The sequence below is a fragment of the Phoca vitulina genome, unplaced genomic scaffold (assembly GCF_004348235.1).
Source record: "Phoca vitulina isolate PV1807 unplaced genomic scaffold, GSC_HSeal_1.0 scaffold47, whole genome shotgun sequence".
Lineage (NCBI taxonomy): Eukaryota > Metazoa > Chordata > Mammalia > Carnivora > Phocidae > Phoca > Phoca vitulina.
In genome coordinates, this window is record NW_022589750.1 from 1472159 (window position 1) to 1541308 (window position 69150).

Consider the following 69150-nt stretch of genomic DNA (forward strand, 5'->3'; position numbering starts at 1 on the left):
GAGGCCAACATTTTAAAATGAGGAAATGTCTTTCACATCTACTCACACAAGATCTAGGCTTTAGCATGTCTTGAAAGCTCAGACGTGTCCACACGCAACGCCCCCCCCCCATGTCTACACGGTGCACTGAGCAGGAATTGAGGAGCTCCACCTTCAGACTCGGCGTCCAATTTCCAGAGCCCCAGTCCCCAATAATCTCCACCGTCTCCCTGACATGGAAGCAAAGTATCATTTTGTCGTGGATAATCACCTAGCTTCCTTCATTCGTTCTGATGAAGTGCCTGGCCTGTGGCTCTTTGGGCTCTGGGTCCCGGTGTAGATGAGGGAGACCTGGAGCGCATCGCGAGCAGAAGAGTGGGAGGCAAAGGGACAGCGCGGGGAGAAGCACAGTGTATGGGAAGTTAGGGGGGACACTGAAGCGCAGTTTTGCTCTTAGGTGAATCGTAGAGGAGGGCTCTTGTTATATGTTGAATTGTGCCCCCCCACCCCAATTGTGTCCCTTCAGAATATCGACATCTTAACCCCACTAGCTCAGAATGGGACCTTATTGGAAATAGGATCGTTGCAGATGTAATTAGTTAAGGTGAGGTCATACTGGAATAGAACAGCTCCCTTCCCCGCCCCCCGATTCAATATGAGTGGTGTCCCTATAAGAGCAGGGCCACGTGAAGAGACCAAAGCAGGGAGAAGCCACGTGGAGAGGGAGGCAGAGATTGTGGTGATGCATCTACAAAGCAAGGGACACAAGGACTGCCTGCTGTCACCGGATGCTGGGGGGGAGGGGTGCAGGCGATCCCTGAGCCCACAGAAGGAAGCCACCTGCCGGCACCTTCGCTTCAGACTTCTGACCTCCGACTGCGAGAGAACAAAGTTCTGCTCGAAGCCACCCAATCTGGGGTACTTTGTTACAGCAGCCCGAGGGAATAACATAGCTCGGAAGTCAAGAGGCGCTATCATTTCCTTTAATAGATGATTTAAAAATTCACGGTAAGTTTTCGATCATTGTCATCCGGGAAAGCAGGATTTGAGAAAAGTACTTCGTCCAACAGCATTAGCTTTACCAGTTGGAACCAGAAAGCAGATTTATCAGAGATTTTCCAAGCAATCCAAGCACGAGGTGAGAAGGTTCTGGACTCAGATGGGGTTGGAGAGGGCCAAAGGAGGTTTTCAGAGTTCGTAGGTATGGAAATAGGGGAGTCCAAGAGGAAGTCATAGCCCACCTGTGTCTCCTGGAGGGCTTGGCAGGTACCAACTGCCGGGCCCCTCCCCCACAGTCTGACTCAGTGGGTCTGGGACGCTGCTGGAGAATTGGCATTTTTACCAAGCTCCTGGGAGAGGCTGATGGTGCTGGTGTGTGGACCACATTTTAGGTGGCATAAACGACTGTGTCTCTGGCCTAGAAGCCCCTGGAACGCCAGACCCCACGAGGGCAGGGACCTTGTCTGATTCACCACGGCATCCCAGGGTCTAGAACAGTGCCTGGACGCCGTAGGATCATGGTAAATACTTGTTCAACGAAAACGGGTCGTTTGGCAGAAAGGGATAGTAAGAAAGGGGAATAACTGTAAAATGACGAGTTCATCTTTATCCATTTGCTTCACAATCCAGTAAGACACAGGACTAGAGATGCACAGTGAGTGTAGACGAAAATGTGGGTGAGGAATAGGAGTTCCAGATCATGATTCATCCTGGACAAAGGAGACCACCGGAGCCAGAGGGGGTGTGGCCACTGATACATCACAGAAAGACAGGACGAGGGGCTGGGCCTCCATAACGCATGTAACACACGGAGAAATGGGTAAAGATAGTACAAAAGTGGTTGGAATATCACCCACTGTGGAAGCCAAGGGAGAAAAGGATTTCAGGAATTATTGGGTCAAGGGGTATCCTGCTCACTTATTCTGCAGTTTTTTATTGAGTGCCCGCTGTATTCGGGGCCCTGTTCCAACACTGAAAACAGACGGAGCCCCCAGCCCCGTGGAATTTCTTGAGAAGCTTACGCGGTCGTGGTGTGCACTGTCCACCTTGGGGGGCTTCGTCAGCACGATGACACCGTGGGACAAGTGCTCTTCCTTCTGTTGGACATCGAGGGGAGGATGGTTGAAGGAGATTAAGACGCTGGGATTCTAACTTGGTTCTGCTCGCTCCCGCACCCTGTGCTCTGCTCAGGTCTCCAAGCCGTAACTAGTGACACTTTTCTGCTTTAGATGCTACTTGCGTGATGATGATTCTGAAATCTTTGCCTGCATTCCAGATGTTCCTCCTGGGCTCCTGACCTGCTGACCCGTCGGCTCTGCAGACATTTCTCCCGGATGCCTCACAGGTATCTCCAACACCTCTGAAATTATTTCCCCCACTGCCTCCCCCTCACCTGGCCTTTGCCTCCAACTACCCAATTCAGGTGGTTGCCCAAGTTAGAAACGTGGATGCCATCCTTAATGCCTGCCCTGTCCCCTCGGCCCCTCTGTCTAGGACAGCACCAGGTCTTGCTTCTCTGGCAAGGAGAGTCTGTAAAGGGATCATTGGCATCCGTGCCCTCTGCCCGGAGCTCACTGGGGCCTTCCCTGGCTCCAAGCAGACCACTGCTGTGGTTGCCTGCCTGATATCCCCGCTTGCAGCCTTGACCCAACATCCATCCTCCAGAAAATGATCAGAACAGTCTTCTAAAACCATAAATCTGCTTACACCATTCTCCTGCGTTAACCCCTTCAGGGGCTTCCCATGGCCTTCAGGAGAAAGCCCAAACCTCTTGGTCCTCCACGAGTTGACCAGCCCTTCCCAGCTCCGCCTTCTGCCGTCCCGCATCCTGGGCTCGGTCACATGGTGCGTGCATGGACGCTGGTGGCTTCTCTCACCTCCCACCCATGCACGTGCTGCAGCCTCGTGGGAAGTCTGGTTATCTCAGGTGGTCTCTGAGGCCTCAGCTTAGAAGCTTTGTCCTTCCAGAAGTTTCCTTGCCTGTCCCCCCTCAAGGATGTGCTCTTTCTGCAAGGTCTCACAGCACCCCGTGCGTACCCTTCGTGAGCCCCCAGCCCAGTATGGGCTCTTCAAGGAGAGGGACTCTGTCCTCGGTATTGTCCTGCATGGTGCTCATTACTTCCCACCTAGTGCAGTGCGCAGCCCACAGCAGGGCTCAGAGGGCAGATCAGCACTGGGTAGCGGCAGAGAAGAAATACAGCGGAGTGTGGAGTTGCTGACAAGACAGGGCAACGCAGGGGTTTCACCCCGTGGTCTCACCTTTCTAAAGCGAGGACAGGATTGGCCGCTGAGAGCCAGGGTGATGCGCGACATAGCGGAGTTCTAAGGAGAGAAGGAAAGGTACCAAGTGTCTGCTGCTCTCTCCTGGGTGGTTCCCAAGCAGGGGCTTCTGTTTCAGGAATTCAGGATGCTGTGGGATGTGGCTGTGAGCAGGTCACGGAGGATGCTGGGCCCCGGGCCTGCACTCCATGGAAGCTCTGTGGGGAGGAGACGCTGCGGGAGGCAGAGCTGGCCCCACTGGGGGAGGGGGGCCTCCATATGCTCTCCGCTCTCTGAGTTTGGGGTGAAACACACAAACAAGGAGAGTCTGTAAAGGGATCATTGGCATCAGAGGATCGAGGATTCCCAGTGGTTTTGATGCCTGGTGGCAGGGTGCTTGCGGTCTGTGCCAAAGGGCGTCCAGCCTCATCTTGGGGGGATGGCAGGGTGGGGGGGCCCGGTTCCGGGTTTGCCCGGGTGTTCTGGAAGGACTGGGCTCTCACCTCCTCCTCCGCCCTTCTCTGTCCTGCTTGTGTTACTGAATCTGCACCGTTTCTCCTTGGCCAGTGGGCACGAGGTTTAGATTTTGTCTGTGGACGGTGCCAGAGGGACAGTGCAAGGCCACAGGAAAAGGAAAAGGAAGGGAGTTCTCCTGGCGCTCATGCACCACTTCATTTTTTTTTCTTTTAAAAATTGTATGTATTTATTAGAGAGCAGGCATAAGTGGGAGTGTTCCGGTGGTGGCCACAATCTCCAAAAAGGTCCGAATCTCAGCCCCAGCCAGGACACAGTCCTCTTCTCAGTTCTTTATTCCTCCCTCTTCAACTTCTCAGTATGGGGGAAGAGGTGATGTTTGTATTTTAGGAATGCTAGCATGGTCTACTTATCATTTCAGATCCAGAGATCAGGAATAACATAAAGGACCAGAAGTCAAAGATGGACGTTCCTGGAGACAAAGATCCAGCAAGGGTTGTATCCAAAGGATGCCAGAGACTGATCCGTCAGGAGCGTGGGTTGGTTGAAGCTGCTGACCCTGTGATCGGGTCATTGAGGCGTTGGGTGAGCCCCTCACAGGATGCAGGGGGGCTCCCCGCTTCCCAAGGGAGAGCTATCAAGGAAGCGAATCTCATTCCTGCAAAAGCCATCGCAGGAGAGAGAGGCCACAGGTGTAATGGGAGAGAAAGAACACTTGCTGCAGGAGAAAGATCCCACAGCAGAGAAGCCTGTGGTGAGAGATTCCAGCAGACGTCAGAGGTCACCCAGCACCAAAAAACTGGTAACGTGAAGAAGACCCATCAATGTCAGGAATGTGGGAAAACATTCAACCGGAGCTCAAACCTGATCATCCACAAGAGAATTCACACGGGAAGGAAACCCTATATGTGTGACGAATGTGGGAAAGACTTCAACCAGAGTTCAAATCTCATTATTCATCAGAGAATTCACACAGGGAAGAAACCTTACCTGTGTCGCGAGTGTGGGAAGGACTTCAACCAGAGCTCCAACCTGGCCAGGCACCAGCGGATCCACAGTGGCGAGAACCCCTATGAGTGCCAGGAGTGTGGCAAGGCCTTCCGCGGGAGCTCCAGCCTGGTCCTGCACCAGAGGACCCATGGCGGTGGCAGGAAGCCTTTCGCATGCCACGAATGCGGCAAGACCTTCAGCCAGAGCTCGGACCTGGTCATCCACCACAGAGTTCACACCGGAGAGAAGCCGTACCAGTGCTATGAGTGCGGCCAGAGCTTCAGCCAGAGTTCACACCTGGCCACACACCAGAGGACCCACACCGGGGAGAAGCCCTTCGCGTGCCCTGAGTGTGCGAAGGCCTTCAGGCAGCGTGCACGCCTCACCGAGCACCAGAGGGTGCACAGCAGGGAGAGGCCCTATGCATGTGGCGGGTGTGGGAAGGCCTTCAGCGGGCACACGGCTCTGCTCAAGCACCAGAGGCTGCACGTGGGCCAGGACGTGGGCCGACTGGGACAGCAGAGAACTGAGAGGGAGGAGAAGCCCTATGAGTGTACGGAGTGTGGGAAAACCTTCCGGGGAAGCTCAGACCTGATCCGGCACTGGATAATCCACACCAGCGAGAAGCCCTATGAGTGCAGGGCCTGCGGGAAGGCCTTCAGCCAGAGGTCACACCTGCTCACGCACCAGAAAATCCACACCGGGGAGAAGCCGTATCCGTGCGGCGAGTGCGGGAAAGCCTTCCGGCAGCGCTCACTCCTCGTCCAGCACCGAAGAATCCACACCGGGGAGAAGCCCTACGAGTGCGGGGCCTGCGGGAAGCCCTTCATCTGGCGCACAGCCTTCCTCAAACACCAGAGGCTTCACGCTGCAGAGAAACCCCAGGGACGCAGGAGGACACTGAGCCAGGACCAGGCACCTGGGGACGAGCGGGGAACTCATGGGGAAGAGAGAGTGCGCCGGCGCGGCCAGTGTTCCAGAACCTTCCAGGGCAGCTCAGACCTTGTGGGACTTCCGGTGACTCACGCAGGAGGGAAGCCCCATGCATGTGCAGAGTGTGGGAAATCCTTCCAGCAGAGCTCAGACCTCACAAGGCACCAGAGAATCCACAGCGGGGAGAAGCCTTACCCCTGCGCTAAATGCGGGAAGTCCTTCAGGGGCAGCTCCGACCTCATTAAACACCACCGTGTGCACACAGGAGAGAAACCCTACAATTGCCCCGAATGTGGGAAGGCCTTCAGCCAGAACTCCCACCTTCTCAGTCACCAGAGTATCCACACTGGAGAGAGTCCCTTTGAATGCGGCGCCTGTGGGAAGGCCTTCCGGGGGCGCACAGCCTTTCTTAAACACCAGCGGCTGCACCCCGGGGAGGGGCCGGGGCGCGGCGACAGAGCCCACAGACAGGACTCGGAGGTGACGGAACCCTAAGGGACCCAGGGCGCGCCTGAGAGAGGCCATCCTTATTGCACTGTCAAGGTGTTTATCGCTGGAAAGCATCTGGAGGCAGGAAGACGTACAGGCCATCCTTCTGACTCCAAGTTGACGCTGGATGTGGTCCCTGGGTTGTAATCACTGGACAATGTTTTAGGGGATGTCTACTGTCATTAAAGTCATTAGAAGTCACCATGGCAACAGCCCCAGAACTAAATTCTTCATGAAAGGAGCCATTTTAGCCCTGACCCCTGGTCCAGGGACAGGTCTAAATCTGCTTTACGTACTTTAGGGGTGGTTCCCATTAGGGATGTGCTTTATATGTATGTCTCCCCCTCTTCTCGTTCTTACACATGTGTGATGATGCTAACTGCAATGATCCACGAATTGGGAGGAAGCCACAATGGCAGGAGGACAGCTGGACGCCAGGACACAAGGGCCAGAGGAGGGTGTCCCGCAGAGAAAGCGGGGTGTCCTCTGGTAGCCCCAGGAGATCAGAGAGCAGGTGTCAGGGACAGAATCAGAGCGTGCACCAGGGCACAGCACAGAGGTGGCCTGAGCGGGGAGGAACTCTACTGCAAAAGGTCAGGGGACCGTAGGGGCAGTGGTTTTGTCTCGACCCAGGGCTTTGCAAGGGGACACAGCTGGTTTGAGAACTGGAGGGGCCAAGGGGAACCCTGGAGCTCACGAAGCCTGGTGATTAGGCTCCACCCATCTGGGCTGTCATGGCCAATCAGCACTAGGCTTTTCCCACCTGGGCGGTCATGGCCAGTCAGCGTAAGGCTCTGCCCATCTGGGCGGTCACAGCCAATCAGCATTAGGCTCCGCCTGTCTGGGTCCTCACAGCCAATCAGCATTAGGCTCCGCCTGTCTGGGTCCTCACAGCCAATTAGCATTAGGCTCTGCCCACCGGGGTGGTCACAGCCAGTCAACTGTTCTGTTCCTGCTGAGTCCAGACAGACCCAGCACTTAAAGGGATGCTCAAGGCAAAAGCTTTTCAATCCTTCCTAGTTGACACTAGAGACAAAACCTACTTGCCATCTCCCCCCCCAACTACCTATTGATTATATCCACTAAGTGACCAAGAAGATCAAACTGTCACTCGGTGTCTCAAGTCTCAGGCAAAAAACTCATGTCAGGGGCGCCTGGGTGGCTCAGTCGTTGGGCGTCTGCCTTTGGAACGGGTCATGGTCCTGGGGTCCTGGGATCGAGCCCCGCATCGGGCTCCCTGCTCTGCGGGAAGCCTGCTTCTCCCTCTCCCACTCCCCCTGCTTGTGTTCCCTCTCTCTCTGTGTCTCTCCCTGTCAAATAAATAAATAAAATCTTAAAAAAAAAAACTCATGTCATAAGCAACTTTTGAAGTATCCAGGCTGCTCACCACGATCCACCTGACTGTCCTTCTCACCCATAGAGGTGGGGTCCCCAGCAACCAAGTTCACCATGTGTGACCCCCACACAGCCCCGCTCTCTCCTCTGCCTGCCTCTTGCCCTAAGCTGGAACAACTGGACCCTCTTTTCTGAGATTCTGGAACTCGGAAAATCTAGTTCAGCCAGGGCTGGTCTTTTGAATAAAGGACGTTTTAAGACCCAGGAGCTGAAGTAGTAAAGGAGGAAGGCGGTCTGCAGAGAGAATGAAGTGGACCCACATAAAGATTCAGAGGCTCTCCAGGGGTGTCTCTGACAATCAGCCAGCTTTGGGGATGTTTGTACAGACCACAGACGCCAAAGTAGGGTTTAGAAGCCTATCTCTTTCCCAGATTACAGAACCATTTTTGAGGACTTAGAAGCTCAATCCAAACATCGAAATGTTTTTACATTGATCACTTGCCTCCCCTTCTAGGAATTTCTTTTCTCCTAGCGTGAGAAGGCAACTATTTATACTTCTAATATGGTTCAGATAATGAAAGGAAAACCGAGAGCAAGGAATGGAAGCTAACACAGGAAATCTCCGAAGGGAGACTCAGGACACCCAGTACAGATGCCCACGGGTCTAAGTCCTCGCACCGGCAAATGTGAGAGCAGCTTGGAGAGGCAGTGGGCAGACCCATCAGAGGCTGGACGGCTACAGTCCCCTTCTGAGGGGGACACGGGCTTCAGCCAAGTGAGCATTCCCCTTAACCAAACCCGTGTAGGAGAGGGAAAGCTTGCACATCAGGAGGACGTGAGAATGTGCCATCTGAACCCACCTGCCACACATCAGCTGCTGCTATAAGAGCAGGGGGCACGTGGCCAGACCTTCAAACAGAAGTCAGGACGGACTCGGCATCAGGAAACCCATACCCCAGGAAGAAACTGTAAGCGTAAGGAGTGCGGGGCGATTTTCAGCAGGAGCTCACACCAGAGGATTCACACAGGGAGGAGACTTTACGTTGGTGGTGACCGTGGCAAAGATTTCGGTCAGAGCTCCAATCTCCACCATCGGCGGGGAGTCTGCTTCTCCCTCTCCCTCTGTCGCTCCCCCTGCTGTTCTCTCTCTGTGTCAAATAAATAAATACAATCTTTTAAAAATAAATAAACAAATGCAGGTAACACGTCTGATGGGTTCTGCCCAGCACACACTCAGTTCTTTAAAGGGAAATGCTTTGGCACTTTTTTGTTTTTGTACATTGTTCATTGTAAGAAAAATTCAAACACTCAAGCAGGACTTGTTTGAACTGGCCAAAGTCCTTTGTTTCTCCCCGGAAACTATTATTATACTGCAGATCTTTTATGTATATTCTCTTGTTTTCTTCATGCTCTCAACTACATAGCCTTTTAGCTTCTTCTTTTTTTTAATGTACTCTTTTTTTTAAAGATTTTATTTGCCACTGAGCAGGGAGCCCGATGCGGACTCGATCCCAGGACCCCAGGATCATGAGCTGAGCTGAAGGCAGACACTTCACCAACTGAGCCACCCAGGCATCCCACCCTTTCAGCTTCCTAAAAACAAGGAACTATTTTTTTTGTATTTGCTCACCTTCAACCCAGGCCCAGATTTACATATATATTTTTGTTCAACAAATGAGTGTCCATGCTTATAACTGTCTAGTTGTATTATTGAAAACTATATTCATCACAAGAGCATAGTGTGTGTAATATTCTTGCTTTTCTTTCCTCTTTACACATAACCATAAACTATATATTGCAGGGGAAAAAAACAGGTTAAACTCTATTTTGCTTGGGAGAGGTATCCATTTATTTCAAATTAAACTTGGTGGCCGGTTTCTAGTCAAAAATTTTAATGGTTCCCATTTTAAAAATGTTGTTTTCCTAAAAAGTAGTACTTCATGTGACATCTGAATGTAATTCTTCTGTAACACTTTCTTGTGATAGCCCACCCCGGAATCACACATTTAGCTCCTACACACAATTTTCATAATTTACATTTTGCTAGGAGACCATCCACTTCGTGTAGGTTTTCAAATAGGATGTCATGGTCTCTAATTCTTTTCATGCCTTCTGATTCTGTAGTTATGTTTTATTTCTCATTCCTATCTTTCTTACTTTTTACTTTTTTTCCTTCATCACGCTCGAAATACGTTGATTTACTGCTATTTTCAAAGGAGTCAGCATTTGGATTGATGCCTTTTATTATTTTTCAATTTTCCATGTCAATGATTGTAGTTTTTAATCTTTATTAATCCACTCATGCTTATTTCTTCAGGCTTATTGTACTAAGCTCTTGAGATGTCTGAAGACAAATGTTTGTTTTAAATCTGTATTTGGTAATCAGGGAGGTAATGAAGGCCACAGAGTGTCCCCACGGCTGCTGCTGGATCCCGCAGATTTCTCCAGTGAGCATTCTTTTAATTGCCTCCTAGACAGTTTGTAATTTTGCTTTGGTTTCCTCTTCTGATCTAAAGGAATTCTTATTTTCACTGGTTTGCTTAAGCTGCACTACATTCTATGTGGAAGCTGGGTGCTTTTCCATTCTCTTAAGAGGTACCGTCCCTACCACTCACAGGTTAGATTTTTGCTGGGAAACGAGATGGCAGTACTGGGTCTCCTCTGTCCCAAGCCCCAATCCCCTACTCCAATAAACAGGCCCGGAGATTTCCCCTCACCTCCCAGGAATTGGTTTTTAGTGACCCACAGGAGGCGGGCAGGCCCAGTGGCTGGGGATGTTTCCTCCTTGAGGGTCACTTCTCCCTCCGTTGTGATGAACAGGTGGAGAAGGGGCCACCGGGACCCAGAACCCCAAGCAGCCAAGGCTCTCGGTCTCCCTCCCCTCCTCTCGCTCTGGGCGGGGCTCCCCTTCCCCTCCCCCACCGCTGGGCGGGGCTCCCTCCCCTCCTTCACCCTCTGGGCGGGGCTCTCTGTACTCCCCCTCCCTCCTCTGGGGCTCCCCTCCCCTTCCCCCACCGGCGGGCAGGGCTCCCTCCCGTCCCCCCTCTGGGCGGGGCTCCCCCTCCCCCTCTGGGCGGGGCTCCCTCCCCTCCCACTCCCCCCTCTGGGCGGGGCTCTCTGTCCTCCCCCTCCCTCCTCTGGGGCTCCCCTCCCCTTCCCCCACAGGCGGGCAGGGCTCCCTCCCGCCCCCCCTCTGGGCGGGGCTCCCTCCCCTCGCACTCTCCCCTCTGGGCAGGGTTCCTTCCCCTCCTCTCCCGCTGGACAGGCTCCCCTCTCCCCCACCGCCAGGCGGGGCTCCTCCCACCACTGGGCGGGGCTCCCCTCCCCCTCCCGCCTCTGGGGCTCCCCCCCCCCCGGGCGGGGCCCCCCCTCCCCCCCCCCTCTGGGCGGGGCTCCCTCCCCTCCCCCACCGCCGGGCGGGGCTCCCCTTCCCCTCTCCCTCCGCTGGGCGGGGCTCCCCCTCCCCTCCCCCTCTGCTGAGCGGGGCTCCCCTTCCCCTCCCCTGCTGGGCACGACTCCCCTTCACCTCCCCCTCCGCTGGGCGCGGCTCCCTCCCCTCCCCCACCCCCCCGGGCGGGGCTCCTCCCTTCCTCCTCCGCTGGGCTCGGTTCCCCTCCCCCATCACTGGGCGGGGCTCCTCCCCACTTCGCGCGCCTCTCCCCTTCCCCTCCGCTGGGCGTGGCTCCCTCCCTCGCCGCCCCGCCCACCCCGCCACGCGTGCCCCCGCGGAGATCCGCGCCCGCGGGCTTCTGGGAGGGGCGGCCGCGCAGGTGCCTGGCAGGCTGCGGGCGGGAGCGCAGGCTCCTGCGGTCTCAGGGCCGTGGCGGCGGTCAGCAGCTGTGGCTTCGCGGGGCCGTGTGGGTTGTGCCGGCCGGAAGGCTCTCTGCAGGCAGCCCGGGCAGGAGCAGAGGCCGGCGCGGCGACGGCTGCGTGCAGGGGTCCGGGTCCCCGGGGCAGGTGTCCGCGGCAGGTGTCGTTCGGGCAGTGCAGGGAGCGCGGGGCGGCGGAGGGGGGGTTGCTCCAGGGAGGAGAGTGAGGTTGGCGGGGACGTCCAGCTGGGGAACCCCCGGGGGCCCCTCTCCTTCCCCGTTCGACCTTCCTGACGCTGGACGCCTTCCCGGAGACCCCGTCTTGCTCCTGGCGGCCCTGTATCCAGGGCGCTGCTGCAGATCCGGGGCCTTTGAATTATTCCCTCGATGGAATTAAAATGCTTCTTTTGCTGTGGCCACTACATAAATTTGAGAAACGGTGGAGGGGTCCACCTGGTCGGAGGCTGCCTCTCCCGTGCGCTGGAATCCGTCACTGGAAACAGGCCGTCACTGGAAACACCGAGTGCGGCTCGCGTCTGGGCTCTGATACTGGAAGCTTGTGGCTTCCTGTGGGCCCCGGGGACATTTTTTCTCCTGCTGTGTTTTGTTTTCTTTCTTAGCCTTTGTCTAGTATCGTGGAAAGCACCATACGTATCTGTCCACCAGACTGCAAGTCTCTCAAAGGCATGACTCTTAGTGGAACAGGATCCTAGAGACGGAGGGAGGGATGGAGAAGAAGGGATTGCAGGGTTTGGCTCCTTGGCGAAGCTGAGTGTGTTTAGTGAGCGCGGAAAGCAGAATGCTTTTTCTTATGCTGCAGGGTGCCCCTGAAAGCCTGCCGCGGGTGTGGGCCTTCTCCGGAGCGAGTCCAGGCTAGGATGGCTGTACCACTAGCAGCAGCTAGAACTCTGGTCCACGGGCGCACACAGGATCAAGGGACGATTAGGGAGATGGCGCCAGAGCAAGAGACGTGGGAGTTCGAGACTGGGCTACAAGGGAACCACTCTCCGGGTCCAGAGATCTCCCGCCTGCGGTTCAGGCAGCTCTGCTCCCAGGAGACTCGGGGTCCCCTGGAGCCCCTGAGCCGACTGTGGGTGCTCTGCTGTGAGTGGCTGAGGCCCGAGAGGCACACGGAGGAGCAGATCCTGACCGTCCTGCCCGAGATGCACAGAAAGAGCCGTGGGAGGGGAAGGCACCTGGGGACATCCAGCTCCAGCCCAAGCGGACCCAGCCTTTGCCAGAGCATGGTGGGGAGCCGGACTTGGGAGGGAGAGGAGGAGGGAGTATAAAGGGCACATGGTAGGTGCTCAGAAGTTCGCTGTCATCACTCTGAAAGACTTAGGCTGCTTGGTCACCTCTACAGTGAGGAGGGAGAATGATAAACTGCCTCACAGGGAGACCCTAAAGATGAAATAAAGCTTCTATCATGTCTGGCTCCGAAGCCTCGCCGCCCACCTCCCCAGCTTCAGGGAGCCCTCACACACCCCCAGGAAATCCTTCATTCCCGTCCTGCCTCCTTAGGCCCACTGCTCTCCACGCCTAGGTCATCACTCCCTGAGCTAGAGGCCGGCCTTCAGATCCTTTCTCTCTTGACTTCCCCAGGCCTCCCAAAACAGACTCTTTAAGCTATCAAGCCATTCCGGTCTGAGATACAGCCTATGGTCACCTTCGTCTGCCGCCCGCGCCCCTGCTAGAAACGAGGAGGTCAGCACTTAGCTCCTGCCCATCTCTTCCTTCCCTGCCTGAGTCATCCCCATACACATCCTCCCCTCCCTGCCTGGGGCAGAGCCTAGACCAGAGCCTCAGGAACCAAGGGAACGTCGCGGTGATGTGCTGCTCATCAAGAAGATTCCATTTCATACTTGGTTGTGCATCACAACCCCCCCATCAAACGGAAGCATTTGACAGCTCTTAGCAACAAACGGGGGGAAACTAGAAATGGAGGTTGATCTTAAGAGTCTATTCCAGAAGTATGTTCTTAGCTCCCAGCATTCCTTGCCTTTATTCCAGAATTTTTCTTTTTTTTTGTCTCTTTTACTTCTGTTTACTAAATCTCTACTCATTTATCAACTGGGTACTTTACTTTTCAAAAGAAGCTAGCTAGCTGTGGTTGTTTGTTTCCCCAGCAAATACACTGCAGACTTCTTAAACCACAGCATTTAATGTGGAGAAAATGCATTTTTTAAAGTTTTTATTTATTTTTTTAAGTAGGCTCCACACCCAAAGTGAGGCTTGAACTCATGACCGTAAAATCAAGAGGGGCACGCTCTGATTGAGCCAGCCGGGCGTGCCAAGAAAGTGTATTTTTTAAATCGAATGCTCTTAAGTCACCTTCAAGCAATGGTTTTTTGTCCTCTATTTGGACCAGAGAGAGTGTCACAAACAATTAAAACATACAGTGTTATGGATGTCTGAGAGCAAAAGGGCAAAGCACTCTTCTTTAAGGAGCAGGTCAGAGGGGGAGGCAGCACCAAGCAGGTGGACGCAGGAATGGGCAGCCGTCCCCTCCATAAGGGAGCCAGCTGCTGGGGGACCCTTTCCAGCAGCCGTCTGCTGATGGGGCAGCGAGCGGAGGGAAGGGTTCCAGAGTCAGGAGGAGCGGACTTCCTGCCCTTCCCTAACCCTGCGACCCTACTTTCTTGTGTTTCCCATCCCCCACAACATCAGCTGGCCACTCCCCAATTTCTTGAAAATAATACTTAATCTCATATTTTTAAAATATTTATTTATTTTAGAGAGAGAGAGAGCGTGAGCAGTAGGGGCAGAGGGAGAGAGAGAATCTCTAGCAGGCTTCCTGCTGAGCACAGAGCCCGACGAGGGGCTCCATCCACGACCCTGAGATCATAACCTGAGCCGAAACCAAGAGTCAGACGCCCAGCTGACTGAGCCGCCTCTGTAGTGAATATTTTTTAAGTTTCTATTTTCATGCCAGAAGTATAAATCCTGGGGCACCTGGGCGGCTCAGTGGGCGAAGCGTCTGCCTTCGGCTCAGGTCATGATCCCGGGGTCCTGGGATCGAGCCCCGCATTGGGCTCCCTGCTCAGCGGGAAGCCTGCTTCTCCCTCTCCCTCTGCTGCTCCCCCTGCTTGTGCCAACTCTCTGTCAAATAAATAAATAACATCTTAAAAAAAAGAAGTATAAATTCTCACCCAAGTGCCAAGTGGCTCCGCACCTCCAGGACAGGCGTGTTTACTCTGGCAGCCCTTGTTGCAGGAGGCGACTCAGTGGACTCGCCGGCGGCGCCCCTGCATCTGAAACCACCTCTGAGGCCGGGGGCACTTTAGAGCAGGCAGCGGTGAGAGACCCCACAGTGCAGGGATGGGCACGGCCCCGGGGCAAGGTGGCAGGCGGATGGCTGTCCCGGTAAGAAGACGCCCACAGGGAAGAAAGGCCTCGAGTGTAGGGAGTGTGGAAAAGTCTCCATTTATGACTCACACCTTCTAACCCACCAGAGAGTTCCTTCCGGAGAAAAGAGCGGTGACTGTGGGAAACCATCCAAGCAGAGCTCCACCCTCCTTCAGCATCACAGGAGGAAGCCCCGCGAGCGCCGTGAGTGCGGGAAGCTCCCTGCGGTGGGCGCCGGAGGAGGATGTGTTCGGGGAAGCAGCCCTCTGAGGGTCCCCACTGTGGGAAGGTCTTCAGTCAGCCCACGCGCGTCTGAGTCAGGATCTGAGAATTCGCGGTGCAGAGAAACCTCGTGTGTAAGGAGTGTTGGGGCGACTACGGGTGGGGTTCAGAGCTCGTGAGACCCCCGAGAGTTCATTCCAGAAAAGAGCCTGCCCCGCGTCCTGACGGTGAAAACGCCCCTGGAGTCCTATGTCTGTCTCGTGAGTTCTGGGACTAGGTTCCATAAAAGGTGTAAGTTCCTGGAGGCCTTTCCTGCGGCTTCCTTGATTTAGGAAAAACCGTTTACCTAGTGCCACCTGCAGACCATCACTCTGCCCTGGGATTCAAATGCCTACTCACTGGAGCCCCGGGCGGGGCACGACGCGCAGCCACTGGGCCGTGCTCATTCCCATAATAGCACCGTGAGTGGTCTCTGCTCCCGGCCCTGTCTCCACCCCGTGCTGGTCTGCTTCCACGGACAAGGCCACAGCCACAAAGGGCCAGGCACGAGACAAATCGCATGAGTCACTTGGACGGGAAAGGCTGATATGCAAAAGTGTGAGCTAGGAGAGCGAGATCTCGGAGAATAGAGGAAGGGCAGAGTGGGGACAGGTGCCACCTCTGGGAGAGGGACAGTGCCCAAGGAAGTAGCAGAGCCCCCCCCCCCCATCCCAGCCAAGACTGAATCAGACCTCCCTGGACAACGGTGTTGCTTCCAGCCGTGAGCCCAGCTGGTGTGGACAGACTCGCAGGAACCAGGTTTGCACTCCCTTCCCCAGCCGCACTTCACTTGGTGGTGGGAGGATTCGCTCCAGGGAGGTCACTGAGCAGCACGAACGGGGGCTCTCTTCTCTCTGAACTGGTTCTTAAATATTTACCAGCACGAGTTCCAGCCCAGTGGATGGTGAAGTTCACCGAGGTGCTACCCATGAGAAGGGGAAGGAAAAACGACAGGAACCAGAAGGAGCGCCCTTTACTGGCCAAGCTGTGCCCGCTAGCAAAGTGGAAACGTATACAGGCGGTCGTATACAGCAGGGCACAGCCCAGGAGACTGGGGGTCAGGAGGCCACACGCTGCTACCCGGCCCGGGTGCCGACCTCACTCCCACCTCGGGCCCTCCCTTCCTCCATGCTGTCCGCCCGGATCGGAACGTGTATCACCCCCTGCCTCAGATCTCTGCTTCCGTGTCCTCTCTTTGGAGAAGCCTTCCCTCCCTCTACGATACCGTGTTATCCCCGCTCCCGTAAATGTCCAGAGGTAGCCGGGCGGGCGCGGTGGCCTGCACACCTGCGGTCCCCGCTGCTCGGGAGGCTGAGGCCGGAGGCCCGCGTGAGCCCGGGCGTCCTGGGCTGCACTGTGCTGTGGCGATCAGGTGTCCCGGGAGCGGGGAACCGGCAGGCCACCTACAGAAGGGCGAATCGGCCCCGGTGGGAGACCGGAGGTCACAGCGCCTGTGCTGATCGTACATGTCCAGAGGTGCACGGGTGGTCCGCGCACGACAGCCTACAGGCTCAATGCGCATCCAGCTTGTGGCCTGTTTTTCAAAGCCCACAAGCTGAGAAAGGGCTTTGTGTTGTCTCTGTTCCGAAAAGCAGAAAGAAAGAGTGACAGAGATTGTATGTGGCCCACAAGCTAAACTATTTATTTGCTATCCGGCCCTTTACAGAAGCTCGCCAAGGCCTGGCCTAAGGGGCAGCTCAGTGTCGTCCGGCCCGCCGCCGCAGGACCCCGCGTGCTCCCCCTTGCTCTTGCGCAGCCCCCCCACCCCCCGGCTAGACTGTTACTCTGCGTGGTTGAAGCATGGGGTCTGTTGCGGCTCACGGGGAAGGCAGAGCGGCAGTCCCAGGGACAACCAGGTTCCTTCTCGGCAAGTGTCAGGGAGGGTGCCCCCCTCCTTCGTGGAAACTGAACTACACGGCCACGTCGGTCTTCCAGGAAGGCTGGAAGCAAACCTCTCGCAGGACGGCCACTTGCCCAGTTAAAAGTCTCACTGTGGAGAAGGAGAGAATGTGGCAAGAGCGGCACTCCACCCCCAGGGGACGTGCCCCACCCCGCCGACTGACCGGGGGAGGGGAGTCCGGGCTCGAGAGGGCGCAGGGGGACCGGGCAGCAGAGGACGAGGACCAGAGCCCAAGGGTGTGGATGAGGGCTGGCCCCGGGGGCCACTCCAGAATCAGCCGTCATTCCGGCTGCGGAACGGGACTCTGAGAAGAGTGAAACCAGAGACATCCTTTGTAAGCAAAATATTGACCGGAAAAGGTCTCTTTTGACATGTCAGTACAAAGGAACAGAGGCTGTGTGTGTGCAGTCTGACTGTGTTAGAGGAACAGTTCCTTGTACCCGGGGGGTCCTGGGGGTCAGTGGTGCCGCCCTCGTGTGATCGGCGTCTGCCCTGTTTCTGTGTGGAGGGGACCGTGTCCAGGTGCGCATTTGCAGCTGCTAGCAGGGGGTCCCCAGCCAGGCAGCTGAATAAACAGAACTTGTGCTAACGGGGAGGGGGGCCCTCTGTCCCCAGCAGGAGACAAAGAAACGGACTCCCTGGTCTCAGCAACCAAACGCACAGCAGGGACTTGGAGGGCACGTCTGCTGGGGCCGGTGAGAAATGCGCACAGAAGGCTGTCCTCTACCTAACAGGTGTGCTTACTCCACCGCACCCCTGGGACAAGCCCGCCCGTCCTCGGCAAAGTGCGAGGTGCACGTGCCAGGGAGGCATCTGTGTGCCCACAGGAAGGGAAAGAAGTGATGCGAGCTTCAGTCAGTCCCCGGACCCTCTTTTTTTTTTTTAAGATGTTATTTATTAGAGAGAAAATGAGCGCGAGCGCGAGCAGGGGAAGGGGCAGAGGGAGAGGGAGAAGCAGACTCCCCACGGAGCAGGGAGCCCAACGCGAGACTCGATCCCAGGACCCCGGGATCATAACCCGAGCCGAAGGCAGACGCTTAATGACTGAGCCACCCAGGCGCCCCGGACCCTCTTTTAACATAACGAGACCAAGGTCGGGGAATAACTGCAGTTAGAACAGCTTCATTCACAAGCTTACAGCCCCCAGTGAGCGCTCTTCCCCGGCCTCGCTCTCCTTGGTTCCACAGGGAGAAGTAGGGAGAGACAAGGAGCAGCACAGCCCTGCCTGGATGCGGAGGAAGCTTGTGCTGGGGGCTCGCAGACTGGGGGGGCAGTGGATGAAGCAGGAGCCCCTCCCCATCCTACCTGCCCGCTGCCAACAGAGAAGGGCAGCCCCTTCCCTCCCGCGGAGGCAGACTGGCTGCGTGGGATGGAGCACCCTGCCTCGTGGTCAGCAGAGGCGGGGAGGAAAGGGAGGTGTGTTCACAGGCCCGGCCCCCAAGGCCTCCCTGCACGTCCCCCGGGCTGATGCAGGGTTCTGGCGTAGCTCCTCCCCTGCCCCGTCCCGCGGCCCCTGTTCTCTCACCCAGATGTGCCCCAGGGCGCCCCCCAACACTCCATCTAGAGGTCTGTTCCCCCGGGACTGCAACCTAAGAAAACCAGGCGTCAAATAAGCAGAGTAAAGAGATGTTGGCGAGGACAGTGGGGGGCCCACACTGCGCTAGCGGCCTGGGGATGGGGAGAGGGGGCAGACGGGAAGGACAGGACGGGGCAGGAGGAGAGAACAGAGGAGAGCCCAGGAGCTCCTGGGCTGCAGCAGCGGGCCTGGGGCTGAGGGACTCCGTCAGCCCGGGAGCCTCGTTTGCCTCCCCTGGGCACCTGCAAAGTAATGAAGCAGTTTTCCACGGTCACGTCTAACCTTAAGAAATAGGCTTTATAGGGGCGCCTGGGGGCTCGGTCGGTGGAGCGGCCGACTCTTGATTTCGGCTGAGGTCGTGATCTCAGGGTCGTGAGATCGAGCCCCAAGTCGGGCTCCGTGCCCAGTGGGGAGTCTGCTGGAGATTCTCCTTCTCGCTCTGTCCCTCCCACCGCGTGCACGCTCTCTCTCTCTAAAGTAAACAAATCTTAAAAAAGAAAAGAAAAGAAAAGAAAAGAAAAGAAACAGGCTTGCTTTATATTGCTATGTTACGGATGAAGAGACGAAGAGGTTCACTAGTTTGTCCAAGGTCACGTGATGCATCCGAGGCAGAGCCAAGACCTGAACCTAAGTATGACTTCCAACCCTGTGCCCACACAGCTCCTTGTGCTCAACAAAACTGCAAGGAGGAGGAGGAGGAAGCGGGGCTTTTCGCATTCCTGACTTGAAGTGTGGGGCAGGGGGAGCCAGACTCCGCAGACGGTGGGGACTTGGTCATTGAGACCCGCCCGCCGCCGCTGCCTGGGGAGCAACGCAGAATTCTGTCCCGACTGCAGAACAGAACAATGAGAAATGATGGCCTTTCTTTCAAACGTGAAAACAGCTCCCTCACCCACAAAATCGGCATAAACGAAAGCCTTATAGCGCAGACGAGCACATCTCTGTACACAGACAGGAGTAACGCTTCTGGCCGTGTAGGAGGAAGGGGGCCCGGGCGCTATATGTTCCCCCCCCCCCCCCCCCCCCCCCCCCCCCCCGTCCCAGCCAACTAAGAAGCCAGACAGAACAGTGGATGACAGGGGTGCTGGGCAGGGCGCCCCAAGGGAAGAGGGCAGGTGAGGTAAGAGCCAGGATGGGCCCGGCTGAAGGGACGGAGCTGAGCGTCGCAGAGGAGAGAGCCGGCTGACCCCGGGCCTCGCACACACGTGCTGGCGCCACGTCCCCCACCCGGAGCCAGGGACAGAACCCGTGGGAGGCGCGGGCAGCATTCCTGGAGCTCACACAGGTCTGGGAATGGCTGGAGCGGAGAACCCTTGCCGTGGGCACGCACCCCGCAGAGCCGCACAAGGGTCTTACTGCAGGGACCTGGGCCTCAAGGCTGTCAGTCCCACCAACCAAGTGGGAGGCAGGAGAACCAAACTGTTTACAAGTACCTTACCGGCATCCCAGTTCAAAGCTCAAAAATATATTGAAAGGAATTAAAACAACAACAACAACAACAACATAAAATTTACAATGTCTAGGATGCTGCCAAAACTTCAAGGCAGGGCTGCCTGGGTGGCTCAGTCATTAAGTGTCTGCCTTCGGCCCAGGTCACGATCTCAGGGTCCTGGGATCGAGCCCCGCGTCGGGCTCCCTGCTCCACGGGAGGCCTGCTTCTCCCTCTGCCTCTGCCCCTCCCCCCTGCTCGCGTTCTCTCTCTCAAATAAATAGATAAAAATCTTTTTTAAAAAAGACATAAACTGAATTCTAGAATTAAAATTACAATGTCTGAGATGAAAAATGGGAATAGAAACTACCAAAATACCTAAAAAATAAAGAAAACAAAACAAAACAAAACAAAAAGATGAACAGGGCATCAGCGAGCCGTGGGACACCGTCAATCACTGGAGGGTACGTGTGGTTAGAGTCCCAGGGAAAGAAGAGGAAAGCAGAAAAACACTTGAAGCAATCAGCGCTGATGGTTTCTAAATCTGATGCAAAGTATCAACCACGGGTGGCAGGAGTGTGGACAAACACCGGGTCTGTATGGAAGAAACATACACCAACACACTATCAAAATCAGACCGGCTGAAAGCGGTCATGAGCACCCACAATCGGCTGTGCTGTGGAATTTCATCTTAGAGACGAGGACTAAAACTGGTAAGTGGAAGGAAGTGCTAGCTGACTGGGGAGTCTGAGGACTGAGCACCCTCACGGGGGAATGTGTGCAAGGAGAGCCTCCCGTGACCTCCGAACGCATCACCTTCGCCACTTCCCGGTAAACGCACTGGGGAGACTTGACAAAGACCCGGTGTGGGAATGGGGGCCCACGTCCGCTCACAGGGCTGCTCGGCAGCTCACGCAGATGCAATAATGTACGTTAACGACCGGTGCAGGGCAAAGGCGCAATCGGCACTCTCCTCGAGCTCAAGCGCCGGGGAGAAGGCGCCCCTAACCTGGGGCACATCAGAAGACGGACCACGGGCAAAGGAGAGAACGACACTGCATTACGGGGCGCCTACTACGTACCAGGTGACGGGCTCTCAGGTGCGTGGTTCTATATTCTGTATCTGTCCCCACTTCCCGGACGAGGACACGGGAACCCCAGGACAGACCGAGGTAATCCCGTCCACACTGAATTCCGAAGAGGCCGCGGGCGCCTGGGGGTCAGCACAGACTGGCCGCCCTGGCTGTCGGTCCACTGTGAGGACAAACGGCTCCTTCTCCCTCAACTCATTTGCATTTCCTGCAGCGCCCAAGCCAACGTGGTGCGAACAAGAGGGAAGGAGCAGGGGCGGGAGCCCAGCCCGAGCCCGGAGGACACACGGGTTCGTCTCGCGGTACAGACTAGGTAAGCACAAGCCGCCCAGGGCCAGTGTTGAGGGTAATCCTGAGCAGATGAGTGCATCTGAGAGCACAAGCCCGTGAGGCCGAGGAAGGCGCACCACGAGAGCACGGAGTCCCAGCAGACACGTCGGACGCCGGCTCCCGTGCAGCAACAGTGTGTCCAGAAGACGGAAGTAACGTGCGAAAACAGGAAGGAAAGAGATAAAGCGGCAAAGGCTGTGATGAGAGAGAGAGACTCTGAGGGCGGCCCAGGTGAGATCTGCTCTGTTCTTTCTCCCGGTGCTGAAAGCGGCAGGTGTCCGGGCACCCGCAGCCGCTCGTACTCGTGTAAATGGCGTCGTGGATCAGCTGCCGCAGCCACAGAAAGCCTCCTCCCTGTCCCCTGTCACATGAAGGGACACCACAGGGGACAAAACTCTCACGCCACCAGCATCCTTTGGGGGGACAGAGGGTCTGCACAGAGAGATGAAGGGCAGCAAGGTATCACGATGCTCCCTTCAGCTCCTGGGGTTCACCCTTCGTGGCCTCTTGTTTGTGGGGACCACTCATTTCTTCACTTCGGGGTGGCAGCCCTGGCCTGATGCCCTTCGTTCCCTTCTGCAGCCCATCGGCCAGAGCAAGACCCAGAGCTGCCACAGAGGGCGTGTGCGGTCCACTGACCCCAGGGAAGGGGAGGAGAGAAAAGGCTTTAGGTCAGAACGAGGGTCCTGCAGTCGGTCCAGCCCCGGATGGCCGCGCACGGTGGACACTCCGTGATGCGGAAGGTGTCGAGACCAGAGGTTCCTCCACACTGGTATTCAAAGGGCCTCCCCGGTGCGAAGTGTCTAGGGCCTCCCCCCGGTGTGACCGTCTCCCACGCGCAGCACCTCCAAGCTCCACTCAAGACCTCCCAGGTCTTCCTCACACCCACTGCAGCCCGGGGACTCCCCGGGCACTCCCCGACTTGGGACTGGAATGTGGATTAGAGGCCCCCTTCCTGTGGCCCCCCGCAGTCCAGTTTGAAGAGCGCCCCACAAGCAGCAGATCAAGGGTGCAGACACACTCTGCTCCCTCCTTGGTGATCTCTGGGGTCGTCTGCCCAGGAGCCGGCCCAGACCTTACCCATCCGACGCATAACCAACCTCCCTCATGCGGAAGGCCTCACACGGTCAATCCCCATGCCGGCCCTCACACGTCCACACTGGCCTTCCCACCCACAGCCTCGGACCACAGGGCCTTCTTCCTAAAGCCAGCCCTGCCTTCCCCACCTGAGTCTATCCGTTCCCACCGCACGTGAGGCGAAATCTGAGTTCGTTATTAAACACTGTGTGAAGGCGCCTGGATGGCAGCCGGGAGCATCTGCGGGGCTGCTGAATGAAGCCCACCCAGGATGCGGAAAACGGACAGCCAAGCCTCCGGACGGGAGTTGGCTGTGTGCCCAGCACCCCGACCCCACTGCTCCCCGGGACCCCACGGGCCGGGGCTGCACTCGGTGGGGCTCCTACCTCATGGTTCCAGAGGCAAGGTGGCGGCCGGGCACAGAAGGTGGCTCTGGAGACGTGGTGGGTGCCGGGGGCGAGTTTGGTCCACACGGCCTGCAAAGCGTGTTACAAACAAGGACACATGAGCGTTCTGTCCACACACCACAGGGGAAGCTGGAGATGAGGGTGCGGGAGGGGCCTGAGGTTCATGGAGGGGCTTCACCTGCCCGCCGGCCGCCCCCAGCCCTCCTCCCCTCTCGGAGCTCCGGGCGCCTTTTGGGGGCACTGCCCGCCACTGGATTGCTCAAGTCCCCAGCAGTCTCCTAGCGCTTAGACCCACCCCCTCTGTTCTGGGGGCCCCCAGGGTCGGTGCACAGGTGCTAACAGGTTCGCGGGCACTCAGCAAGTGCTGGGCGACTGGGGCTCCTCCCTGGGGTCATCCCCAGAGGCTCCGGCTCCCTCCACTGTCAGGGGCGCCCCGAGGCAGGTCATTTGGACAGTTTCATCCCCAAAGCTGAGGCCCCGGATGAGGGAGTAGTGATTGCGGCTTTCTGGGTTAATGTTTTTCAAAGGTCAAAGTTGGCTTTCAGGGGCAAGGTAAAGGACTACAGAGGTCCAAGGATGGGTTTCAGGTGGCCCATGAGTCCCCTGAGGTCCCGTGCACATTCTTCTAGGCAGAGCCTTCCAGAGTCTCAAGACCCCTGACCTCGCAAGCTCAGGGACCCGCCTTAGATCAGGAGTCACCTAGAAGAACATGTAATGAGTCTGACAGTACTAACAACTGCAAACACTGGCCCTGAAATCTCAGTAGTAAGGGGATTTAAAAAAAAAGTTGGACCATCCAGATGATCCGGAACATTACCTTGTTAATCATGAAAAACATGGATGTGTGTATATAGATCATTTATGACCGATGAACGAAATCGGTAACACGGGCCCCGTTGTGAACGATAAAGGATCTCACCAAGCCAAGCAGAGGGCGGAGGACAGAGTGAAGTTTCTGCAAAAGCAGGAGCACAGAGCAGGTGGCTGTGGCCCTGGGGGGAAGGTGCCCCTCAGGGACGGGGACGATACTGGCCTAGGAGGGTCACATGAAGACACCGTGGAACAACGTATTTGGTGCCAAGTGAGTAAAACTGTAAGGACACACAATTTACCAAACGTGTCAGGACACCAGTAAAACGGAAAGGATGAGAATGTATACCAACGGAGCTAAAAATTCTCAAGGGTTATTTCTGGGCATTTAGGGAGGTCTTTGAGATTGTGAGGCCTGGTTTTCAAAGCTCCAACCCTAAGAAAATTCGTGCTTCTTTTCCTCGATGGACTCCTACTGGCATGAACATACGGCTACCACTCACAATAACGGGGCAGATTTCGAGTCCCAAGTCGGCGGAGAGGAGGGGAGGCCGACAGAAGGGAAGGTCCGAGTCTCCCTGAGATGAGTGGGTGCGAGGCGGACGCGGGCAGGGAGCGAAGTTACGGGCTGTGCACATAGCATGTGCGTCAAGGTGGACAGACTCGTTCACCAGAATTCCTCCTGGGAAACACGGACTCTTCTTGGGATGAGAGGAGACCTCCCCTCTTTACGCATATGCTCAAGTACAACAACGAAAGTGGGTCACTGTTGCCTTCCCGTGTTCCAGGGAGTGGGCTGCTGAGGGAGGGCCTCTTCTCCTTCCGCGCAGTGGCCACAGCCCGGGTGGGGCCGGTGGGGAGGGGCTGGGCCTTGCTGAGGTGGCTGAACCTGAGGTGGGGGAGCGGGGAGAGAGAGCAAAACCAGCCGTGGTTTGGCCAACAAGGGACGTGGGAGGACGTACAATATGCACACCCTTCTCCCCTGGGAGAAGCACCTGGGCGCGTCTGTGGGAGCGGACTCTTGGGCGTGAGCTTAAACAGGGGCCGAGTTCTCTGTCGGGGCCAGGGGTGAGTGTGGACATCAAACACGTGAACACAGGACCAGGGGTTGGAGGGACGGGTGCCATCCAGGCTTCACAGGACAGAGACACGGTCGGGGAGCATTTTTCGGCTTGAACCTGAGCAGCGAGTAAGAGAGCACGCTGCACCTGTCATCCCCGTAAGGACGAGGGAAGTCGGAGAATCCCTCCCGCTCAGGGCCTGACCGCCAGACACCAGAGGAGGGACGGAGGGTGGGGGGCCGTGCGGCGTGCTGTTCGCTTGTACGGCCTTTTCTCAAGGAAGGGTCTGAGCTGGGGGAGCACACTGGGGCTCAGAGTAAACCCACATAATGGGTTTTGGCTGTGAGTAGTTGTTTCCAAGGACACGATTTAAATCTATGACATTCAAATCCATGTAGTAAAAACACCAACGTGCACAGGGTTTCACACACGGCAGCCACGAGCCTGCCTGTCCACGGCACAGCACAGGGCCCGGGAGCTCGGACAAGCCCCCTAATGTCCCCCCCGCTCCTGGTCTTCGACGTCAGCGCAGGGACACCCACACCCACCCGGTCGGCCGATGCACAACTCTGTGAATTAAAGATCATTCAACAAACACGGAAAACAGGTGGATTTTATGGTACGCACGTGGTCCCCACTCCAGCCGCTTACAGGGGCCCCACATCAGAGACACGGTGAAAATAAGCACAGAGAGTGTCTGGTGCTGGGCCTGGTACAGCAAACACTCGGGAACACTAGGGGTCAGTAATCGCGTCACAAAGAAGAGATTAAACAACAGAGCACCGAGCACGTGTCACGTTAGATCTAAGAAGTCCACAACCCCAGGGCTGGTCGGACCCTGGAGCTCACGGAGTTCAACCCCCTCCTCTCAGGGCCGCGCACGAGAAGCAGTGCCAGCCTGCTGGGGCCGGCCACCTCCCGGTGCCCCAGACACTCGGACGCGTGGACGCCCAAGAACACACAGCGCTTGAGGGAGGAGGCGAGGGGGCTGCCGGGCTGTGGGCGAGCGAGAGCAGGTGCCACGGCAGAGGGCTCGGGCTGCGGGGCGAGGCCCAGCGAGGGCCCAGGTGCCTGCTGGCGGTGAGGCCGCACAGTCCCTCTGCTACCTGCTGATGCACGACCCAGCAGGGCGTCCATCCGTCCGTCCGTCTGTCCGTCCACGCAGCGCCCCCGCGGGGCACAGCTGCCCACGGGCTGCTCTCTGCAAGCCCCCCGCCTGGCCCACCAGCCCCTTGGGATGCTCAGGGCCTCGCTCGCCATCCCTGAAGCGGCCTGTCGTCTCCTCCGTCCTGCACCCTCTGCGGGGGGATGAGGAGGCCTCGCGGGAGGGGGTCCCCAAGCTTCCCGGCTTCAGCAATCGTCCAAGGAACCTCGGCAGCACGTCTGCAAGATGTCGAAGCTAAGAGAAGCTCAATCAAGGGTCCTGGTGCAACACCGTGGCCGGGAAGACGGAGTGTGTCCTCCGCCACGACTTCCTAACCTTCCACGAGTCAGCGCTGTCACCCTTGGGAGGTGGTGGGCCACGTGTCTCCACGGTTCCCGAGAACTAACGATCTGGGCTACGTGGCTGGTAGAGACCCCGGAAGTGAGGGGATCCGCTCGGGGAGCGCGGAGGGAGTGCGAAAGGGGACAGAGGAAACACAAAGGCCTGAAACAGCCTTTACGATTTAACTCGGGATCCCGAAACTTCTCCGTGAACCGTTCACAAAAGCACCTCCTCGTTTTTGGCCGCTGCGTTGGAAGTCGGCGGGAGGAGGACGTGTGTCCCCTCGTGGGGTCCGCAGGCCTGGGTGCAGCAGGTCGGGCTGGGGCGCGTCGTCCAGGGCGATCACTCCGCGCAGTGGACGCTCTGGTGCCGGAGGAGGTGGGAGCTCCTGCTGAAGGTCTTCCGGCACTCCTGGCACTCGTAGGGCTTCTCGCCCGTGTGCGTCCTCTGGTGGAGGACAAGCTGGGAATGCTGGCCGAAGGCTTTCTCGCACTCGGTGCACTCGTACGGCTTCTCCCCGACGTGGATCTTCTGGTGGAGAAGCAGCTCCGAGCTGTCCCAGAAGGTTCTTGCACACTCGTTGCACTGGTGAGGCTTCTCCCCCGTGTGGATCCTCTGGTGGACCGTGAGGTGGGAGGTCCGCCTGAAGGCCTTCCCACACTCAAAGCACTCGTAGGGCTTCTCGCCGGTGTGGATCCTCTCGTGCCTCAGAAGCTCCGAGTTCCCCCGGAAGGCCTTCCCACACTCCGCGCACACATAGGGCTTCTCGCCGGTGTGGATCCGAATGTGTCTGATGATCTCCGAGTTCTGGCCGAACGTCTTCCCACACTCGTTGCACTCGTAGGGCTTGTCCCCCGTGTGGATTCTCTGGTGGCGGATCAGCTCCGAGCTCTGGCCGAAGCCCTTCCCGCACTCGTTACACAGGTAGGGCTTCTCTCCGGTGTGGATCTTCTGGTGCCGGATGAGGCCCGAGCTGTGCTTGAAGGCTTTGCCGCACTCGAGGCATTCATGGTACCGCTCCTCCGTGTGGATGCGCTGGTGCTGGATGAGCTGAGAGCTCACCCGGAAGGTCTTCCCGCACTCGTTGCACTCATACGGCTTCTCCCCGGTGTGGATCCTCTGGTGCAGAATGAGCGCCGAGTTCTGGCTGAAGGCCTTGCCGCACTCCTCACACTTGTACGGCCGCTCCCCGGTGTGGATCCTGTGATGGTGGATAAGGTGTGAGCTCTGGATGAAGGCCTTGCCGCACTCGCTGCAGGCGAAGGGCTTCTCCCCGGCGTGGATCCTCAGGTGCCTCCGCAGGCTGGAGTTGGTCCCAAACGTCTTCCCGCACTCTTTGCACTCGAAGGGCTTCTCTCCGCTGTGGACCCGCAGATGCTGGATGAGGTGCGAGTTCTGATTAAAGGCCTTCCCACACTCTGTGCACGTATGAGGCTTCTCCCCCACAGGACTTCTCCGGGCCTTGTGAGACTCTGAGTTCTCCACGGGGTTGTGGCGGGAGGCGGCGCAGGCACGGACGGGCGCGGCTGGGGGCTCGGCCGGAGACGTGAGCGGGTGCGGGCCGGGGCTGCAGACGCACTCGCTCTCGTCGCTGTCCCCAGACTTCTCGCCCGACGGCGACCTCTTACAGGCGATCAGCCCCGACGCAAGGCCTCTCCCCCGAGGAGACGCCTGCTCCGCGCTCTCGTCCGAGGACGCTCTCGAGTGCCTCTCCACCGCGTCTTCTGCCCGGGCGCCTCCAAACTCCCGGCCCTGGCAAACCACCTTGGGAAGTTTCTCTGACGCTGCCACACGTGGCTCGGCTTCTTCTGAAACTTCTTCCTTGGGGATTGCCTCCGCGCGCTCAGTCCCCATCTCACAATCTGAAATGAGAGAGGGCAGGCGCGTGAAGTGGCTGCAGCGCACGTGACCGACGCGAAAGCTAGGGCGGCTGGAGCGGCCCTGGGGTCTGGTGAGAGGACGGGATGCTGCCCAAGAAAGGGGCCTGGGGGCACGGTGGGCACGCCAAATGGAGAGCGGCCCCTGACTGAGAAGCGCGACACAAATCTTCAGAGGGAGAGATTTCAGGAGAGAGACGCTCACGAAAGCTCCGTAATTCTAGCGGTGAGCTGGCGAGGGACCTGGGCTTGGCAAGGAGAGTGGGAACAGAGGGTCCACCACGGAAAGGCTGGGAGAAGCAGCAAAGACGGCACACTGATCGCAAGAGAGAGGGACCCTCCCTGGTGCAGCCCCGTGGCGCTCACCAGGATACAGGTCGGGACCGTATCCGCAGGGCTGACCGTCCAGAGGGTCCCACGGCTGGGCCAGAACCAGACCCACAAGAGAAGTCAGTCCTCTTGGCTCCCTTCCATCTGGACGAAGTTGTTCTAGCTTCGTTTCCTCCATGTGGCCGGCGAGCCGTATCCACGCCTGCGCTTCCCTCCCCCACGGATGCAAACGCCGCCCGCACCACAGTGATGCTCTGAGCCGGGCTCAGCCTCTAGACTCCCTTCGGTTCCGCGGCCCCGTTCCCGCCCTGGGACCACAGCTTCGGCCCACCGCAGCTTTCCTCAGATCTTTACTATGTGAGAGGAAGTTCTTGCTCTGTCTTTTTCAAATACTTCCTGTCGATGCTCATATTTCTCCAAGTAAGTTTATCATTTTGTAAAATGTCCAAACGTATCCTGATGTGTTATATCCGTCACATCTCTGTATGTCTTTCCTCTTAGTGAGCTTTCTGTTTTCTAAGCAGCTATTGTTTTTATACGTAGCTATGTTAACTATTTTTACAGACTGATTTTATAAACGGTCTTTTTATAGAATTTTCTTAATACTTTTCTTAGATCTTAAAGCCTATACTTTTTTAAACTCCTAAAAGGCTGTGGCAGAAGTTTCAGTTGTTACCCGATATCCATCCTTCCACACCTCATCAGCAACAGAATAATGAATTTATTTACTGTAGCAAGGAACCTGGCTAAAGAAGTACATTCCTCAGCTTTCTCTGCGGCTGGGTTTGGCCACATGACCAAACTCTGGCCGGTGAGACAGAAAAATGCAGACAAAGTGTGTGGGATGTCTGGGAAGTCTCCGGAGGGCGAGGAAATGCCTTCACTCTTTTCCATGCTGGGCCTGGGGCGACGGGTGGCTCGCGGTGCCATCTTGGACCGTGAGCACAGCAGCGTCCCCTGCAGACCCCAGGATGGGGCCAGAGCTGGAAGGAACCTGGGTCCCTGGCGACTCCATGGAGCTGCCATCCCAGCCCTGGAAGGCCTGCCTCTGGACTTTTTTTAAAAGATTTTATTTATTTATTTGAGAAAGAGACACGAGTGGGTTGGGGGGGCGCAGAGGGAGAAGCAGACTCCCCGCTGAGCAGGGAGCCTGATGCAGGGGATGCAGGGCTCAATCCCAGGACCCTGAGATCATGACCTAAGCCGAAGGCAGACGCTCAACCGACTGAGCCACCCAGGCACCCCTGGACTTTTTCATCTAAAAGAGAAATACGCCTTTGCCTTGCTTAAGTCATTGTGGTTTTTTGTATTGTTTTTAGGAAGCCAAACTTAGTCCTAACTGGCACGGTGGCCCTGGGGATTTAGCTATCCCCGTTACAGAAGCAGGGCCGATGCTAGGAGAAGGAGCCTGGCCTCCGTCCAGGGCACTGCAGCCGATCTGAGGAATACGATCCTCGTCCGGTAGAAGTGATCGTTGTGCCAGGTGACTCTCAGGGCGGAAATGGGCAGCGATGGGCCTTTACGGTTTCTAAGCCAAGGAGTGCCACAGTACGTGGCCAGATGAGCGTTTCTGCGGCCACTTTGCAGGCCGGGACACACCAGGGCAAGGGGCGTGAGCTCTGACCAGGGCGACAACAGTAGAGGGAATGAAGAGGCGACAGCTGCAAAAACAGTTCAGGGGTCAAACTCTGTGAGCCTTGGCTAGAGCTGCTGGGACCGGACACGGGGAGAGGAGGAGGGCGGGGTCACGGACGGCGCGCGGACCTCCCCGTATGCAATCAGATGGGCAGGGGGGCCAGAGGCCGGGGGTACGGGAGCAGCAGCTCGGTCAGGACGCGAGAGGACCCGTCAACTGTGTTTTGTACGAGACAAGTTTCCAGGCATCCATCCAGAGTATCAAGGAATCAGGTAAAATGTCACAGTCTGAAGCTCACGCCGACCAGGACCAGAGACACAGCCCGCACAGGACGCAGCACAGGTGGTAGGAGGACCGTGGGAGAGCTGCCGGACACGGGGCCAGACACCCAGAAAGCCAAGGCTAACGCGTAAGCTCTGCCGCTATCTTGCGGCCTTCCCTCCAGCTCTCCCTGCCTTTCTCCGCCCCGCTCTCCGCCCCAGGAGGCTACGCTCCGTGGCAGACACCCACAGGCCCCCGGCCTCTGGCTCCGGCCATGGGGAGCCCCAGTGGGGGACCAGGAGGAGGGGGACTCAGGCCGGAGTATTTGCTCCCTTGGTTCCTTCCTCCCTTGGTGAGGCTGCCTGGGCTGGCGGAGTCCCTCCACTGAAGGCCGTTACTCCTCTCGGGGAGTCTGTCCGAGCCAGTGGTCTCACGCCTCGGGTCTCCTCAGGCCCGGGCTCAACACCCCGCCCACACCTGGATCGTCAGTAATTAGCCTCTTTGCAAGGAAACCTCCCTCGATTATCCTAATTTGAGCAGGCAGCTTCCTGTCTGGACCCTAATGAGAGGGGTGGGAGGAGGAAGGGAAGCCTGCCGACAAGAGAAGGGATGGTCAGTGACCGAGTCACCGGGGCCACGGCACCCAGAATGACCCAGGGTCCCTGGAAAATGCCTACGGGGACAGTCAGGGGTCACAGGGGGCCCGTGAGAAGTGGAACGGAAGTGGAGCCAGGTGGTGGCAGACGGATGAACAAATCTGCTGCTTCCAAAGAGTCTGGATGAAAGGTCTAAGGATCTTCCCTGACAGAAGCACCCGCGACATGTTCGTATTAGAAGGCACGGCACTGGCGGCAGAGGAGAGACAGGTTTGGAGGGAAGGAGAGACGCAATCAGTGAGGAAACGAAGACGCTCATGGCAGGAGGGCCTGGGGCCGCGTGTGCAGGTAAGGGGAGAGTGGTGATGTTGGGTGACCTCCACAGGACGGAGGTCACCAGCACTACCCACCCCCAGACACCTGGAAGGAGCCTGATCTCCTCACAGGATCCCTGAGTCCCGGAATCTCTGGTGCTCCCCTAAAAAAACCTGCAATCTTCAACTCCCCCCCCAGCCTGGGCTCTGACCGTCCCACGGAATAAGGGCAGGCCCCCAAAAGCTGGATTTCTCCTTTTCACTGAAATTTTCGCAAATTACAAAGGAGTAAGGATCCACAGCGGGGGATTCAGCTACACTCTTCATTCGTGGTGCCGTCGGAGCTGGGAAGTGCAGCCTTAAATAAACGTCTCACTAACGTTCTTTCACACACCAGTCCCACAGCTGGTACTTTTCGCTCCCTGTCTACTCCCCACCCCCTCCGGTCCCCGTCGCACCCGCATCGCTCCTACAGCTTGCCCACCGTCGGCCGCCTCACCAAGTCAGAATTCACAGAACCGCACGGAAACGCACTTGTCCGCGGCACAACAGGGCAAGCGTATCTGCCCCCAACTTCAGCACCTGGTTCAAAATTCAAATCCAGAAAGTCTCCCCCAACGAAACGTGACCTCCTCTGACCCTTCTTCCACTCGCCTTCTGCCAGTGACACGACATGAATGTCACTTGTGGAATAATATTGCTGTGTTCCTTTCCGGCAGCTCCTCACGTGCCAGCCAGAGCGGACATCCACGGGGCTGACTTTCCCAGAGGTGCAGGCTCACGTCAGCCCTCACGCTCACGGGGAAACACTCCACCCCTCACAGCCTGGATATGGCGGTGGAAGAATGAAGGCGTGAGGGACTTGAGGATGTCAGCCAGGACGCAGTGGAGATGGGAGAGCAGGACAGGAGGCAAATGGAGTGGGGACGGGAGGGAGGCGTGGGGCGCGACCAGATGGAGGTTACGGAGAGGGCGGGGAGTGTGGTGAGCACACGGAATCTCGGGGCAGGGATCCCGGAACGTGGCCCCAAGGTTTCATTGTGAAATGCCAAAATTCATAATACACTCAAAATATCCTTTGCAACTATTCAAATTTATGATGAAACATTTTGGAAGTCGACTGACGCGTAGGTATGGGGATACAAAGCTTCTCAAACCATTTTACGGAGCATTTGAGCAAAGAAGTGGGCTCTGCAGGATCTGAGCTCCCCTAAGAGCTCCAGGAGCGAGCCCCAGCTGAGCTAACCCAGACAGCAAGACCACCTCCCTTGCAAGTGACTGTTGAGAACAGCAGGGACTGGTCCAGGAATGGACATACGCCTTCATCTGGGTCAGTGATACTCTGAGCAAGTTCGCTGGGAGCCTCCAGGAATAGTTCCTACCATCCTGACAGAAGCAGCGGAACAGACTTTTATGGCGTTGCCGTTTCTCCACCAGCTCGTGGACGACATCAGGGAGAGCTAATAAAAATCGAGGGACCGTGGGGCCCCAAGACTCAGTCCCGAAACACTTTCTGCCTGACTTCCAATTATGAGAGCTTGCACACTTGCACAGTTTTAAGCCAGCTTGAGCTGTATCATGTTACTTCCAGACACAAAAGCATCTTAACGGATATCCTTTTCCGTAACTTGTGAAAGGCCAGATCCTATCAAATACTCAGTATCCTGTACGAGTACAAGGATCTCCTTCTCCCCAGGGTGTTCACTCACACGCAGGGAGGAGGCTCTCTCCTGGTGCTCTGAACCGCGCTTCACTCCCCTCTGCTTCTGTCCTCCAGTTACCATCATGCGGCTTCCTGTTCACCGTCCCCACAACGCCTACAGAATACAAACTTCTCAAGGTGGCTCACGGTGCCCTCCCGGCCAGGCCCCTGCCCATCTCCCGGCCCACGCTGTCCACTGAGCGCTGGAAGCTGCAGTCATGCCCAGGGAGGGTCCCGCGGTCCAAACCTGGCTACTCTTCCCAGCGTCTTGGCCTTCGGAACAGGTTAGCCCCACTTCCCGGACTACCGCCGCCCAGTCCGTGCGCTTCGCAAACATCCAGGGGACCGCGCTCAGGCGCACAAAGCCCTCTGCTCTTCCTTCCCTGCCCCGAGGCCCCTCATCTCCTGGCAGGCGCCCCAGGGTACCGGCCGTGCACCCGGTGCTCCCCCCACCCCCCGGGGCCTAGCACATTCCGGCACCTGATGAACACCGGTTACGTGGATCCGTCCCAATACCTTCTCTACACCACGAGTCTACGGTACCCCCGAGGACCAACCGGATATTTCATTTGTCTTCGGACCCGAGGAGCCGAGACCGGCGCCCGGCACGCCGCGGACGCAAACCGGGAGGCCTGCTCGTGTCAAGCGCCGGCTCCCTGCTCGCCCCGGGCCTCCCCGCCGTTCGCCCCGCCAGGACGGCTCCATTACCTCCGCGCTCAGGGCGGGCTCCCGTCCGTAACCCGCCCCCCCGCGGCCAGTGTCCGGGGCGCCGAGCCGGGGTGGGGCGGTGACCCCGCCCGCCGGGGCTGGGGTGTCGGGAGGCCAGGGGCGCGCCCCGCGCGGGGACGACCCTCCCGGGGCAGGTGGGGAAACGGAGGCGGGGTCGGGGGCGCAGGAAGTCCAAGGTCACACAGCCGCTCGGCGCGTCCGCTCGGCCCGCGGGCCGCAGCAGCCTCGGAGCCCGGCCCCCGCCCCGCCGCGCCGCGCCGGGGGGACGTCTCACCGCGGCCGCTCGCTCCCCGCCGCCGAGCTCTCGGTCTCCCGGGCGGCGGCGGCCGCCGCTTCCACTTCCGGCGCGCTCGGCCAATCAGCGCGCGCCGCCCCCGGCGGAGGAACAGGTGGGCTGCCCGCCCGCGCCCCCTCGCCGCCCTGACCCCGCTCGCCCCGGCCGGGCCCGCCCCCCGCCGCGCCCCTCCGCGTGCCTCCCGCGCCCCGCGCCCCCCGCCGCCCCCCGCGGGGCCCGCCCCCGGAGACGCCCCCCCGGCGCCCGGCGGCGCCCGCGTCCCCCCGCGGAATCACCGACGAGCCGGGTCCTCCGGCCGGCCTAGAACGGCCCCGGGGACGCACTTCCGCCGCGGGGTCGGCCGCTCTGCGCGCCGCTGTCGCTGCCCCGCGTCCACCTGCGCCCAAGCGGGCGGCGCCCTCCCGGCTTCGGCGCCCGGTCCCCGCGGCCCTCAGCCCGTCAGCCCCCTTCCCGGAGCGCCTGGGGCCTGGCGGGCGCGGACGTCTGCATCCCGGGAGCGGGAGCGGGGGTGCAGGGAGTCGGCTCGGAGGTCCGGAGGGGGGCTTGCTCGCGGGAGCGCGCCGGGGGACAGTGCGGGGCAGCGGCTCCGGCGGCCGTGTGACCTCCTGCGCGGGCGCGGCCCGGCTCGCCCCGGCCCTGGGCCCCCTGCCGGTTAGCGCCGGTGCCCGTGCTCTGGTCCGCTCGCTGTTCGGGTCTCAGTGCCCGGGTCACGTCGCAGGGGGGCTCCCTCCCGCCCAGCGCAGCCCCAGCCGCAGCACTCCTCCCAGATACCGGTTCTCGGGGATGGGCTGTGACTGGCCCGGTTCGGGGCTGGTGCTCTGCATCCGTGTGCTCGTGGGGGTAGGAGGATCAGCCCGGCCGGGGCCGCCTGTCCGCGCAGCTGCGGGCCGGCCCCGGGGTTTGCCCCGCGCCGTCCTGGGCCCTCGGGAGGAGCGACCGCTCTCGGAGGAGGCTGCTGCGTTTGCATCCAGAACACGCCCTGGCAGAAAGGAGAGCTCTCTCTTGAGTTGCTCCTTGGAATTAGGCCCAAGACTCTAGGGTCCCGCTTCTGCCACCCGCACCAATCCCCGTAACCCCTTTGCCCTCCCATCTGCAGCTGCCCGAGAAGTGTGTGACCCCTGGATCGGCCGGAACGTCCGTCTTCCTTGCCTAGCTGCTAACAGCTAGTGGGGAAGATACTTTTCAAGAAGAGCCCCAAGATGTCTGTGTCGTTTCTCCTTCCCAGAGGCCTTTCACTGCTGCCCAGAAATCAGGTTCTGTTTCCTAGTCGCTCTCCCATTTCCCACGACAGCGACTGCAACGTTCTTCATCCTGCTCAACCCATGATCCACCATCACAGTCACTGCGGCAACAGTCCTCCCAAGGAAAGATGCCCACACTACGAGGGTACTCTGCCTCAGAACCAAAGGTTGGGAGACATTTGGCTCCCCTGACTTTCATCCAGGTCGCCTGCATTAATGGGCATCTGCCTCCAGAACCCAGATGAGTGGGGCGCCTCGGTGGCTCTGTTGGTTAAGTGCCTGCCTTCGGCTTGGGGCATGATCCCAGGGTGCTCAGCGGGGAGCCCGCTTCTCCCTCTGCAGCTCCCCCTGCTCATACTCTCTATCTCTCTGTCAAATAAATAAATAAAATCTTTAAAAAGAACCCAGATGAGTGATGCTCAACCATGGCTGCACATTGGAATTGGGGGGGTGGATTTTAAAACTACTGATGTCTGGTGCCACCCACACAGATTCTGTTGAAACTAATCTGAGACAGGGTCTGGGCGTTTTGTGTGCGTGCGTACACACACACACACACACACACACACACAGACTTTGTGGTGATGTTTAGCTTTCCAGGTGATTCGAACATGCAGCCAACAAAGTTGAAAACCAGCAACCCAGGTCAATGACTCTCAAAGTGTGGTCCGAATTGGCAGCATCAGCATTTCCTGGGAGCTTGTTAGAAATGCAAATCCTCGGGCCCCATTCACACATCTTCTGCATCAGAAACTCTGGGGTTAGGGTTTAGCAATCTGCTTTAACAGGCCCTTCAGGGGGTCTGATGCCCACTAACGTTTCCCTGTCACTGGTCCAGATGTCGGCTGCGCTTCCTTCAATCAGCCCTCACACGTGGGTTGGACAGAAAAAAGGATAAGTTGCATCTTCCTGGCTTCGCCCCGGCCCACCATCTGCTTTGTTATACTAGCCAATTCAGGGGCCATCTGGAGCAACGGAAATTCACTGAGGGAAGGAGACCAAGGCAAATGGCCCGCAAATACCATCCCCATTTCCAGTGTGTATGAGGATGTATACGGCTGGGTAGGACTGGTGTTTCATGGTCTCCCAACAGGCTTAGGACTTGCACTGAAATTTTTTATAGATGAGGGGGAGCAGTTTCGCTCCTCTTGAAAAAATGGCAGGTAGGAACCTTGGCCACCCTCTTGAATTCACTCAGGGACAGATACGTGGAAAATAAAAGACGCGCCGGTCGGTTGTGTTCACCCGCGTCCCCTTCTCTTCTATCCGTGGAGAATGTGAGGAGAGCTCCCAGCACTGGCCACATCCCTTTCTTATACTTTAAAATCACATCATCTCAAATTAAGCTTACTACTCTGTTTTGGACCTAGTGCGGATCATGATTAGTTGTCTGCGGACTGCACTCCAAGCTATCAACAAACTATTAGTAACAGCACTGGACGTCCGCTCACACTTCAACAGCGCTGGGAATATGAGCCATTGTTAAGATTCTAGAAATATACGACTGCAAGCACCTACCTTGCAAACCCTTGGGTCCCTCAAAACCCCTTCCCCCACAGACATGTAAGCCCAGCCAGGACAGGCTCTAACACGAGACACTGGCTTGGATGACCTCTCTCCCTGGAAACCTCTCTACTTCCCACCTCCCTACATCCTTGTCTTATGTGACCTGTCACCTCCCTCCTCAAGCCTGCCTTCCTACCCTTCTTTCAACCAGGCCAACCTCATGGTATATCGGGGACACCCAAAGTCTCACCCAGCACAGCACAGATGTATCTTGGCACAAACAATTCCACTGTTTCCTAGGAACATGCCTTTCCCCCGTATAGACGGTGCTCCTTGAGAGCCCGGACTGCATTCACGTCCCCAAGAGACGCTGGCCGTGCCCAGCCCATGTTCAGTAGAAACCGGCTGAGCTAAAACATTCATGTCTCACCTCCATTCACTGAGTCTTCCGTGCTTCCTTCCCACCTCCAGCTAGGAAGAGGCAAGCAATAGACCCAGCCCTTATCCCCAGGGAGCCCCGAGCAGCCAATCCCGAGCCTGACCCAGCAGAGTCACTTCCTCACCGTGCCCGGGATAGCGGATCCTTCTCAGGCAAGTGCTCTGTGCCTGAGAGGTGCTCGGCGGTCCTGTGAGGGCCACACCTCTCTCGGGTGAAAGCACGGCCCCTTTCACGTGGGGTAAAATGCAGCAGCGTCAGGGAGGTTCAGCCTCTGTGCTTGGTGCCGGGTGGAGACCAGCAGAGGGTAGAGGGGCCCGTGCTGGGCTTCAGGAAGGTGGGCGGGGAGCGGTGGGAGGGGTGCCTGGCACGGGACGTGGGGGGGGGATGCACAGGGGAGCAAGCGATCAGAAGGCAAGGCAGAAGGAAGCTGCACCCCAGCATATAAAGCTCCCCCCCAGGGCTCTGCAGTCGTCACAAGCGCACTTAGCCCCAGGGCTGAGACACCAGTGAGCCGTGACACGCCCCCCCCCACCGGCCCGGCTCTGCGTCTGGCCCCCTCATCACAACGTCTGGGCACCGCTGTGAGTCTGAATTCGCGTGTGAGGAGAGGAGATTGGCCATCCCAGTGCCAGGCGGTCCTCCCTGGGTATCTCTGAGGCTCTTTTCCAAGAAAATATCAGGAGAGGAGAGTTAAGTCCCAGGACCTACCCCCACGGCAGGGCCACGTCCGCTCCCAATGTGGCTGGAGAGCCAGGCGACTGCCGGAATGCACCTAATTCTACTTTCGGGGTGCCGTTTTCCCAGCCCAAGACGCGGCCCATCAAGAAATCTTGGATGGGGGCGCCCGGCCGGCTCCGTCAGTGGAGCGCGACTCTTGATCTCGGGGTCATGAGTTCGAGCCCCACGTGGGGCGCAGGGATTACTTACAATGTTGTTGTTTTTTTTTTTTATTAAATCTTGGGTGAACTATTCCTTCTTCCAAAAAGCACCCCCTCCCTGTGATGCCAACTTTCTCCTCAGGCTGACGCGATCCATTTGCCAACTCCCACGCTGTTTGCTCGCTCTCCAAACCGTGTTCTCCCTGACACCACACACCTGCCCACAATACTGTCCTCGTCCCCGCCGCCACTGAAATCCCTCTCGAATAAAAGGGTCCCTTTGTTTCCGAGGCTTCATTTCGTTGCCGACACCCACAGACTCTCTCTCTAGACTCATCCTGGGCTCCTGGCCCTACATCCCCTGCAGTGAGTCATCCACGTGATCCTTGACCGCACCACGATGTTAATGCCACATGAGAAATCACGACACGTAGGTCTTACCCAGGCGGGCAAAATACAGGCTTCGAGGCATGGTTTAAAAGAACAAAAACAACAAATCCGATCTGTACAAATATCTCACAGAGTTTACGAAGCGCTGGACTGGCCACGGTAAGAGTGTCCCGAAGCTTACGTAGGTGTCTACAACAGGTGTAGACAAGGCTTTCCCAGATGAGGGGGCCCGAAGGATTCGGGGACTTGTCCGAGTGTAATGAGGTCAGACGCAGCGAGGCCAGGACGAACACCCACACCTTCAGACTCCTCCCCAGGCTCTTCTCACTCCGACCTGACCGCCTCCCCGAAGTCCCACGGGACACGCGGTCTGCCTCCACCCCTTACAGGGGCCCCGAAGCGTGCCCTGTTTTGCCCCTCTTTCACCCATTAGCCCCCTCCAGAGAGGACATTTCAAATCTGGCATTCACAAAATCCTCCCTCCCCTGACATGTGTAAAGCATCTCCCATCGACCAAAATAAAACCCTACACAACACTGGAGTCTGGGTTACCTGTCTGGCTACTCTACTTCAACGTCCGACTCAAAAGAAAGCACCCACCAAGCCCTCTCCGATTGCCCCCTTCTCTCTCTGACGCCCATCCGCTGCCCTTCCTGACCCTGGGCGGTCCGGGCTCATTCGACCCAGCGAAGCTTGTGTTCTCTCGTGAGAACATTTTCAAGACCCAAAGGGTTTTGCCCAAAGCCAGGTATCGGCTTCAAAGGGGAAACTGTTCTGAGTTCTCCTGATTGAGGTTGAGAACCACCGGTTAGACGACGGAGGAGCCCCCTGGGATGGGGCACAGTGGCTTTTCTGGAGTTTGGCGGCTCCAGACAGGTGTAGACCCCTGAGTGAAAGTGGCCTTATGCCAGGAAAGAGGAGGCCAGGGCTCGCTCCTGCTGGGGAGAACCTAAGTTTAAGCATCACAGGACCTGGATTCTCGTCCTGGCTCAGTTACAATTTCTGGGGCTCTTAATGAGGTTACTTAATCTCCTAGTTCTGTTACCTGCAAACAGGAACCATCGGGCACACCGCCCCTGCCCATGGTCGTCCTGATGTGAAAACCACCAAGCTCAGAGCTGTCAGCTCCAGGCATGAAATGAGTTTCTGAGGATGTCCGGTACTTTAAGACAATTCCCCCAATAGGAATAAAGACAAAGTGGGCTGATGTCACCACAGCTCATAAACATACAAACGATGAATGTATTTTGCTTTAACGCTGTGTGTATTATCTCTACCAGTTCATAGGCTATTCTCTCCTAAATTAATAGGACCAAGTGGCACTGTAGTTATGGGAAATTTTTCATGAGATTACATCTTACTTTTTATGTTTTTAATTTTATTTTATTATGTTATGTTAATCACCATACATCATTAGTTTTTGATTACATCTTACTTTTTAAAAAAATATTTTATTTATTTATTTGAGAGAGGGAGAGACAGAGAGAGCACAGCAGGGGGAGAGCAGAGAGAGAGGGAGAAGCAGGCTCCCCGCTGAGCAGGGAGCCCGACGTGGGGCTCGACCCCAGGACCCTGAGATCATGACCCGAGCCGAAGGCAGACGCTTCACCGACTGAGCCACCAAGGCGTCCCTTACTTTTTTTTTTTTTTTTTTTTAAAGATTTTATTTATTTATTTGAGAGAGAGAGAGAGTGAGAGAGAGAGCGCAAGAGGGGGTAGGGTTAGAGGGAGAAGCAGACTCCCCGCTGAGCAGGGAGCCCGATGTGGGACTCGATCCCGGGACTCCGGGATCATGACCTGAGCCGAAGGCAGTCGCTTAACCAACTGAGCCACCCAGGCGCCCTGAAGTAAGATTTCTACATGCATTTTTAATGCTAATATTAGCACCATTACTTAATAAATATAAGGGTAATATTATAGAAACATTAAGAAAACATTATAAAAACACTTGGGATGACTGGGTGGCTCAGTTGGTCAAGTCCCGCATCGGGCTCCTTGCTCAGCAGGGAGTCAGCTTCTCCCCCTCCCCCTGCTGCTCCCCCTGCTTGTGCTCTCTCTCCCTCTCCTCTCTGTCAAATAAATAAATAAAATCTTTAAAAAAAAAAGAAAAGAAAACATTATAAAAACACTTAAAATTATCAGAGTACATTTTTGCCATCTTTGTAATTATTTATTTACTTTAAGTAAGATTTTATTTTATTTTATTTTATTTTATTTTAAGTAATCTCTACACCCAACGTGAGGCTGAAATTCATGATCCCGAGATCAAGAGCCCCATGCTCTTCCGGATGAGCCAGACACGTGCTCCTAAGTAAGCTTTTAATTTTAGAACGGTTTTGAATTCATAGAAAAGTTACAAAGGCAATACAGAGAGTCCCATATCCCATATCCCCACATCCAATTTCCCCCCACCAGCATCTGACATAAGTCTGATACATTTGTTACGATTACTGAACTAATCATACACTGCTATTAACTAAAGTCCATAACTCATTCAGATCTCCCTGGTCTTCACTAATGTCCTTTTCTTACCCCAGAATCCCATCCAGGCACCACGTTACATTTAGTAGTCATGTCTCTTTGGCTCTCTTGTCGGTGACATAACCGTACATTTAAAAATAACAGCACAATCCACAACATCACCACAGGGGGTGCAGAAGCAAATCAAAACAACCCCCAAGTTCACATGAGACTCACACAAGACGCCAGCATGTTTAACCAGCTAACCGGGCATTAGTGTGAACGACGCACCATTTCCTTCTCCAGCTTTCAGACTGCAAATCCCCAGGTGATTCTGATGCATCCGGGCACCGCTAAATCTAAAAGTCACCTCAACCCTGGGGAAAAAGGCTGTCAATTCAAATTCAGTACCCACAGCACACAGCCAGAGAGGATATTGAAATTCACACTTGAGAGAATTAATGATGGATATTTCAGTAAACATGTGCCAAGACACAGGAGTAGACAGACATCCTTAAACCTCCATGCAGAGGTGCTCCTAGTTACATTTTTTAATTAGTTATTGAGGGGCGCCTGGGTGGCTAAGTCGGTTAAGCATCTGCCTTCAGCTCAGGTCATGATCCCATGCTCTCTCTCTTAAATAAATAAAAGTCTTTAAAAAAAAAAAAAGAAAAATTTAAAAAATCTTTAAAAAAATAAATTAGTTATTGAGACCTAAAGTACATTTATTACACTTGCAATATTGTTATGAATATTGGATAAGTTCTAATAACCCACAAAAATGTATTTATCCAATAACACAAGTTGAGATAGCATACCCTTGAGACGAGCAATATAAAACAATGTTGTATCAAAAGTAGTCATAAAACAAAACAAAGGGATGGGAGAAGGTATTTGCAAATGACAGATTAATAAGGGGTTACTATCCAAAATATATAAAGAACGGATACAACTCAATGCCAAAAAAGTAAATAATCCAATTAAAAATGGGCAGAAGACAGGAAGAGACATTTCTCCAAAGAACACATCCAGATGGCCAACAGACACATGAAAAGATGCTTAACATCACTTCACCATCAGGGAAGTGCAAATCAAAACCACAATGAGATATTACCTCCCACCTGCCAGAATGGCTAAAATCAAAAACAGAAGAAATAGCAGGTGTTGGTGAGGATGTGGAGAAAGGGGAACCTCGTGCACTGTTGGTGAGAATGCAAACTGGTGCAGCCACTGTGGAAACAGTATGGAGGTTCCCCCAAAAATTAAAAATAGAACTACCCCATGATCCAATAATTCCACTGCTGGGTATTTACCCAAAGAATACAAAACAGTAATTTGAAAAAGTATATGCACCCCTGTGCTTACAGCAACAGTAATTACCATAGCCAAACTGTGGAAGCAGAAGTGTTCATCCACTGATGAATGGATAAAGAGGAGGTGGTATATAGATAATGGAATACTATTCGGCCATGAAAAAGAATGAAATCTTGCCATTTGCAACAACATTCATGGAGCTGAGTATAATGCTAAATGAGATAAGTCAATCAGAGACAAATAGCCATGTGATTTCGCTCATATGTGGAATTTAAGAAACAAAACAAATGAGCAAAGAAAAAAAAGAGATTAAAAAAAAAGACTCTTAAATACAGAGAACACACTGATACCCTCCAGAAAGGAGGTGGGTGGGGGATGAAGAGTCCACATATCCTGATGAGCACTGAGGAATGTACAGAATTGTTAAATAACTACATTGTACACCTGAAACTAAGACAACATTGTATGTTAATTATACTGGGATTTATAAATAAATAAAGCAAAGGGAATATAAATAAGAAATATTTATTTGGAGTGCTGACGTTGTGTAAATAGAATGAAAATAAAAGAGAACGAGGGGCAGGCGGAGTTACTGAGATAACTACAGGAATTCTATTTTTTTTTTTAAGATTTTATTTATTTGACAGAGAGAGACACAGCGAGAGAAGGAACACAAGCAAGGAGAGCAGGAGAGGGAGAAGCAGGCTTCCCACGGAGCAGGGAGCCCGATGCGGGGCTCGATTCCAGGACCCTGAGATCATGACCTGAGCCGAAGGCAGACGCTTAACCGACTGAGCCACCCAGGCGCCCCTACAGGAATTCTGTTAAGAGACCTAATGCATGGGGCGGCCTTTTCTCTAAGCAAACTCATCCCTGGTGTCTCTTCTCCTAAGGACACTAGTCCTATGAGATCAGGGCCCCACCCTTATGACCTCCCTTAACCTTAACTAACCTCCTTAAAGGCCCTATCACCTAATACAGTCCCCCTGGAGGTTAGGACTTGAACAGGTGAATCTGGGTGAGACACAATTCAGTCCATAACACCATGCCTCTCTCCAGGTCAATTAAATGTACTTTTTAAAAGATTTTATTTATTTATTAGAGAGAGAGAGAGCATGAACAGGGGGAGTGGCAGAGGGAGAGGGAAAGCAGACCCCTGCTGAGCAGGGAGCCCGACGCGGGGCTCGATCCCAGGACTCTGGAATCATGACCTGAGCTGAAGGCAGACGCTTCACCGACTGAGCCACCCAGGCGCCCCCCTTTTTTTGTAAGAGATCAATTAAATTTAAATTGGGGGAGGGGGAGAGCTAAGCACTGACACTTGAAAGGAGCTTTCCAGGGTTGAGGACCACAGGCTTCAGAGACAGCCCTGCACTCCAGCTGGGGCAGGAGATGTCCCTGCACCAGGACGAAGACACAGTGTCCCCCGCGGGCGTCAGGGGGCGCCACGAGCCTGTGAACCAGAGCCCACATGTGGCCAGGAAAGATGAAAAGGAAGGAAAAAGTTGAGTCTCAGAGCATTTGTCAACCTGGTTTGCGTAAGGGGGTGCCTATGTCAGCCCCTGTGGGTCCTTATGTCCCTGAACCCATCACGTTCAATACACAGACCAAACGCCCCATCTAGGCTTTTCCTAATTATTTCTGTATCAAGGGACACGTTAAAGCATGTACGCTGTACGTGATAGCAGTATGTAAATGTGCTGCTTGTTACTAAAAATGTCATAACCCGGGATGCCTGGGTGGCTCAGTCGGTGAAGTGTCTGCCTTCGGCTCGGGTCATGATCTCAGGGTCCTGGGATCAAGCCCCACGTCGGGCTCCCTGCTCAGCGGGGAGCCTGCTTCTCCCTCGGCCTCTGTCCCTTCCCCCTGCTTGTGTTCCCTCTCTCTCTCAAATAAACAAATAAGTAAAAATCTTTGTAAAAGAATAAATGAATAAAATTAAAATGTCATAACCAACATCCCAAACCAGACAAGCTGCTTGCATTGGCAAATACAGCAGCGAAACCTGGTCCTCGGTGCAGACAGAAACGAGAACAGTGTGGGGAACTCTCAGGACATCACCGGCCCTCTTGGAATCCCAGAGGCATCGCTGGGCCCACGGCTGTGGCCAGGGGGCTAAGCCTGGGCCTGGAGCTGGTGGGAAGTCTCGCCAAGAGCCGGATGCAGCTACCTTCCCCCGTCCCGGGCCTGAACGTCCGTTTTGACGACTGGACCTCCACCTGGTCCCCGAAGGCTGGGGCTGCAGCCTGGGGATGGCCGAGTGGGGGGCCAGGAGCAGCCTGGTTCCCCAGGGGGTGCCGTGGAAACCCTGAATTGTTCTACTTCTGTCCCTTCACGTGCGAGAAAAATAAACCTGGTTCTTTAAAAACAAAACTGGGGTTCTTCTTATATGGGGTACCAGTTGGATTTACCGAGACTTCCTGGCATGCCAATAAGGAGTTTGGGAGAATATAGGACACCTATGTGTTTAGGACTAATGTCTGCCTCCAGGAAAAGGGATACTTTGAGAGTTAAGACGGGGGTAGATGGCTTCCTCCAAACCAGCCAACAACAAACAGCAAGGCCCTTTGCCTCGTCTCTGGTCCAGAGACCATGATTCACATAAGAAATGTACAGACCAGCGATGCCTGGGGGGCTCAGTCAGTGAAGTGGCTGCCTTCGGCTCAGGTCATGATCTCGGGGTCCTGGGATCAAGCCCCACGTCTGGGCTCCCTGCTCAGTGAGAAACCAGCTTCTCCCTCTCCCTCTGCTCTTGCCCCCTGCTTGTTCTCTCTCACTCTGACAAATACATAAATAAAATAAAATACACTACCAAAAAGAAAGAAAGAAAGAAATGTACTAACCAAGGAGGCACCCACAAGGATCAGTGAACAGCTTTGCATCACAAAATAAATACAACCATACATTCGAATTGCTCGAGTTTCTATCCTCCCTTTTTCCGCAAAGGAGATTCTCAGGTGCAAGTCTGGCTGAGGATATTTTCACCTCCAGGACATCCATGGGATTCTTCTTCGATGCTGTAAAACCTGACTGAAGCCCGAGAACATTCCCACACGTATTGTTTCAAGCAGATCCTCTCCCGTACGGATCCTCTGAGACCGAATAAGGTGTGACGTGTAATTGAAGGTCTTCCAACACCTATGACATCCACGGGCTTGTCTGCAGAATGCATTCTTCGATGTTGAGTAAGACTCGGGCTCTGATGAAAGGTCTTGGTAATGACAGGGTTTCTCTCCTGAGCAGGCTCAGTGATGCGGAGAAAGATGTGGGCTCTGAGGAAGGGCTTTCCCCCAGTCGTTACAGCCCAAAGGCTTCCCTTCGAGCATGACACCTGTGGATGGTGAGACCCCCCCCCCCCCCCGCCCCGTACTCTTTACGTTCATAGGGTTTCTCCCAGGGTGAACTCGCGGATGCGGCTGACAGTACTTCCACACTCAGTGCACTCACGTGGGTTCCTCCCAGTCGAATTCTCTGATGTCCAGCCATGTACGAATTCCTCTAGAAGGTTTTCCCAAACTCATTGCATCCCAATGGCGTTTCTCCCCCGTGAATTCTCTGATGGCGAGCAAGTCAACATTGCCACCTGAAAAGTTCTCTCACGTGTCTTGTATTCTTTTTTTTTCAAAGATTTTATTTTATTTTTAAAGATTTTATTTATTTATTTGAGACAGAGAAAGAGAGGGAACACAAGCAGGGGGAGTGGGAGAGGGAGAAGCAGGCTCCCCATTGAGCAGGGAGCCCGATGTGGGGCTCGATCCCAGGACCCTGGGATCACGACCTGAGCCGAAGGCAGAGGCTTAACGACTGAGCCACCCAGGAGCCCCAAGATTTTATTATATTTAAATAATCTCTACACCCAATGGGGCTCAAACTCACAACCCTGAGACCAAGAGTCGCACACTCCACAACTGAGCCAGCCAGGTGCCCCAATTATATTCATAAGTTTTTTCCCCACTATGAGTTCAAAAATATCAAATGAACTCTAGCTTTCCTTGGAAAATGCTCTGGCATTCATTATGTTTACATGAATGTTCTCCATATGAATTATCCTAAATGGAGTATGATGTAAATTATTTTGGCCACACATGACATTTTCACCTAGCTCACTGGTAAAGATTAAAAAAACATTATGATAAAAATGTGTTGGTGGGGAACATGAGCAATTGTTCCTTGTTGGAGGAATGCAAATTGGTACAAATCCTGAGGAGAGCAAATTGTTCCAAAGGAAAAACGCATTTACCTTTTGACTGCACAATTCCACTTCTAAGAATGTATCCTACAGAGAGACCTCATCGTGCGTAAAATTGTAAGTGTACAAGGTTTTTTAGTGCAACATTGTTCATAAAAACAAATGTATCCATAGGAAAGTGGTTAAATAAATTATGATACTTCTACAAGATGAGATACCTTGCTGCCATGACTAAGAATGAGGAAGCTTTTTATACAGCGATATGAAACTATATGAAAAATAAAATCAAGGTTCAGAACAACAGATATAGATGAATCCACTCCTATAGTTGGAGACTTCAGCTCCTCCATCAGAAATGGACACGGGGCACCTGGGTGGCTCAGTAGGTGAAGCGTCTGCCTTCGGCTCAGGTCATGATTTCAGGGTCCTGGGATCAAGTCCGGCATCGGGCATCCTGCTCAGTGGGGAGCCTGCTTCTCCCTCTCCCTCTGCCCCTCCCCCCTGCTCATGCTCTCTCTCTCAAGTAAATAAAGTCTTTAAAAATAATAATAATAAGTCTTTTTACAACACTGTAATTTAAAAAGTTGTACTCTCCCTTGTTCTATTTCCCTGCTTTCTTTTTCTCCATAAAAGTTCTCACCATCTGACACACTGCATACTTTACTGCTTTGCTTTGTTCATTGCTTTCTCCCTCCATTAGAACATTCACTGAGAGCAAGGATTTTTCTCTTCCCCCCCCTCCCCCTCCCCGCCATATATTTAGGGCCGAGGACAGTGCCTGGCCCAGAACAAGAATGCCGTACACATTGGTTGACTAAGAGTAGAGCTAGGTTAGACCTAACTGTTAGGTCTAACTATCTTCAGTGGTGGGTCTTAGCTTCTCAGCTAGTCAGCCACCACATCTTGCTTTTTTATCATTTTTTTAAAGTTTTATTTTATTTTTTTTATTTGTAAGTAATCTCTATGCCCAACATGGGGCTCGAACTCATGACCCAAGATCAAGAGCCTTGGGCGCCCCTAACCACTGTATCCTCATCCAAACACCCGTATTGCCACGACCTCGGCAGCACTCCTCACGGTGACCACTATTAAACACGCAGTTCCCAGGAACGCTGTGTGTCGTAGCTCAGGCTCCTAGCACAGAATACCACAGACCGAGTGGCGTAACAATACGTGTTTGTTGCTCACGGGCTGGGGGCCGGGAAGTCGAAAATCAAGGTGCCGGCAGATTCGGTTCCTGGTGAGGACCTCTTCCTGGCTGGGAAGCAATCACCTTCTCTCCGTGTCCCCCCGTAAGAGAGCTCATAAGGACACCAGCCCTGGGCGCCTGGGTGGCTCAGATGGTTAAGCGTCTGCCTTCGGCTCAGGTCATGATCCCAGCGTCCTGGGATCGAGTCCCGCATCGGGCTCCCTGCTCCTTGGGAGCCTGCTTCTCCCTCTGCCTCTCTCTCTCTCTCTCTCATGAATAAATAAAAATCTTTAAATAAAAAAAATAAATAAATAAGGACACCAGCCCTGTGGTGAGGACCCCACATTATTAACTATAATCATTGTGCTGTACCTTAGCTCCCAGAAGTTATTCACCTTATAACTGGAAGTTTATACCCTTGGACCCCATTTCCCCCACCCCTGGCCCCTGGTAACCACCACTCTACTCTCTGTTTTTAGAAGTTCCGCCTTTTTATTTCTATTTTTTAATTCTAATTTAATTCTACTTTATTTTTTTTAAAGCAGGCTCCATGCTCAACACAGGCCTTGAACTCAGGACCCCATACACTCTACTGACCGAGCCAGCCAGGCACCCAGCATTCTCAGATTCCTCATATAAGTGAGACCATACAATATTTGTCTTTCTCTGTCTGACTTATTTTCCTTGGCATAATGCCCTCCAGGTCCACGCAAGCGGTCACAAATGGCAGGATTTCCTTCTTTCTCATGGCTGAAGAATATTCCCTTCTATACCTAAGCCACACCTTCCTTATCCATTCATGCACGGAGGAGCACTTAGGTTGTTTCCGTATCTGGGCTGCCATGAATCACGCCACAATGACCATGGGAGTGCAGGTATCCCTTCAAGATTCTGTTTTCATTTCTTACGGACATATATCCGAAAGTCGGACCGCTGGATCTTTGTTTCCAGTCTTCGTGCATCGGCCAGGACTTCAGAAAATTGCATTAAACAGTAATACGACAGCGAGCCTACCTGGATGCCAAGAGAAAAACCTAAGCAAATACAATCACCCATGGTAGCTCGATTTTTTTTTTTTTAATTACAGGAAACAAGATTGTGAACCTGAACAGGAAAAAACAATAAAAGAAACACAAACAAACAAACAGAAAAAAAAAAAAACCCTGAGCAAAATCTGGCTGGAATGAACTAGTATCAGATCAAATGCTACCTTTCAGAGCCCGGATGGTGGGACAGGAGCTCTGCCTCCCCTTTGCACAGAGGCGCCCCCTCGTCTGTCGCTGCTGGGGTCGCCCAGAACAGAGACGGGTCCAGTCTAGGTTTCCGACTGGAAAAGGAGCTGGAAGAGGGTTGTGAGGTCTCTGAGCCCCCAGGGGACAGAGTGGGATAAGGGCCACCCTGTGTAAGCCTGTCTTGCAGGGAGGCGTTCCTGACGCCTTCAACTCAACCGTTCATCCTTTCACTCGGTTTCCGCCTCGTGGTCAGCTCGGTGCTCCTGGCTGGTACCAGACACGCTCCTGCCTCAGGACCTTTGCACAGCCTAGTCCCTCTTCCTGGAGCACTCTTCCTCCAGGGCTCTTAACCTAACTAACTAAGTGAGAGATCACTACCTTGTGTTTTACTCAAAAGTCTGGGCGCCTTACCCAGTCCGTCCGCATCCTCCCTCCCTCCATTCACACACTTTATACCCCCCTCTCCTGCTTTGCCTTTTTCTCAACAGGTATCATGTAAGGTACAGTATATTTGTTTACTTACTTTAATGACTACTTTGTCCCCTCCTCTAGGATGTGGGCTTCATAAAGTAGGGATGATTGCCTACTTTTTTTTCACTGCTCTGTCCCCACACCCAGAAGCGTCCCATCTCGGTCTGGACACACACGAGTGGGTGAGTGAGCGTCTGCAGTGAGCGCGGGCGGGGTGGGGGAGATGCCCAGAGGCATGAGAACAGTCCTTGCCCAGCGGGAGGGACAGGCCAGGCACACTCAGAAGCATACACGGGCCAAGCAAACGGTGCAATCAAGCGCCAAGCCGGTGTTATCCGAACTAGACAATGTCAGAGGAGGGAAACGAGTGTGGGCTGAGTAGGGGGAAGCATGAAAGTGTCTGCTGAATGAAGAAGCCGTCCGGGCTTGCTGGCTGTCGCCGTGACCAACTCAAAGCAGCCAGTAGTCAGAGGCGCTACTGAAGTGTGAGCCATGGGGATGACGAGGCCACGTGGCATCGCTGATGGGTGAGTTAGGTTTGGGGCACGTTGACATAATACGTATCTCCCTGACTCTTGCCCCCACCTCCCATCATAGACCCACAAATCCAGGCAAATGTCCCCAGGTAGCTGGGGGGGTCCCCAGAGGATGTCTTTCATGGACCCGTGGACGAGTCCCGTCCCCCGTGGACTGATGCCAGATCCTCCACACACCTCTCCCTGCTCAGGACTCCCTCCACCGGGTACCCACTCCCCCTGGCTCCCAGCGATCCATAAATGTCAGCTCTTGTGCCCATTAAATGTACCAAACTTTGGAAAGCTGCAAAAAACCCCAGTTCGTATACAGTCACCAGATATGAACGCCACAAGAGACCTTACAAATCAGCTCCTCCAAGCGTCAGATTCCGCCGCTGCATAAAACGAGGCACAAAGCCTGGCACTCTGCTCTCAGCTCCTCCAGTAAGTGTCCGAGCCCAGACCAGGACCCCGACCCCCGCCTCCTTCTCCGGGTCCGATACCCCCACCAGAGTTTGCCTAAATGTACCTACGCTGGCCTGGACACTCCCCTGCACTAACGTGGGGGCAGCTCAGGCTCACGTTCGGGACAGACACCGGCCGTCGTCCGGCTCAGGAGCCTTGCGCACGTGCACTGGCCACTTGCGATTCCTCCCACCCTCCCCATTCCCACTGTCCCGTAATATGACCCTTATCAACCTCACAGTTATGGGTCCATCTCTAAAGTACCTCTTTTCTCTTCCTAACTTCCCCGAGCTCGCGGGAGAGGTGCCCGGAGCTGGGAGTTTGCTTGCCGCACGGGAATGGGGCAAGGACAGCCTGTCTGGTCTGCGGGAGCCCCGGGGACACCCCGTGTTGACAGACGGGCCCCTATGGTGGCATGGCGGTTCCCAACGCCGTCTTTCTTCATTTTATGGGCCGTGAACTCTAAGGCTTGGGGCCCAAGATTTATTTTTAAATGTTTACTTGAAATGTTTTCTTTTAAAATTATTTCAAAATATTTGTTGTCTATTAATTGTTGTCAGATAAAGACTTTGGGGGAGAAACCTATCAACATTTTATTGGCAAGAAGGCAGGATGGAGGGATGGAGGGAGGGAGGGAGGGAGAGAGGGAGGGAGGGAATTGTGTCAGCACCAAGGAAAATCCTTCACAACGAAGGTGACCTCACACCGTGCACACACGTCGTCCGGGGCGTGCAGGCATTTCCCTCGGCACCGGCACCGGGGCAAACGTCAGTGTGCACCCGGCGTTTGGAAGCTCCTGCAGTAAGAGAGAGGAGAAACAGGGCGCACACAATCGGAAATGGTGTACGTTTCCCGTGCGTCGGAGCACCGGTGTGTGGGGAGGGCCACGATCCTCTGGGCAGTTAGGTCTGACTGCGGGCTGACTTCCCTCACCGAGGGCAAGGAGACAGCTGTCTTCACCCGACTAGGAGCTGCTATTTTTACCTAAGGCCCAGACTCCTCTTTGGTCGCTGAAAACCACCATCTGATTTGTCGGGCGGGGGGGTGGGGGGGGCGCGTATTTTTGTGGTATTTGAAAACTGACCATTACATTACCTTTAAGGGGCGCCTGGCTGGCTCAATCAGTAGAGCGTGTGACTCTTGATCTCGGGGTCATGGGTTCGAGCCCCATGTTGGGTGTGTGTATATGGGTGTGTGTGTGCATACGGGTATATGTGTATATGGGTGTACGTGTGTGTATACGGGTATATGGATGTGTGTGTGTGCACGGGTAAATATGTGTGTATATGCGGATATGGGTGTGTGTATGGATATATGGGTGTGTGTGGGTATATGTGTGTGTATGTAAGGAAAACAGATGAGTGTGTATATATGAGTACACACATGTGCACACACATATATTCTGCATTTATTAGAATTGTTGATGGTGATGGTGACTGTCTCTGGGGGATAGAACTTGGGGTCCACTGTAGTGGGGAGACCCACTTTTCACTGCATATATATATCCTTTCATATAAAGTGATTTTTTTACCATGTTATTTTCAGAACAATTGCTCTAGTCTCTTTATTTCCCTTCATTTAATCTCTTTATTGATTGGGCAGAGATCATTCTCACCTCTCCAATCTCCTGCCCATCTAAACAATAAAACAATAAAATAATACCGGAATGAAGAAAAGGAAAATCGGCATGGATATCACCGGGCCACAGACTTCTCTGTGTGGGCGGGCCGGGTTCGCATCCTTTGTCACCTGCCCCAACACGAGGGATGACCCAGCTTCTCCCACCACCCGTTTTCTGTCTTTTCATTTCTCACAGCGTTTTCAGGTGGTTTGGGTGTTTTTAAATATTCATTTAACTTGTTATTATTTGAATTTTCAAACATACACCGGAGTCGAGAGGCTAATACAAGGGACCCCCGGTATTCATCACCCCCATCCAGAGACTATCAGCTCACGGCTGACCTTATTTCACTGATAACCCAAACCCAGGGGGGAGCGTTTCCTCCCTGACGGCGGCAGTGCTGGACTCTGCTTTTCTTGGGGGGGGGGACTTTTCTTTAATAACTTTATTGAGATATAATCCACATACCATAAATTTCACCCCTTAAAATGTACAATTCAGGGGCACCTGGGTGGCTCAGTCAGTGAAGCGTCTGCCTTCGGCTCAGGTGATGATCCCAGGGTCCTGGGATTGAGCCCCGCGTTGGGCTCCCTGCTCAGCGGGGAGGGCGCTCCCTCTACTGCCGCTCCCCCTGCTCGTGCGCTCTCTCTCTCTCTCTCAAATAAATAAAATCTTTAAAAAAATGTACAAGTCAATGGTTTTACCACCATAATCTGATTTTAGAACATTTGTACCCGTTAGCAGTCACTTGCCCGCCATCCCCACCCGTCGCAGCCCCAGGCCACCACTCATCTGCTCTGTGTCCAGAAATCTGCCTGTTCGGAACACTCCATGTAAATGGGACCATACCCTATGCTGGGATTGCTTCCTTGGGTCTTTCACAAACCCAGCGCCTCAATGATTTAGTCAGATGTCAGACGCTCAAAGAAAGTCTGCGCTCTGCACCTCCTCCAGCTGTGTTCACAGGCGGATGCGCGGTGCCCCTCCCCGGGTGCCACGTAGTCCCCCCTGAGCCCCCACGGTCCCTGTTCCGCGCTCCTCAGCTGTAGGTGGTGCTCCTGCTGATGGAGGTAAACAGCAACGTTCATTTAAGGGAAATACGAGCCCGGCTCAGGGATGCACCGACCAGTCTCCCCAGCCACACCCTTTTCCTTCTCCTCCCCATCCCCCTTACTAGGCTGCACGGAAAGCAGGGACAGGTCCCCCGCCTCCCAGCTCCTGGGACTCTCCAGGCCTCCGCATGGAAAACCTTATTATTTGTTTGTCAGAACAGAAACAAAAGCAATGTCCTTAAAAGGAGAGGAGCTATAGCAAGGGGAGGCTCGGGGAGGACGATGCTCCCCAGGCAGCCTCCTCCTACCCGCTCCGGCTCCAGCGTGCGAGACAGGAGCGCAAACTCGGGCCCTCGCCTGGGAAGACTCCCAAGACCCCAAGACGGGTGTCTGTGGTCTGTCCCATCCTTGAAAGAAAGCAGGGCTGGGGGAGGCTCCCTGGCCCCCGCACACGCCCTCCCGCACCAGGTAAAGAGAGGCTCCAACCTGGGACCTTCGATCAGGAAAGCTTCTAGGACAGCGGTTCTCCGCGGTGCAGGGTGGGAGCAGGGGCCACAGGTCAGCGGGTACTCGGCTCGGCCGCTGTTAAGGGCACGAATCAGGATCCGGCCAGCGAGTCTCTTTCCCCGGCAGCCCCGACTGTCCTCCAACGTTGACCTTAATTCCCTGCTCCCCCCCACCCCACCCCCGTTCACACCTCAATACCGTTCACGAAAATCCGTGTCAGCCTGTGGAAGGAAACTCCTCTAGACCAAACACCTTTGACGAGGAGGTGATGCTTGGAGGGTGAAAGCTCTCCCCATGAGCCTGGGCTTTTGAGAAGGATCAGAAATAAGGCGAAGAACACTTACATCCTCGCGGCCATAAAATGTAAGGGAAATCTGTACTTTGTATCTCGTGCTGCGAAACTGGGTTTCTATTTGTTTCCGCTTTCCAGAAGTATCGAAGACATTAACGTTGGAAGAGTTGTTTTCGTAATTCTAAGACCTGTGCCTTTTTTTTTTAAGATTTTTTTTTTTTAAAGTAAGCTCTACACCCAACGTGGGGCTCGAACTCACGACCCCGAGATCAAGAGTTGCACGCTCCTCTGACTGAGCCAGCCCAGTGCCCCAAGACTTTTTTATTTGTTACCTCCAAGTCTGAATGTTGTAGGAATCTACATTTGTTTGAGCGTCTGGTGGAGAAGACTCTGTCCCGGTAGGCTGTGAACTGTGATCCTAAGATGATGACCATGGGGCGCCTGGGTACCGCAATCGGTTGAACACCTGACTTGGTTTCGGCTCAGGTCGTGATCACAGGGTCGTGGGATCGAGCCCCATGTCAGGTTCCATGCTCAGCGTGGAGTCGGCTTGAGGATTCTCTCTCCCTCTCCCTCTGACCCTCCCCCTCCCCTCAAATAAATAAATCTTTAAAAAAATAATAATAATAAGACACTGACCTGACTCGGGGATCTGGCTGTCATCAACACTCTAGGACATCGCCAATCTGCCTCTAACCCCAGCAATATAAAAACCTCCGTGACCTCTCAGGAACCTATCTCAAGGCATCCCTTCTTGGAAAAACAAACACACATAATAAGTAAATCTCTAAGATGAACCAGAAAACACAATACACAATCTCAGTTTTCCAAACTCAAGCCAAACCAAGTAATTCACGCAAATATCCAGGACGATAACAGCTCTCTGGGAGGATTTCACAAGTCACCAGTGGTTCGGTCCCAGTAGATCTGGGGGCTGGGGAGGAAGCTGATAAGTGAGGGAGGGAGCAAGTCTCATTACCTGACAGCATTTCAAGTCATGTTCCTGGCGTGACACACGCTGGAGGAGACGTGGGCTGGTCACTGGCCCTTACGGTGTGCGGGGCACGGGGCTAAGTGCTCCCTGACTCAACGCAGCCTCCGGAGGCCACGTACTCTTCTTCCCACTTACTGCTGGGGAAACCGAGGCACAGAAAGGTCACGTGACTTGCCCAAAGTCACACAACTAATGGGTGGCTCAGAGTCCATGCCGCTGGCCAGCGGCGTTTTACTGATAAAAGGGAGTCAATTCTTTCGGTCAACAAACATTTGAGCATCCACCATAAATTAGGTAATAAGGAAGGGGAAATTGGATGGGGTAATTTAGCAGGAGAAACGAGAGAAGCACATAAGTCAATATAACACAGAAGAAGATTAAGTATCCTAACAAGGTATATACATCTTTGGGGGGTGGGTTTCAGAGGAGAGAAGAGAAAGCCTCCCCTCACATCCGGTTGGGAAGATGAAGAAGGTTTCACTCAGGAAATAGGATGTGAGTTTAATTTTTTGGGGGTGGGGGGAAAGAGGGGCAGAGGGAGAGGGAGAGAATCCCAAGCCGACTCCACACCCAGAGCAGAGCCCGACGTGGGGCTCGATCCCACGACCCTGAGATCATGACCTGAGCCGAAATCGAGAGTCAGATGTTTAACCGACTAGGCCACCCAGGCATCCGGATTTGAGTCATATCTTAAGGAAGAGCAACATTTTGACCAGGAGACACTTGGGGAAGGACAGAAGCCACTCCAGGCGGAGGAAGGGGTGGGACAGGTTGGGGGGTCCCATTTGGCCAGTGGGTTCTCATTAGGGACACCTCCAAAGGCTTTGGGCTCCTCCAGGACACCCAAGGCCTTTGGCTCTGAGGCTGAAGGCTGGCTGGGTCTCGGCTCCTCCCCAGTTTACTTCCATCAGCTGGGGATGCCTCTAGCTCTGGCCAGCTGCCAGGAAGAGTGATTTACTCTCAAGTAAAAAAAAAGTAACAGCCTCAGTTTCCCATCTGTATTACTCTTCCCGTATTTATCACACCCACCCTGATTGCGGCCTCAGGGTGGTTTCTCTCTCCTGCTACCCAGAGGAGAATCTGGGTCCGATTCAAAGGGTGAAGGAAGCTCAGCCGGGAATCCCAAAGAGCCCAGAGACGGTGGGGGTGGGGGTGGGGGTGGGGATGACAAGCCCCGAAATTCACAACTGCATTATCACGTGGTAAGTGTCATCACAGAGATGTATCCTGGGGAAGCTTGGAAAGAAGAGGGTCCCTGACCCAGACTGAGGGAGCCAAGGTTTCCCGACACACGGCAGCTAGGCTGAGACTCACTGGAGGTAAGTAGGACGTAGCCAGTCAAAGGGGCAGCGAGGCTGGAGGAGAGAAGACACAGAGGCAGGAAACAGTGTGGTGTCTGCAAACAACTGTAAGCAATTTGGTGGGAGGCACCGAGGGCCGGAAGGAAGACGGGAGACCGAGGACAGGGCCGGGCCCTGTAGGATTTTATGTAGATATTTAACATCTCGGTGTCGTCCAAAGTACACAGCAAAATGCATCTATGCAGTAGGCCCTCCCTAAATATATTTTAAAAGAAATACAGTAAGGTGGGGCGCCTGGGTGGCTCAGTTGGTTAAGCGACTGCCTTCGGCTCAGGTCATGATCCTGGAGTCCCGGGATCGAGTCCCGCATCGGGCTCCCTGCTCTGCAGGGAGTCTGCTCCTCCCTCTGACCCTCCCCCCTCTCATGTGCTCTCTCTCTCATTCTCTCTCTCTCAAATAAATAAATAAAAAATCTTTAAAAAAAAAAAAAAGAAATACAGTAAGGTGATGGGTTAAAAGCTCTCTCAAGTTCCTTCTGTCCTTGCAAATTAGAGCTGCTCTCAAGGCCTCTATGTCTGAGTTCTAAACATTGTGAGTTTCTTTTTTTTATTATTATTATTTTATTTTAGAGAGAGAGCGTGTGAGCAGGGGTAGGGGCAGAAGGAGAGGGACAAGCATACTCCGCCCTGAGCATGGAGCCCCACTCAGGGCTCGATCCCATGACCCCAAGATCACGACCTGAGCTGAAACCGAGAGTCGGACGCTCAGCGGACTGAGCCGCCCAGGTGCGCAGAAGGCAAGTGCTGGAAGATAGAAAACTCATCCCTGTTGACCTTCCGCTGCAGGAGGTCTCGGAAATCAGGGAGGGTTTCTCCCAGGCAGAGCAGGGGAAGAACTGAGGGCATTCACGGTGCCTGCCCAGGGCCAGCCCAGTCCTCAGGCGGGTGCCAGGATTCCGTGTCCACCCTCTTAGCCACCGGCAACATGAGAATTCAGAGAGGTTATGAGGTCTTCCAAATAGGACTCCTAGCAATTGTCGAGGGTTCTGGGTGTTTTCTGGCTACCAGGTGAAGGGATCAGGGGAAGTGCAAAATCAGGACCTGGACACGGGGAATCCTGACCACGGTCCCCACCCCGTGGACTGGGCAGTATGAGGGAGCGTGAGGAGCCATCCATCCTTGTTGACTGCAGAATGAGAACAGCCCTAGGCCCCCCAACTCCCTCCCTATCTGAGGGCTATTCCCCCACGATGCCTATTCCCCGGGGGGGGGGGGGGGCGATGCTGCTGTAGGGTTAGGGCGGGCTGAGCCGCTAACTCAAGGGGGTCAGGTCGTCCCTTCTGCAAATCCAAGCGGAAAACCGGTCCCCGCAAGTCCCGCGCCTCTGACCCGCGAGGCCCCAAGCCTCAACCCTACTGGCTCCGGCCACGCGGGAAGCGCAGCCTTCTGCGCGTGCGCGCCCCGCCCCTGGGAGTCTCGCGGGCGCGCATGGCCGCGGGGTCCCGCCCCCGCCGCGCGCTCTCGAGGCTCTGTGAACGCGCAAGCGACTGCAGCCCCCTGGGGAGCCTGCGCCTTGTCTCCCCCTGGCGGGCAGCAGCGGAACAACAGCAGGACCAGAGGGAGCCGTTTCGGTGGGCGCAGGTGCCAGGCTCTGCGGAGGGCTGAGCTGGAGAAGAGCTTTGCCATCAGTCACCCCGGAGCTGACCTCGTTGTGCGGCGCACCCCCTTCTCTCCCAAGGCTTCATTTCCAATTCGGAACAAGGGAAAAGGGAAGGCAGCAACCGTGGGCTCCCCATAGGTGCCAGGCCCTTTACGCGTATTATCTCATTAAATCCTGCCAAGGGCGTCATTGGGCGTTAGTCCCGTGTACAGAGAAGAAGCGGAGGCTCGACACAGCTAAGGCGTGACGCGTGTGTGCCCTCCCTGGTGGGGACCCGGCCCTGACCTTGGAGAAAGGGGAGCTGCTTCTCCTCTGGAGCTGAGAACGCGCTGCAAGAACGAGACCGCTTTTCATGGACATTTCTAAGGAAGCTTTGCTGGTTAAGCCTGAGAACTTTCCAGGCTTGGGACACCTGGGTGGCTCAGTCGGTTAAGCGTCTGCCTTCGGCTCAGGTCATGATCCCAGGGTCCCGGGACTGAGCCCCGCATCGGGCTCCCTGCCACCCCCCCCCCGCTTGTGTGCTCTCTCTCGCTCTCTCTCTGACAAATGAATAAATAAAATCTTTAAAAAAGAGAACTTTGGGGCGCCTGGGTGGCTCAGATCGTTAGGCGTCTGCCTTCGGCTCAGGTCATGGTCCCGGGGTCCTGGGATCGAGTCCCGCATCGGGCTCCCTGCTCCTTGGGAGCCTGCCTCTCCCTCTGCCTCTCTCTCTCTCTCTCTGTCTCTCATGAATAAATAAATAATAATAAAAAAAATCTTTAAAAAAATAAAAATAAAAAAGAGAACTTTTCAGGCTAGTTCATGTGCCTGGGGCACCAGCTCGCAGCCACAGGAGCCCAGGGCATGACCTTCCCAGGTATCTGGAAACATGTTCCCCCTCCAGGGATTCCGGGGGCAGTGGGGGGAGCCGAGGTGCACGTGCTCGCTCATGAGGCAGGGACAGTGCGGGTTAATGGCAGCTTGGGTGGGCTTGGGTCGGGGTGAGAGAAGCCGTTGCTACAACACCCATCTCGTGACCAGACCTTTAGAGGACATGTCCTATCCAGATGCCAGTCTCCTCCTGCCTTCCAAGAACGTGCACAATGAGGCAGAAGCTGCTGGCCTTGGGCCTGGAGGGAGGCAAACACTGAGCAACCCTTAAGGGGTGGCTGGGTATGTTAACGAAGCGGCACAGAGTATGCGGGCCACAAGGGAGAGCCTGCGAGCCAAGTTAGGTTAGGTGGGATGCTTAAAGCCAGCCTGCCTTGGGTAGCATCCCCTAAAACTCTACCGGTACGGGAAGCAGGACCCCGGTGCCCCCCAGGGTCTCAGACTCCACATGAGGGGGCGCAATGGTGCAAGCCGGGATGGTGATCCGGCAGGAGTGGGGGGTCTCCGGGGAATGGCGAATAGAAGCCGCCCAACGTCCACCCCTAACCAAAACGTCATCACGGAGCCACTGACATTAAATCTTTAAAAGGGTAAAGAACGATTTCAAAGGAACCAAAGTAGAGGCTAGGAAGTATAGAAAGCTTTGAAAAAGGTTTTCTTAAAGAAAGTTTTGGGATCCCCAAATGTATTCAAGATCCCCAAACTCCAGGTGAAAAAAACAGAAAGTCCCAATGAATAACTAACGAAAGGAAGGAAGCCCCTCCAAGGAGAGACATGAAGACAAGCAAACGAAATTTCCAAGGAAACCGAGGATGAAATTGAAGAAATGTCCAAACTGAGCAGGCGAGAAAGATGGCCAACTGTCTGGGTGGCTTCAGCCTGTGATTCCGGGGGGAGGCCCACAGATAGCGGCTCCCGTGTCTTCAGGGGGCAGCTTTGGTGGAGGCCAGAAGCAGGAGGCAGACTCAGGAAATACGTGAGCACACCTAAGGTGGGAGGACATGGTGGCTTCTGGAAGGAAAAGTGACATGTGACATCCTGGTGTGAGTCAGGTCACCAGGGTTGGAGCCCTAACTTTGTCCCTTAAGAACTGTATGACCCTGGGCAATCCATTAATCTATTCAGACCTCAGTCTTCCCATCTGAAAAATGGACACGAAACAGACCGACTTTACAGGGTCGTCTTAAGGACAGCACGCATGTGGAATGCGGGCACGTGCAGCAGGTAGGATCAGTGGGCACTTCTCTAAATAAAATCTAAAGTTCATCACATTTTAAAAGATTGATTTGGAAGGACGAAGTGGATAAAATTGGTAGATACTACACATTTATATAGGGCAGTCTTCAGGTGAAAATAACCCAACTGTATTTTAAAATAGTGAGCTCGGGGCACCTGAGTGGCTCAGTGGGTTAAGCGTCTGCTTTCGGCTCAGGTTCTGGGCTCAGGTCCTGGGATCGAGACCCCAGTCTTCGGGCTCTGTGCTCAGTAGGAGGCCTGCTTGTCCCTCTGCCCCTCCCCCAGCTCATGCTCCCTCTCTTTCTCTCTCTCAAATAAATAAAATATTTTTTAAAATAATAAATAAAATAACGAGCTGTCAGGGTGCCTGGGTGGTTCAGTCGGTTTTGTGCCCGACTCTTGATTTCGGCTCAGATCATGATCTCAGCGCTCAGCGGAGAGTCGGCTTGAGATTCTCTCTCTCTCCCTCTGCCCCTCCCCTCGCCTGTGCTCTCTCCCCCTGAAATAAATAAATAAATCTTAAAAAAAAAAAAAGTGAGCTTTTGCATCTCAAGCACCACAGTATTTGTGCGTACCACTCGGCTTGCTCTGACCTGCAGGGAATGCTGCATTCTATCATTTTCTTGCTCACATTTAGTCTCCTCGACCAGATTACAAACTGCTCAAGTAAACAGTGTCGCCAAACTATCCATTACATTCCAGAGCTTCGGTCACTGCCAACGGGTCCCTGAAGACCTGGCAGTCGCAGCTGCCAAAAGAAAGGTAACCAGCATCAGGGTGTGGAAACCAAGAATAAACATATCATACCCCCGCCTGGAGTGGTGGTTTGGCTGCAGCTGAGATAACGTCCATGGTTTTGGCTGCTAGTGCCTCAAGACTGACATCAGGAAGCTGTGGGCAAGCAGCTCACTTTTTCAAATGGGTGGAACTGTTTTCCTGAGAACAGGATGAACACAGGGGGATTCCGGAGTGTGGCAAGGTGCGGGCAGGGCAGGGGTACAATGTCACCTCCAAAACCTTTCCCATAGGGCATGGCTGTGGGCTTGTTCCTCCAAGTTCAGCAGCATCCTTCCTGGACGGTCTTAAAACAAAATACTGCTTGGAATGCTGAACACACCCTGCCGAAAAGCAGGGGACACGAACAGGACAAAAATAATCAGGTGCAGGAAGCTTGACCAACGCGTTCACTGTTCAATAGCCAACAGAATTCCGGCTACTTGGGAGACCTTCCTGACAGTGAGGTGATTGGGTGGAGCTGAACCCCACCTTGCCCCCCAAATCCTCCATGTGCCGTTAGGAGCAACAGGTTGGGCACGGACGGGTGGGTCTCCCGCTGTCCCCCCCCACCCCATCCCTCCCTCTCTCCTTTGTGCAGGACCAAGGGTGGAGCTGGGGGCAGGGGTAGAGCGCTGGGTAAGCTAAAACAAAGGGAAATAAAGGACTCAGGCACTCTGAAGTGGGAGTCACCATGTGGAATGTTCAAGAAACCAAGACGGAATTGGTCTCACATCCTGATCTGGTTTCGAGAGTGCACACCTGTATAAAAATTCACTGAGCCGCACGCATAGGATCTGTGCATTTTACTTTGATAATCTACACCTCAGTTAAAACCCAAACCAAACCACCATCAGCAACAAGCTCCCTGTGTTTGCTATCCTTTATTGAAGGGCCCCACATCCTCCTGAGACCCCAGCAAAACCAGAATCCAGACAGGTCCCCCAAATATAGCAGGAGGCCTGGAAGGGGAGGGGAATGACTTGCGATCCCGCCACGCCCCACCTCCCTGGAAACAGAAGCCCACCACATACGGACAGACAGACAGACAGGGGCCCGGAAGAGAACTCGCCTCACCCCAGGTCCTCTCCCCTTTGCCCCACTTGAAAAGAAAGTCACACACTGGCTACGCAGCACCCCAGCCCCCCACCCCACCCCTAGCAGCATTTGTGGGACCGCCCCCCCGCGAGGGACGCCCCGAGGCAGCTCCCATCCTCTTCCTTCACTTTGGTTTGCTCCGGGCAGCTCCGTGCGCGCTTCCTTCCTCCAGCCTCCGGCCCAGCCTCTCCCACGCCGTCCAGCACCTACTCGGACCTTCTCGCCCACCTGTCGCCTCCCTGCCCCGGGCTCCTGGGGCAGCAGCGGCTCCGGGGGCTGCTCCGCTCCCGGCTCGGCTCCCCCCTGCCGCCCCCCGCCCCCGGGCCGGGCTCACACGGCCGCCCCGCTCTCCTTGAGGTCGGGGGCCGAGCGCTGGCGCCTCATACGCGGGGGAGTGGTGTAGGGCGGGTAGCGGGGCCCCGGGGGCCGCTGCGCCGGGTACGGTTGGGGCTGCTGGGGGTAATAGTTGTGCTTTTTGGGCTGGAAGTGCTGGGGTTCGGGCTGAGCGGACCCGCCTCCCCGGGACCGGCCGCCTCCGTCCAGGGAGTTCCTGCGGGGCCGGTGGGACCTCCGGGGACTCGGGGGCCGGCGCGCGGGGGCGGCCGGAGGGGGCGCGACCTCCTCGGGGGGTTGGGGCGCCGTGGGGGCCTCCCCGGCCGCCGCCCCCGGCCACGACTCCCGGTGCTGGGGGTTGCTCTTGAAGGGGAAGCGCAGCTTGCAGTCGTGAGGGGGCACGAAGCGGGCGGGGGGCCGGCGCAGCCCCCCGCCCCGGCCCCCCGCGCCCTGCAGTCCCTGCAGCCGCAACTGCTCCTGCTTGAGCCAACGCAGGCGACCCCGGCGGAAGGCGGGGTCCTCCTCCATGAGCCGGGACACCCGCTCCCAGCTGGACAGGGGCGGCGACGGGGGCCGCGCTGGGGCCGGGGGCGCGCGCTCGCCGGGGGCTTCCTCCTCCGCGGCCTCCGACCCCGGGGGCGCGGCCCAGGTGGCCTCCCCGGCCTCTTCGTTCTCATCCTCGTGATCCTGTGGGGAGCGGGGGAAGAGGGCGACAGAGAAGGGCCGTGAGGAGAGCCGAGCGCTGAGCAGCCGAGGGCAGGGGGTCGCAGAGGGGCTTGGAGACAAGGGGCCTGGGACAGTGGTCTGAGCTGATCCTGGCCTGCCACTTCCTGTCGCTGTGGTCTGCGCCCTGGCCAGTAACCTCCCCGTGCCCAGATCCTCGTGTGCATGGCCACAGTACTTAGTGCACAGGGCTGGTGGGAGAATTAACTGTTAACCCCGTAAAGCGTGTAGCTCAGGGTCCGGGCGGGAGCAGGGACCCCATAATCCTGCTGACTAAATAACGTTCCCGCGGGGATGGAGTAGTCAGAAGGTAAGAGAAACACCTGCCATCATTTAAGGGGAGAGACACAGCTGATCAGTGAATGAGAAAAATACACGGTAGGGTACATATCCTATCCTTCCATGAAAAGTTAAGGAGAAATGCATACCTATATCATTTAACATATATTATTTACATTAACAGAAGCATCTATAACAGGATATGATGTGCTTTATAGAAACGTGCACATTTAGAGGCACCTGGGTGGCTCAGCCGGTTAAGCAGCTGCCTTTGATTCAGGTCATGATCTCAGGGTCCTGGGATCGAGTCCTGCATGGGGCTCCCTGCTGGGGGGGGTCTGCTTCTCCCTCTGCTCCTCCCCCCATTCATGCTCTCTCTCTCTCAAATAAACAAATAATCTTAAAGAAAAAAAAAGTGTACATTCAGGTGAAGAGCAGGGAAGGGGAGGGGGGCCAGGGTGAAGGTGGCCGCCACCAGGATCCACTGGGAGGCTGTCACGGCAGTAAACACCTGGAGGAAGTGGGGGGAAGGCACTCTAGGTGCAAAGGCTCGAGGCAGCAGGTGCCCAGCGAGATCCTGGACCAGCAAGGAAGCCGGGAAGGAGAAGGTAAGCCGTCAATGACCCCGAGCCGTGGCTGCCGCCATGCGTCAGGGAAGGCAAGCGGGAACACCGCACAAAGCGTCTGCTGAGACTAACCCCAGCAGCCAGCGCCCTGCCTGGCGCACAGCACGCGCTCGGATGTCTGCTTGTTCAGTGAATCCGTGCACGCCAGGGTTAAGCGGTCACACGCCCCTGAAGGGCTGTTGTCGGGTTAGACGAGGGGGTGCGGGAGGAGCGCCCAGCACGGCGGTTCCCGTGGGGGTGGGGGGACGCTCCCCCGGGACGCACGTGCACGTGAACCTGCGTCCAGCGGCAAGTTAAGAACTGTGCGCTTCCTACGGGGCTTCTCAAGCTCTGCTGTACTTCTGAGACCCCTGGGAACCCGAGGCAAATGCAGATTCCTCCCCAGACTCGGACCGAGCAGGTGTGGGGTGCGGCTCAGAGATCTCCATGTGCGGTCCGCGCCCTGGGGATGGCGAGGCCGGGACTCCCAGCCTACACTGAGCAAAGCGGCGTCTTTACAGGGAGCGGGGGAGGCCTGCTTGGGGGGGGGGGGAGCCCCGCTAGCCCAGGGGAGGAGCGGAAGCAGGGAGTGGAGGAACACGCGCGCGGCCCGGGGCCCTCCCCACCTGGGTCAGCGGGATGACCCTCTCCATACGCAGCATGCGGTCCCTCAGGGCCTGCAGCTCGCGGTCCTTGCAGCTGTTCTGAAGCTTCACCTCCTGCAGGATCCCCGTCAGCTTGTCGATGTGCGCCCGCAGGTCCTCCACCTCCGCCCCGCGGGCCCCCTCCTCGCCGCCGCCACCGCCACTTCCGCCGCCTTCCTCCTCGCCCACCGTGTCCCAGACATCCCGGGCCACGGCCCTCCAGGCGTCCCCGGGGCCCTCGGGCTTGCCGTAGGTGCGACACAGCTCCCGCATCTTGAGCGCGGCCAGGGCCTCGATCTCTGCCCGCCCGTGGCGGAAGTCGGCCAGGGCCACCTCGTAGCAGATCTCCTTCACCGCCTGCATCTTCAGGTCGGCCATGGTGGCCCAGCGCGGGTCCTTGCCCTGCAGCCGCCGCCGCTGGGGGATCTGATAGACCCTCCGAGGGGCCCTGCGCTTGCCGCTGCTGGGCAGGCCACAGCGCTTGACGATGGTCTGCACGGTGGTCGGGGGCAGCTGCTCTCGCAACGAGGAGATGAGCCGCCAGCTCTCCTCACAGGAGCGCTTGTCCGAGTCATCCCCGCTGTCCGAGTCCGCATACTGGGGCCGCAGAGAGAACGGGCGGGGGGTCAGGACCGCCCGGAGCACCAGAGACGCGCCCGGCGGCACCGAGCTGCCCGACCCCCGCCCGGCAGCACCGAGCTGCCCGACCCCCGCCCGGCGGCACGAGGGAAGGAACAAGCCTCCCTCGCAGACACTGGCGGAGGATTTAAGGACGCCAGGCGCGTGGACAGAGGCTGGCAGACGCGACCCTCAAGCAGGAGCGGGGCCTACATCGAGTCTGCGTGGCCTGCAGAGGTCAGCGCTCAGGACCAGACTACACACCAAAGACCAATCCGCTTACACGACAATCTGAAGTCAATGATGCCACAGGCCGGACTCGGATACCGTAAAAACCAGAAAGGTCGAGTCCAGGAAGCCCTACTCGAGTGGGGCGGGCGGTACTCCCTGTACCCAGTCTGCCCCCCCAGTCACCGTCCTGTCTCCTCCTAAACGCCACGGCCACCCCCTGACCCCATGCCCACTCCCCACTCTGGCTCAGATAACATGAACCAAAAGCACAGTCGAGCTGAAGCACCGCCAGCCTATCTCTGCCTCTCCAGGCCCGGCACCTCTCTGTCACCCCCCGCGCCCTCATCACGCCACTCTGCATGCCCTCTGCACAACCCCCCACTGCCCATCCAGTCCCTCTGTGTGTCCCCCCATGCCCTGCCCCCCAATGCAGTCCCTCTGCATCTGCACGAGTGCCCCTGCCCCTCCTCACCCTCCACCCCTCCTGTGCCCCCTCTGGTCCTTCTGAGCATGTGCCCCCTGCCCCACCTGCTCCCCCCCAATCCAGTCCCTCTGTGCGTGAGCCCTATGCCCCTCCCACGCCCCCCTCCAGTCCTTCTGCATATGCACCCCCTGCCCCTCCTGCGCCCCCCTCCGGTCCCTCTGCACGTGCGCCCCCTGCACCCCCGTCTGGTCCCTCTGCACGTGCGCCCCCTGCACCCCCGTCCGGTCCCTCTGCACGTGCGCCCCCTGCACCCCCGTCTGGTCCCTCTGCGCGTGTGCCCCCCACCCCCACTCCCCTGCCAGCCCTCACCAGTCGCTGCTGCTCAAGCAGAAGATCAGCCTCCTCCTTCTCCTTCCGGTACTGATTCTCCAGGTCCTGCAGCCTGGGGTTGGGGAGGGAGGGCAGAGGAGCTGCTGGGGGCTCTGGAGCCACCTCAGTGGGGTGACCGACAACTCGGGTTGGGGGGACGGTCCAGAGAGCACCCTCTCCCCGTACCTCTTCTCCATCTCCAGCTTGATGTCAATGCCCTGCTGCTCCAACAGTTCCTTCTGGGCGAAGTTCCAGTCGACGGGCTCGGAGGGCGGCCCGGGGGGCGGGGGCACCCCTCGCTCCCGCTCCAGCCGTGCCTGCTCCGGGTGATTGAAGCGGAAAACGTGGTTCTTGCCCATCACGATCCTATTCCCTGCAGGGGAAGCAGAGAAAGGTGGGCGCGCTCCCCCGCAGCAGCAAGCCCATCCCCACGCCCACAGGTCCAGGGCCCTGCCCACAAGCCCAGGAGCCCCGACACCATCTCTCCCACCAGCCCAAGTCTGAGGGCAGTCAGTCCCCTGCTGATCCTCGTCCCTGATGGCCAAAGGGACTCGGGGGAGCCTGGCACCCTCTTCCTGCTTCCCCAGGCCCACAAGAGACCCCAAGAGCCGAGTCCCTCATCTCCCCTTCCTGGCCCCTTCCTCCATCACATCCCCACACTGGCTCCGGCATCCCCCTCCCCTACCTGACTTCAGCATCAGGGGCTCGATCACCAGTCTCCCATTGACGTAGGTCTCGGCTCCTTCACAAGGCTCCAAGGTGACCACCACTGCCAGAGGGAGAGAGGAAAGGGGGCCCTTAGACCCTGGGGGAGGGAGTGATGGTCACAGACGCCCATCTTGCAGTACCCCCAAGACACATGCATGCACCCCCAGGCCCACCCCCAGTACCTGTCAGGGGTGCCACGGCCCCTCTGGTGGCAGCACAGGAAAGGAAGAGCAGAAGGAAGGTTAGAGCCCCAGCTACAATTCCAGAAGCCTCTGCAGGGGCTCCCTGCTGCCCCCCATCCTCCCCAGCAGGGGCTCAGCAAAGCTGTCTCTCTCCGAGGGCTGGGTCTCCCGTGTCCAGCACGCGGCAGGCTGCGACTTCTGCCCCCCCAGACACACCCTCCTTCCTTTCCCGCGAGCGCTGGCCCAGGCTCCTGCGGCAGCCCCAGCCCACTGCGGTCAGACTGTCCCCCTGCCTGCCCTTCTCAAGCCACAGACAAGACAGAGCCAACCCGACTCAGACGTCTACCGAGGTGCTCCTCAGTCCCTACACCCCCCGGAGCCTGCTGCTCGCTGGACACGGGGCACGGGGCAGCTCCCCGCCCTCCAGGAGCAGCGCCCCACTGTCACGGACCCTGGGCAGCGCCTGAGCGGGGGGCTGCTGGGCAAGCTGTCTGACCTCCGTGGCTTCTATAAGCCGCCATGAGTAAGTCCTTCCTTACAGAACGCTTGAAAGGCTCAAAGAAAGCACTAGGTGAACCCGAGTTCCTGTGGCCACTGCAAGTAACAGACCAAGCAGGATGGACGTGACGTGAGGCCGCGGGAGAGAAAAGCACAGAACGCAGCTTCAGGCGGAGGAGGGCTGGTGACAGGATGGGGGGGGGGGGGGCGGGGGGGAAGCCCGGAGGGAGGCTCACATCCATCACCGGGTCACCTCGAGGGCCGGGCAGGAGGAAGGCGACGGCAGAGGGGAGGGCGGGGGTGGCCGTGGGGTACCGGTCTCCCCCACCCTGTCCCACCACGCCCCCAAATTCATTCACTCGCTCCACAAGTACTCTGCCCCCCACCACGTGCCAGGCACTATCATAGGTCCTGGAAATACCCTGGAGATAAAGCCCCAAGTCCCGGCTCTCACAGAGCTGACTTAGCTGGTCAGACCAGACCAGTCAACCAGTAGATAATCTAGCGGGGCGCAGGGATGGGCCTGAGGGCGGGAAGCGGGGCCTGGCGGGGAGAGGGCTTTGCTCCCGCCCGGCCAGGGTGGCCTTGTCCCTGTCCACAAGCCCACAGCCCTCTGTACTGAGGCAGAGCTGAGAGCAGCCCCCGAGCCGGCCACGGGGCGTGCGGACCCACACCTGCCGGCGTCTGGCTGCATGCTCTGCTCTCGGGTGAATGCCCCAAGCCCCCGAGCCTCGGTTCCCTCCCCTGGGGGCTGCGTGAGAACGGGCAGCAGCACGAGCCGGAGGGTCGCTATTCTTCGCCGTCCACAGCCCTGCTGTGCTGCCCAGTCCGCTCTGCGGGCCTCCCATCTCCAATCTGCTGCATGCGACCAAACCCTTTCTGCCCCTCCCTCTGGGGCCCAGAATCCGCAGCTGCCTTCACGGCCGAGGAACCGTTCGGGCCTGCCTGTTTCCCCAGACACGCTCTGCGCTCAGGGGGGGCTCGCTCTGCAGGCCCTGTGTGGTTTTGGCTGTCACCTGGCACGTGGCTTGAGGTGACCGCAGAACAGGAACTCGGCAGAAGCCCCCAGGGCTGACCTGATCCGAGCTGGCAGCCCGCTGCGTTCAGCCACCAACCCCGAACCCCGCCAGAGGCACCAGGCGTGCGTCCACCTCAGCGGCAAGCCACACGACGGGGCCTTCCCCGATCTGACAAACGTGCTGACCACCGGTGCCCCATCTCCCCATCCCCCCCTTCCGCCTCTGAGGCCCGTGCGCAGGCTCAGCCGAGGGAGCACGCCCACGGACAGCGCCCTGCCTCCCCGCCCCACGCGCTTCCCAGGGCTCGACTCCACTGGGGCCTGAGTAAACCCAAATTGTTCCATTTCTTAAAACAGTGACTGAGGGGCGCCTGGGTGGCTCAGTCGTTAAGCATCTGCCTTCAGCTCAGGTCATGATCCCAGGGTTCTGGGATCGAGCCTCGCATCGGGCTCCCTGCTTGGCGGGAAGCCTGCTTCTCCCTCTCCCTCTCCCCCTGCTTGTGTTCCCTCTCTCACTGTCTCTGTCAAATAAATAAATAAAATCTTTAAAAAAAAAAAAAAAACGGTGACTGAACCGGGACAAAATGGTGACCTCAACACACAGCCTGGGGGCGCCTGGGAGGCACAGTCGGTTAAGCGTCCGACTCTCAATCTCGGCTGAGGTCGTATCTCAGGGTCGTGCGATCGAGCCCCACGTTGGGCTCGGCAGAGTCTGCTCGAGGCCCCCTCCCTCTGCCCCTCCCCCCGCACTTGCACGCATGTGCGTACACACTCACTCTCTCTCACAAAATATTACGTTAAAAAAAAACAAAAACGACCCCGAACTGCACAAGTATCGTTTTGTCGCTGTATCAGACAGACTACCACCTTCACCGTTAGGTCTCATGATTCCTAAACGCTTCCGCTACTTTGACCAAATTAGGGCTAAAAATCCCTGAAAGTCTCGGAACCAGAGGGATATGTGGGCCGGAAGCCTCTGCGGTCTGGATACAAGCGGGTTTTGCAGAGATAAACTCAGATTCCCACCAAAACAAACACAGCTTTT

The 69150-nt window shown here is 56.0% G+C and overlaps 3 protein-coding genes across 8 annotated transcripts in view; 1 reads left to right on the forward strand and 2 right to left on the reverse strand.

The window, feature by feature from the left end:
- The window catches only part of ZNF594 (zinc finger protein 594), an 8232-nt gene extending 896 nt beyond the window's left edge, over positions 1 to 7336 (forward strand). The window contains exons 2-4 of the mRNA XM_032431669.1: positions 2713 to 2823; positions 2974 to 3071; positions 4133 to 7336. Of these exons, the coding sequence (XP_032287560.1) occupies positions 2713 to 2823; positions 2974 to 3071; positions 4133 to 6129 (2206 nt within the window). The 3' untranslated portion in view covers positions 6130 to 7336. The remainder of the gene's footprint in view (positions 1 to 2712; positions 2824 to 2973; positions 3072 to 4132) is intronic.
- A 13585-nt stretch (positions 7337 to 20921) lies between these two features.
- ZFP3 (ZFP3 zinc finger protein) lies at positions 20922 to 33814 on the reverse strand. 3 transcript variants are annotated; one of them, XR_004302640.1, is made up of 2 exons: positions 33760 to 33814; positions 20922 to 22752 (listed from the first exon to the last, which is right to left on the reverse strand). XR_004302640.1 is itself a non-coding variant. In XM_032431742.1 (2 exons), the coding sequence occupies exon 2, from the start codon at positions 27892 to 27894 to the stop codon at positions 26383 to 26385; it is 1512 nt and encodes a 503-aa protein (XP_032287633.1). In that variant the 5' UTR covers positions 27895 to 27902; positions 33760 to 33810; the 3' UTR covers positions 24994 to 26382. The 3 variants fall into 3 exon arrangements, 2 of the variants coding, with proteins under 2 accessions (XP_032287633.1, XP_032287634.1); XM_032431742.1 differs by lacking the exon at positions 20922 to 22752 and adding an exon at positions 24994 to 27902 and having other exon boundaries at positions 33760 to 33810; XM_032431743.1 differs by lacking the exons at positions 20922 to 22752; positions 33760 to 33814 and adding exons at positions 24994 to 27902; positions 33465 to 33699.
- A 25164-nt stretch (positions 33815 to 58978) lies between these two features.
- The window catches only part of KIF1C (kinesin family member 1C), a 23166-nt gene continuing 12994 nt past the window's right edge, over positions 58979 to 69150 (reverse strand). For 2 of the 4 annotated variants that reach the window (XM_032432038.1, XM_032432035.1), the window contains 7 exons: positions 66385 to 66468; positions 65886 to 66072; positions 65700 to 65772; positions 64040 to 64654; positions 60610 to 62493; positions 60177 to 60349; positions 58979 to 59376 (listed from right to left, as the gene is read on the reverse strand). In XM_032432038.1, the coding sequence (XP_032287929.1) occupies positions 61804 to 62493; positions 64040 to 64654; positions 65700 to 65772; positions 65886 to 66072; positions 66385 to 66468 (1649 nt within the window). In that variant the 3' untranslated portion in view covers positions 58979 to 59376; positions 60177 to 60349; positions 60610 to 61803. Of the gene's footprint in view, positions 59377 to 60176; positions 60350 to 60408; positions 62494 to 64039; positions 64655 to 65699; positions 65773 to 65885; positions 66073 to 66384; positions 66469 to 69150 lie in introns of all 4 variants that reach the window. The other 2 variants (XM_032432036.1, XM_032432037.1) reach the window with 2 other exon arrangements.

What these genes read in the sequence shown, in the direction of transcription:
- ZFP3 (XM_032431742.1), bottom strand. Translation starts at nt 27,894, where the DNA reads ATGGGGACTGAGCGCGCGGAGGCAATCCCCAAGGAAGAAGTTTCAGAA.